General features: G+C 43.1%; 1 protein-coding gene across 1 annotated transcript; it reads left to right on the top strand.

Annotated features, from left to right (window-relative positions):
* The first annotated feature begins 15361 nt into the window (after positions 1-15361).
* On the top strand, positions 15362-50913 carry LOC135571184 (PHD finger protein 21B-like). Its single transcript, XM_065016970.1, has 9 exons — positions 15362-15454; positions 19514-19565; positions 20555-20631; positions 24847-24901; positions 27832-27854; positions 31240-31398; positions 46293-46359; positions 47755-47858; positions 50272-50913. The coding sequence occupies exons 1-9, from the start codon at positions 15362-15364 to the stop codon at positions 50560-50562; spliced, it is 921 nt and encodes a 306-aa protein (XP_064873042.1). The 3' UTR covers positions 50563-50913.
* The last annotated feature ends 21176 nt before the right edge of the window (positions 50914-72089 follow it).

Here is a 72089-nt window from a genome sequence, read left to right as displayed (position 1 = left end):
CAGGGTCTCTGCTGCTGACTATAAGGGTCTCTGGTAGGGGTGATACTGCTGACTATAAGGATCTCTGGTATGGTGCTACTGCTGACTATCAGGGTCTCTGGTAGGGTGATACTCAGGTCTGACTATATCAGGGTCTCTGGTATGGTGATACTGCTGACTATAAGGATCTCTGGTATGGTGATACTGCTGACTATAAGGGTCTCTGGTATGGTGATACTGCTGACTATCAGGATCTCTGGTATGGTGATACTGCTGACTATAAGGTGCTATCTCTGGTATGGTGATACTGCTGACTATCAGGGTCTCTGGTAGGGTGATACTGCTGACTATAAGGGTCTCTGGTATGGTGATACTGCTGACTATAAGGATCTCTGGTACTGGACTGATACTACTGCTGACTATAAGGATCTCTGGTATGGTGATACTATAAGGATCTGACTACTGCTGACTATAAGGGTCTCTGGTATGGTGATACTGCTGACTATAAGGATCTCTGGTATGGTGATACTGCTGACTATAAGGGTCTCTGGTAAGGTGATACTGCTGACTATATGAGATCTCTGGTATGGTGCTACTGCTGACTATCAGGGTCTCTGGTATGGTGCTACTGCTGACTATAAGGATCTCTGGTATGGTGATACTGCTGACTATCAGGGTCTCTGGTATGGTGATACTGCTGACTATAAGGATCTCTGGTATGGTGATACTGCTGACTATCAGGGTCTCTGGTATGGTGCTACTGCTGACTATAAGGATCTCTGGTATGGTGATACTGCTGACTATAAGGATCTCTGGTATGGTGATACTGCTGACTATAAGGATCTCTGTTGTGGTGCTACTGCTGACTATAAGGATCTCTGGTATGGTGCTACTGCTGACTATAAGGATCTCTGGTATGGTGATACTGCTGACTATAAGGATCTCTGGTATGGTGATACTGCTGACTATAAGGGTCTCTGGTATGGTGCTACTGCTGACTATAAGGATCTCTGGTATGGTGCTACTGCTGACTATAAGGATCTCTGGTAGGGTGATACTGCTGACTATAAGGATCTCTGGTATGGTGCTACTGCTGACTATAAGGATCTCTGGTAGGGTGATACTGCTGACTATATGGATCTCTGGTATGGTGATACTGCTGACTATAAGGGTCTCTGGTAGGGTGATACTGCTGACTATAAGGATCTCTGCTACTGACTATAAGGATCTCTGGTATGGTGCTACTGCTGACTATAAGGATCTCTGGTATGGTGATACTGCTGACTATAAGGATCTCTGGTATGGTGCTACTGCTGACTATAAGGGTCTCTGGTATGGTGATACTGCTGACTATCAGGGTCTCTGGTATGGTGATACTGCTGACTATAAGGGTCTCTGGTATGGTGATACTGCTGACTATAAGGGTCTCTGGTATGGTGATACTGCTGACTATAAGGGTCTCTGGTATGGTGATACTGCTGACTATAAGGATCTCTGGTATGGTGCTACTGCTGACTATAAGGATCTCTGGTATGGTGCTACTGCTGACTATAAGGATCTCTGGTATGGTGCTACTGCTGACTATAAGGGTCTCTGGTATGGTGCTACTGCTGACTATAAGTATGGTGCTACTGCTGACTATAAGGTCTCTGGTAGGTGATACTGCTGACTATAAGGATCTCTGGTATGGTGCTACTGCTGACTATAAGGATCTCTGGTAGGGTGATACTGCTGACTATAAGGATCTCTGGTATGGTGCTACTGCTGACTATAAGGATCTCTGGTATGGTGCTACTGCTGAATATAAGGATCTCTGGTATGGTGCTACTGCTGACTATAAGGATCTCTGGTATGGTGATACTGCCGACTATAAGGGTCTCTGGTATGGTGCTACTGCTGACTATAAGGATCTCTGGTATGGTGCTACTGCTGACTATAAGGATCTCTGGTAGGGTGATACTGCTGACTATAAGGATCTCTGGTATGGTGCTACTGCTGACTATAAGGATCTTTGGTAGGGTGATACTGCTGACTATAAGGATCTCTGGTATGGTGCTACTGCTGACTATAAGGATCTCTGGTATGGTGCTACTGCTGACTATAAGGATCTCTGGTATGGTGCTACTGCTGACTATAAGGATCTCTGGTATGGTGCTACTGCTGACTATCAGGGTCTCTGGTAGGGTGATACTGCTGACTATAAGGATCTCTGGTATGGTGCTACTGCTGACTATCAGGGTCTCTGGTATGGTGATACTGCTGACTATAAGGGTCTCTGGTATGGTGATACTGCTGACTATAAGGGTCTCTGGTATGGTGATACTGCTGACTATAAGGATCTCTGGTATGGTGCTACTGCTGACTATAAGGATCTCTGGTATGGTGCTACTGCTGACTATAAGGATCTCTGGTATGGTGCTACTGCTGACTATAAGGATCTCTGGTATGGTGCTACTGCTGACTATCAGGGTCTCTGGTAGGGTGATACTGCTGACTATAAGGGTCTCTGGTATGGTGATACTGCTGACTATAAGGATCTCTGGTATGGTGATACTGCTGACTATAAGGGTCTCTGGTATGGTGATACTGCTGACTATAAGGGTCTCTGGTATGGTGATACTGCTGACTATAAGGGTCTCTGGTATGGTGATACTGCTGACTATCAGGGTCTCTGGTATGGTGATACTGCTGACTATAAGGGTCTCTGGTATGGTGATACTGCTGACTATAAGGATCTCTGGTATGGTGCTACTGCTGACTATCAGGTCTCTGGTATGGTGCTACTGCTGACTATAAGGGTCTCTGGTATGGTGCTACTGCTGACTATCAGGGTCTCTGGTATGGTGATACTGCTGACTATAAGGGTCTCTGGTATGGTGATACTGCTGACTATCAGGATCTCTGGTATGGTGATACTGCTGACTATAAGGATCTCTGGTATGGTGATACTGCTGACTATAAGGATCTCTGGTATGGTGATACTGCTGACTATAAGGGTCTCTGGTAGGGTGATACTGCTGACTATAAGGATCTCTGGTATGGTGATACTGCTGACTATAAGGATCTCTGGTATGGTGATACTGCTGACTATGAGGTTCTCTGGTATGGTGATACTGCTGACTATAAGGATCTCTGGTATGGTGATACTGCTGACTATAAGGATCTCTGGTATGGTGATACTGCTGACTATAAGGATCTCTGGTATGGTGATACTGCTGACTATAAGGATCTCTGGTATGGTGATACTGCTGACTATAAGGATCTCTGGTATGGTGATACTGCTGACTATAAGGGTCTCTGGTAGGGTGATACTGCTGACTATCAGGGTCTCTGGTATGGTGATACTGCTGACTATAAGGATCTCTGGTATGGTGCTACTGCTGACTATAAGGGTCTCTGGTATGGTGATACTGCTGACTATAAGGGTCTCTGGTATGGTGATACTGCTGACTATCAGGGTCTCTGGTATGGTGCTACTGCTGACTATAAGGGTCTCTGGTATGGTGATACTGCTGACTATCAGGGTCTCTGGTATGGTGATACTGCTGACTATAAGGGTCTCTGGTAGGGTGATACTGCTGACTATAAGGATCTCTGGTATGGTGATACTGCTGACTATAAGGGTCTCTGGTATGGTGATACTGCTGACTATAAGGGTCTCTGGTAGGGTGATATTGCTGACTATCAGGGTCTCTGGTATGGTGCTACTGCTGACTATAAGGGTCTCTGGTAGGGTGATACTGCTGACTATCAGGGTCTCTGGTATGGTGATACTGCTGACTATAAGGGTCTCTGGTATGGTGATACTGCTGACTATAAGGGTCTCTGGTAGGGTGATACTGCTGACTATCAGGGTCTCTGGTATGGTGATACTGCTGACTATCAGGGTCTCTGGTAGGGTGCTACTGCTGACTATAAGGGTCTCTGGTATGGTGCTACTGCTGACTATAAGGGTCTCTGGTATGGTGATACTGCTGACTATAAGGGTCTCTGGTATGGTGATACTGCTGACTATAAGGATCTCTGGTATGGTGCTACTGCTGACTATAAGGATCTCTGGTTTGGTGCTACTGCTGACTATCAGGGTCTCTGGTATGGTGCTACTGCTGACTATAAGGGTCTCTGGTATGGTGATACTGCTGACTATCAGGTTCTCTGGTATGGTGCTACTGCTGACTATCAGGGTCTCTGGTATGGTGCTACTGCTGACTATAAGGATCTCTGGTAGGGTGCTACTGCTGACTATCAGGGTCTCTGGTATGGTGATACTGCTGACTATAAGGGTCTCTGGTAGGGTGCTACTGCTGACTATAAGGGTCTCTGGTATGGTGATACTGCTGACTATAAGGGTCTCTGGTAGGGTGCTACTGCTGACTATAAGGGTCTCTGGTATGGTGCTACTGCTGACTATAAGGGTCTCTGGTATGGTGCTACTGCTGACTATAAGGGTCTCTGGTATGGTGATACTGCTGACTATAAGGATCTCTGGTATGGTGCTACTGCTGACTATAAGGATCTCTGGTATGGTGCTACTGCTGACTATAAGGATCTCTGGTATGGTGCTACTGCTGACTATAAGGATCTCTGGTATGGTGCTACTGCTGACTATAAGGATCTCTGGTATGGTGATACTGCTGACTATAAGGGTCTCTGGTATGGTGATACTGCTGACTATCAGGGTCTCTGATATGGTGCTACTGCTGACTATAAGGGTCTCTGGTATGGTGATACTGCTGACTATAAGGATCTCTGGTATGGTGCTACTGCTGACTATAAGGATCTCTGGTATGGTGCTACTGCTGACTATAAGGGTCTCTGGTATGGTGATACTGCTGACTATAAGGATCTCTGGTTTGGTGATATTGCTGACTATCAGGGTCTCTGATATGGTGATACTGCTGACTATAAGGGTCTCTGGTATGGTGATACTGCTGACTATAAGGATCTCTGATATGGTGCTACTGCTGACTATAAGGGTCTCTGGTATGGTGCTACTGCTGACTATAAGGGTCTCTGGTAGGGTGATACTGCTGACTATCAGGGTCTCTGGTATGGTGATACTGCTGATTATCAGGTTCTCCGGTATGGTGCTACTGCTGGGTTCTCTGGTATGGTGCTACTGCTGACTATAGGTCTCTGGTATGGTGATACTGCTGACTATCAGGGTCTCTGGTTTGGTGCTACTGCTGACTATAAGGATCTCTGGTAGGGTGATACTGCTGACTATCAGGTTCTCTGGTATGGTGCTACTGCTGACTATCAGGGTCTCTGGTATGGTGCTACTGCTGACTATAAGGATCTCTGGTAGGGTGCTACTGCTGACTATCAGGGTCTCTGGTATGGTGATACTGCTGACTATAAGGGTCTCTGGTAGGGTGCTACTGCTGACTATAAGGGTCTCTGGTATGGTGATACTGCTGACTATAAGGGTCTCTGGTATGGTGCTACTGCTGACTATAAGGGTCTCTGGTATGGTGCTACTGCTGACTATAAGGGTCTCTGGTATGGTGCTACTGCTGATTATCAGGTTCTCCGGTATGGTGCTACTGCTGGGTTCTCTGGTATGGTGCTACTGCTGACTATAAGGGTCTCTGGTATGGTGATACTGCTGACTATCAGGGTCTCTGGTTTGGTGCTACTGCTGACTATAAGGATCTCTGGTAGGGTGATACTGCTGACTATCAGGTTCTCTGGTATGGTGCTACTGCTGACTATCAGGGTCTCTGGTATGGTGCTACTGCTGACTATAAGGATCTCTGGTAGGGTGCTACTGCTGACTATCAGGGTCTCTGGTATGGTGATACTGCTGACTATAAGGGTCTCTGGTAGGGTGCTACTGCTGACTATAAGGGTCTCTGGTATGGTGATACTGCTGACTATAAGGGTCTCTGGTATGGTGCTACTGCTGACTATAAGGGTCTCTGGTATGGTGCTACTGCTGACTATAAGGGTCTCTGGTATGGTGATACTGCTGACTATAAGGATCTCTGGTATGGTGCTACTGCTGACTATAAGGATCTCTGGTATGGTGCTACTGCTGACTATAAGGATCTCTGGTATGGTGCTACTGCTGACTATAAGGATCTCTGGTATGGTGCTCCTGCTGACTATAAGGATCTCTGGTATGGTGATACTGCTGACTATAAGGGTCTCTGGTATGGTGATACTGCTGACTATCAGGGTCTCTGATATGGTGCTACTGCTGACTATAAGGGTCTCTGGTATGGTGATACTGCTGACTATAAGGATCTCTGGTATGGTGCTACTGCTGACTATAAGGATCTCTGGTATGGTGATACTGCTGACTATAAGGATCTCTGGTATGGTGCTACTGCTGACTATAAGGATCTCTGGTATGGTGCTACTGCTGACTATAAGGGTCTCTGGTATGGTGATACTGCTGACTATAAGGATCTCTGGTTTGGTGATACTGCTGACTATCAGGGTCTCTGATATGGTGATACTGCTGACTATAAGGGTCTCTGGTATGGTGATACTGCTGACTATAAGGATCTCTGATATGGTGCTACTGCTGACTATAAGGGTCTCTGGTATGGTGATACTGCTGACTATAAGGGTCTCTGGTATGGTGATACTGCTGACTATAAGGGTCTCTGGTATGGTGCTACTGCTGATTATCAGGTTCTCCGGTATGGTGCTACTGCTGGGTTCTCTGGTATGGTGCTACTGCTGACTATAAGGGTCTCTGGTATGGTGATACTGCTGACTATCAGGGTCTCTGGTATGGTGATACTGCTGACTATAAGGGTCTCTGGTATGGTGCTACTGCTGACTATCAGGGTCTCTGGTATGGTGATACTGCTGACTATAAGGATCTCTGGTAGGGTGCTACTGCTGACTATCAGGGTCTCTGGTATGGTGATACTGCTGACTATAAGGATCTCTGATATGGTGCTACTGCTGACTATAAGGGTCTCTGGTATGGTGATACTGCTGACTATAAGGATCTCTGGTATGGTGCTACTGCTGACTATAAGGATCTCTGGTATGGTGCTACTGCTGACTATAAGGATCTCTGGTATGGTGCTACTGCTGACTATAAGGATCTCTGGTATGGTGCTACTGCTGACTATCAGGGTCTCTGGTAGGGTGATACTGCTGACTATAAGGGTCTCTGGTATGGTGATACTGCTGACTATAAGGATCTCTGGTATGGTGATACTGCTGACTATAAGGGTCTCTGGTATGGTGATACTGCTGACTATAAGGGTCTCTGGTATGGTGATACTGCTGACTATAAGGGTCTCTGGTATGGTGATACTGCTGACTATAAGGATCTCTGGTATGGTGATACTGCTGACTATAAGGGTCTCTGGTAGGGTGATACTGCTAACTATAAGGATCTCTGGTATGGTGCTACTGCTGACTATCAGGGTCTCTGGTATGGTGCTACTGCTGACTATAAGGGTCTCTGGTATGGTGATACTGCTGACTATCAGGGTCTCTGGTATGGTGATACTGCTGACTATAAGGATCTCTGGTATGGTGATACTGCTGACTATCAGGGTCTCTGGTATGGTGATACTGCTGACTATAAGGATCTCTGGTATGGTGATACTGCTGACTATAAGGATCTCTGGTATGGTGATACTGCTGACTATAAGGATCTCTGGTAGGGTGATACTGCTGACTATAAGGATCTCTGGTATGGTGATACTGCTGACTATAAGGATCTCTGGTATGGTGATACTGCTGACTATGAGGTTCTCTGGTATGGTGATACTGCTGACTATAAGGATCTCTGGTATGGTGATACTGCTGACTATGAGGTTCTCTGGTATGGTGATACTGCTGACTATAAGGATCTCTGGTATGGTGATACTGCTGACTATAAGGATCTCTGATATGGTGATACTGCTGACTATAAGGATCTCTGGTATGGTGATACTGCTGACTATAAGGATCTCTGGTATGGTGATACTGCTGACTATAAGGGTCTCTGGTAGGGTGATACTGCTGACTATCAGGGTCTCTGGTATGGTGCTACTGCTGACTATAAGGGTCTCTGGTTTGGTGCTACTGCTGACTATAAGGGTCTCTGGTATGGTGATACTGCTGACTATAAGGGTCTCTGGTATGGTGATACTGCTGACTATCAGGGTCTCTGGTATGGTGCTACTGCTGACTATAAGGGTCTCTGGTAGGGTGATACTGCTGACTATCAGGGTCTCTGGTATGGTGCTACTGCTGACTATAAGGGTCTCTGGTAGGGTGATACTGCTGACTATCAGGGTCTCTGGTATGGTGATACTGCTGACTATAAGGGTCTCTGGTATGGTGATACTGCTGACTATAAGGGTCTCTGGTAGGGTGATATTGCTGACTATCAGGGTCTCTGGTATGGTGCTACTGCTGACTATAAGGGTCTCTGGTAGGGTGATACTGCTGACTATCAGGGTCTCTGGTATGGTGATACTGCTGACTATAAGGGTCTCTGGTATGGTGATACTGCTGACTATAAGGGTCTCTGGTAGGGTGATACTGCTGACTATCAGGGTCTCTGGTATGGTGATACTGCTGACTATCAGGGTCTCTGGTAGGGTGCTACTGCTGACTATAAGGGTCTCTGGTATGGTGCTACTGCTGACTATAAGGGTCTCTGGTAGGGTGCTACTGCTGACTATAAGGGTCTCTGGTATGGTGATACTGCTGACTATAAGGATCTCTGGTATGGTGATACTGCTGACTATAAGGATCTCTGGTATGGTGATACTGCTGACTATAAGGATCTCTGGTATGGTGATACTGCTGACTATAAGGGTCTCTGGTAGGGTGCTACTGCTGACTATAAGGGTCTCTGGTATGGTGATACTGCTGACTATAAGGGTCTCTGGTATGGTGCTACTGCTGACTATAAGGATCTCTGGTAGGGTGCTACTGCTGACTATAAGGGTCTCTGGTATGGTGCTACTGCTGACTATAAGGGTCTCTGGTATGGTGCTACTGCTGACTATAAGGGTCTCTGGTATGGTGATACTGCTGACTATAAGGATCTCTGGTATGGTGCTACTGCTGACTATAAGGATCTCTGGTATGGTGCTACTGCTGACTATAAGGATCTCTGGTATGGTGCTACTGCTGACTATAAGGATCTCTGGTATGGTGCTACTGCTGACTATAAGGATCTCTGGTATGGTGATACTGCTGACTATAAGGGTCTCTGGTATGGTGATACTGCTGACTATCAGGGTCTCTGATATGGTGCTACTGCTGACTATAAGGGTCTCTGGTATGGTGATACTGCTGACTATAAGGATCTCTGGTATGGTGCTACTGCTGACTATAAGGATCTCTGGTATGGTGCTACTGCTGACTATAAGGGTCTCTGGTATGGTGATACTGCTGACTATAAGGATCTCTGGTTTGGTGATATTGCTGACTATCAGGGTCTCTGATATGGTGATACTGCTGACTATAAGGGTCTCTGGTATGGTGATACTGCTGACTATAAGGATCTCTGATATGGTGCTACTGCTGACTATAAGGGTCTCTGGTATGGTGCTACTGCTGACTATAAGGGTCTCTGGTAGGGTGATACTGCTGACTATCAGGGTCTCTGGTATGGTGATACTGCTGATTATCAGGTTCTCCGGTATGGTGCTACTGCTGGGTTCTCTGGTATGGTGCTACTGCTGACTATAAGGGTCTCTGGTATGGTGATACTGCTGACTATCAGGGTCTCTGGTTTGGTGCTACTGCTGACTATAAGGATCTCTGGTAGGGTGATACTGCTGACTATCAGGTTCTCTGGTATGGTGCTACTGCTGACTATCAGGGTCTCTGGTATGGTGCTACTGCTGACTATAAGGATCTCTGGTAGGGTGCTACTGCTGACTATCAGGGTCTCTGGTATGGTGATACTGCTGACTATAAGGGTCTCTGGTAGGGTGCTACTGCTGACTATAAGGGTCTCTGGTATGGTGATACTGCTGACTATAAGGGTCTCTGGTATGGTGCTACTGCTGACTATAAGGGTCTCTGGTATGGTGCTACTGCTGACTATAAGGGTCTCTGGTATGGTGCTACTGCTGATTATCAGGTTCTCCGGTATGGTGCTACTGCTGGGTTCTCTGGTATGGTGCTACTGCTGACTATAAGGGTCTCTGGTATGGTGATACTGCTGACTATCAGGGTCTCTGGTTTGGTGCTACTGCTGACTATAAGGATCTCTGGTAGGGTGATACTGCTGACTATCAGTTTCTCTGGTATGGTGCTACTGCTGACTATCAGGGTCTCTGGTATGGTGCTACTGCTGACTATAAGGATCTCTGGTAGGGTGCTACTGCTGACTATCAGGGTCTCTGGTATGGTGATACTGCTGACTATAAGGGTCTCTGGTAGGGTGCTACTGCTGACTATAAGGGTCTCTGGTATGGTGATACTGCTGACTATAAGGGTCTCTGGTATGGTGCTACTGCTGACTATAAGGGTCTCTGGTATGGTGCTACTGCTGACTATAAGGGTCTCTGGTATGGTGATACTGCTGACTATAAGGATCTCTGGTATGGTGCTACTGCTGACTATAAGGATCTCTGGTATGGTGCTACTGCTGACTATAAGGATCTCTGGTATGGTGCTACTGCTGACTATAAGGATCTCTGGTATGGTGCTCCTGCTGACTATAAGGATCTCTGGTATGGTGATACTGCTGACTATAAGGGTCTCTGGTATGGTGATACTGCTGACTATCAGGTCTCTGATATGGTGCTACTGCTGACTATAAGGGTCTCTGGTATGGTGATACTGCTGACTATAAGGATCTCTGGTATGGTGCTACTGCTGACTATAAGGATCTCTGGTATGGTGCTACTGCTGACTATAAGGGTCTCTGGTATGGTGATACTGCTGACTATAAGGATCTCTGGTTTGGTGATACTGCTGACTATCAGGGTCTCTGATATGGTGATACTGCTGACTATAAGGGTCTCTGGTATGGTGATACTGCTGACTATAAGGATCTCTGATATGGTGCTACTGCTGACTATAAGGGTCTCTGGTATGGTGATACTGCTGACTATAAGGGTCTCTGGTATGGTGATACTGCTGACTATAAGGGTCTCTGGTATGGTGCTACTGCTGATTATCAGGTTCTCCGGTATGGTGCTACTGCTGGGTTCTCTGGTATGGTGCTACTGCTGACTATAAGGGTCTCTGGTATGGTGATACTGCTGACTATCAGGGTCTCTGGTATGGTGATACTGCTGACTATAAGGGTCTCTGGTATGGTGATACTGCTGACTATAAGGATCTCTGATATGGTGCTACTGCTGACTATAAGGATCTCTGGTTTGGTGCTACTGCTGACTATAAGGATCTCTGGTATGGTGCTACTGCTGACTATAAGGATCTCTGGTTTGGTGCTACTGCTGACTATAAGGGTCTCTGGTATGGTGCTACTGCTGACTATAAGGGTCTCTGGTTTGGTGCTACTGCTGACTATAAGGGTCTCTGGTATGGTGCTACTGCTGACTATAAGGGTCTCTGGTTTGGTGCTACTGCTGACTAAAAGGATCTCTGATATGGTGCTACTGCTGACTATCAGGTTCTCTGGTATGGTGCTACTGCTGACTATCAGGTTCTCTGGTATGGTGCTACTGCTGACTATAAGGGTCTCTGATATGGTGCTACTGCTGACTATAAGGGTCTCTGATATGGTGCTACTGCTGACTATAAGGGACTCTGGTATGGTGATACTGCTGACTATAAGGATCTCTGGTTTGGTGCTACTGCTGACTATAAGGGTCTCTGGTATGGTGCTACTGCTGACTATAAGGGTCTCTGGTATGGTGCTACTGCTGACTATAAGGGTCTCTGGTATGGTGCTACTGCTGACTATAAGGATCTCTGGTATGGTGCTACTGCTGACTATAAGGGTCTCTGGTATGGTGCTACTGCTGACTATAAGGATCTCTGGTATGGTGCTACTGCTGACTATGAGGTTCTCTGGTATGGTGATACTGCTGACTATGAGGTTCTCTGGTATGGTGCTACTGCTGACTATAAGGATCTCTGGTATGGTGCTACTGCTGACTATCAGGGTCTCTGGTTTGGTGCTACTGCTGACTATCAGGGTCTCTGGTATGGTGCTACTGCTGACTATCAGGTTCTCTGATATGGTGCTACTGCTGACTATCAGGTTCTCTGATGGTGCTACTGCTGACTATCAGGTTCTCCGGTATGGTGCTACTGCTGACTATCAGGTTCTCCGGTATGGTGCTACTGCTGACTATCAGGTTCTCTGGTATGGTGCTACTGCTGACTATGAGGTTCTCTGGTATGGTGATACTGCTGACTATGAGGTTCTCTGGTATGGTGCTACTGCTGACTATAAGGATCTCTGGTATGGTGCTACTGCTGACTATCAGGGTCTCTGGTTTGGTGCTACTGCTGACTATCAGGGTCTCTGGTATGGTGCTACTGCTGACTATCAGGTTCTCTGATATGGTGCTACTGCTGACTATCAGGTTCTCTGATGGTGCTACTGCTGACTATCAGGTTCTCCGGTATGGTGCTACTGCTGACTATCAGGTTCTCCGGTATGGTGCTACTGCTGACTATCAGGTTCTCTGATATGGTGCTACTGCTGACTATCAGGGTCTCTGATATGGTGCTACTGCTGACTATCAGGGTCTCTGGTATGGTGCTACTGCTGACTATCAGGGTCTCTGGTTTGGTGCTACTGCTGACTATCAGGGTCTCTGGTTTGGTGCTACTGCTGACTATCAGGGTCTCTGGTTTGGTGCTACTGCTGACTATCAGGGTCTCTGGTTTGGTACTACTGCTGACTATCAGGGTCTCTGGTTTGGTGCTACTGCTGACTATCAGGGTCTCTGGTTTGGTGCTACTGCTGACTATCAGGGTCTCTGGTTTGGTGCTACTGCTGACTATCAGGGTCTCTGGTTTGGTGCTACTGCTGACTATCAGGTTCTCTGATATGGTGATACTGCTGACTATCAGGTTCTCTGATATGGTTCTACTGCAGGGTTCTCTGATATGGCTCTACTGCAGGGTTCTCTTATATGGTGCTACTGCTGACTATCAGGGTCTCCGGTATGGTGCTACTGCTGACTATCAGGTTCTCCGGTATGGTGCTACTGCTGACTATCAGGTTCTCCGGTATGGTGCTACTGCTGACTATCAGGTTCTCTGGATTGGTGCTACTGCTGACTATCAGGTTCTCTGATATGGTGTTACTGCTGACTATCAGGTTCTCTGATATGGTGCTACTGCTGACTATCAGGTTCTCTGATGGTGCTACTGCTGACTATCAGGTTCTCTTATATGGTTCTACTGCTGACTATCAGGTTCTCTGATATGGTGCTACTGCTGGGTTCTCTGATATGGTGCTACTGCTGACTATCAGGTTCTCTTATATGGTTCTACTGCTGACTATCAGGTTCTCTGATATGGTGCTACTGCTGGGTTCTCTGATATGGTGCTACTGCTGACTATCAGGTTCTCTTATATGGTTCTACTGCTGACTATCAGGTTCTCTGATATGGTGCTACTGCTGACTATCAGGTTCTCCGGTATGGTGCTACTGCTGACTATCAGGTTCTCTGATATGGTGCTACTGCTGACTATCAGGTTCTCCGGTATGGTGCTACTGCTGACTATCAGGTTCTCTGATATGGTGCTACTGCTGACTATCAGGTTCTCCGGTATGGTGCTACTGCTGACTATCAGGTTCTCCGGTATGGTGCTACTGCTGGGTTCTCTGATATGGTGCTACTGCTGACTATCAGGTTCTCTGATATGGTGCTACTGCTGACTATCAGGTTCTCCGGTATGGTGCTACTGCTGACTATCAGGTTCTCTGATATGGTGCTACTGCTGACTATCAGGTTCTCTGATGGTGCTACTGCTGACTATCAGGTTCTCTGATGGTGCTACTGCTGACTATCAGGTTCTCTGATATGGTGCTACTGCTGACTATCAGGTTCTCCGGTATGGTGCTACTGCTGACTATCAGGTTCTCCGGTATGGTGCTACTGCTGACTATCAGGTTCTCCGGTATGGTGCTACTGCTGACTATCAGGTTCTCCGGTATGGTGCTACTGCTGACTCAGAGCTGGAGCAGATGTCTATCTATCTGATCACTCTAACTCTGATTGGTTAATCCATCTAATTATTCACTACGGACTGACTAGATAATCCCAGATAATCCTGACTCAGCCTTCCTTTCCCTGACTAATGAAACCCTCTAACAACCAGTGACTAATGAGAATCCCCTGACTATCCCTCGTCCCCCTCTCTGATCCCTCGTCCCCCTCTGTCCCTGGTTCAACAAGCAACTAATGAGAGTGATTCACTTTCTGACTGATTCAACAAGCAGTGACTAATGAGAGTGATTCACTACGGACTGACTGATTCAACAAGCAGTGACTAATGAGAGTGATTCACTACGGACTGACTGATTCAACAAGCAGTGACTAATGAGAGTGATTCACTACGGACTGACTGATTCAACAAGCAGTGACTAATGAGAGTGATTCACTACGGACTGACTGATTCAACAAGCAGTGACTAATGAGAGTGATTCACTTTCTGACTGATTCAACAAGCAGTGACTAATGAGAGTGATTCACTACGGACTGATTGACTCAACAAGCAGTGACTAATGAGAGTGATTCACTACGGACTGACTGATTCAACAAGCAGTGACTAATGAGAATGATTCACTACGGACTGACTGATTCAACAAGCAGTGACTAATGAGAGTGATTCACTACGGACTGACTGATTCAACAAGCAGTGACTAATGAGACTGATTCACTACGGACTGACTGATTCAACAAGCAGTGACTAATGAGAGTGATTCACTTTCTGACTGATTCAACAAGCAGTGACTAATGAGAGTGATTCACTACGGACTGACTGATTCAACAAGCAGTGACTAATGAGAGTGATTCACTACGGACTGACTGATTCACTACGGACTGACTGATTCAACAAGCAGTTACTAATGAGAGTGATTCACTTTCTGACTGATTCAACAAGCAGTAACTATGAGAGTGATTCACTACGGACTGACTGATTCAACAAGCAGTTACTAATGAGAGTGATTCACTTTCTGACTGATTCAACAAGCAGTTACTAATGAGAGTGATTCACTACGGACTGACTGATTCAACAAGCAGTTACTAATGAGAGTGATTCACTATGGACTGACTGATTCACTACGGACTGACTGATTCAACAAGCAGTTACTAATGAGAGTGATTCACTACGGACTGACTGATTCAACAAGCAGTGACTAATGAGAGTGATTCACTACGGACAGACTGATTCACTACGGACTGATTGATTCAACAAGCAGTTACTAATGAGAGTGATTCACTACGGACTGACTGATTCAGAGATGGATCACGTGACATGGAACACAGGGGTCACTGGGGGAGACATCACAACGGTTCCCTTACTACTAAGTGTTGCTGTTGCTAGGAAACCACACGTACTAGCCCTGCTCCCACCCTGCCCACCTCTACCTGGAGTACTTGAGGGAGAAAACAAGCCTATGACACCCGAGTAGTAGAACATTCCAGACATTGTAGAGGAGAGTGAGAGTGGCAGGGTGAAAGAGAGTGTTTGGATAATGAGAGAGAGAGACTAATGAGAGAGAGAGACAGGGAGGGAGGGGAGGGGGAGGGGAGGGAGGGAGATAGACCCAGACAGGGAGGGAGGGAGGGACCCAGACAGGGAGGGAGGGAGGGAGGGAGGGTAATAGACCTAGACAGGGAGGGAGGGAGGGACCCAGACAGGGAGGGAGGGACCCAGATAGGGAGGGAGGGTAATAGACCCAGACAGGGAGGGAGGGTAATAGACCCAGACAGGGAGGGAGGGTAATAGACCCAGACAGGGAGGGAGGGACCCAGACAGGGAGGGAGGGAGGGACCCAGATAGGGAGGGAGGGTAATAGACCCAGACAGGGAGGGAGGGAGGGACCCAGACAGGGAGGGAGGGACCCAGATAGGGAGGGAGGGTAATAGACCCAGACAGGGAGGGAGGGAGGGACCCAGACAGGGAGGGAGGGAGGGACCCAGATAGGGAGGGAGGGTAATAGACCCAGACAGGGAGGGAGGGAGGGACCCAGACAGGGGGGGAGGGACCCAGATAGGGAGGGAGGGTAATAGACCCAGACAGGGAGGGAGGGAGGGACCCAGACAGGGAGGGAGGGACCCAGACAGGGAGGGAGGGAGGGTAATAGACCCAGACAGGGAGGGAGGGACCCAGACAGGGTATTCATATGGGTGTCACACTAACATGTCCCCTCTCCACCTGTATGGTATTCATATGGGTGTCACACTGTAACGTGTCCCCTCTCCACCTGTATGGTATTCATATTGGTGTCACACTGTAACATGTCCCCTCTCCACCTGTATGGTATTCATATGGGTGTCACACTGTAACGTGTCCCCTCTCCACCTGTATGGTATTCATATGGTGTCACACTGTAACGTGTCCCCTCTCCACCTGTATGTTATTCATATGGGTGTCACACTCTAACGTGTCCCTTCTCCACCTGTATGGTATTCATATGGGGGTCACACTGTAACATGTCCCCTCTCCACCTGTATGGTATTCATATGGGTGTCACACTGTAACGTGTCCCCTCTCCACCTGTATGTTATTCATATGGGTGTCACACTGTAACGTGTCCCCTCTCCACCTGTATGGTATTCATATGGGTGTCACACTGTAACGTGTCCCCTCTCCACCTGTATGTTATTCATATGGGTGTCACACTGTAACGTGTCCCCTCTCCACCTGTATGGTATTCATATGGTGTCACACTGTAACGTGTCCCCTCTCCACCTGTATGGTATTCATATGGGTGTCACACTGTAACGTGTCCCCTCTCCACCTGTATGGTATTCATATGGGTGTCACACTGTAACGTGTCCCCTCTCCACCTGTATGGTATTCATATGGGTGTCACACTGTAACATGTCCCCTCTCCACCTGTATGCTATTCATATGGGTGTCACACTGTAACGTGTCCCCTCTCCACTTGCATGGTATTCATATGGGTGTCACACTGTAACGTGTCCCCTCTCCACCTGTATGGTATTCATATGGGTGTCACACTAACATGTCCCCTCTCCACCTGTATGGTATTAATATGGTGTCACACTGTAACGTGTCCCCTCTCCACCTGTATGTTATTCATATGGGTGTCACACTCTAACGTGTCCCTTCTCCACCTGTATGGTATTCATATGGGGGTCACACTGTAACATGTCCCCTCTCCACCTGTATGGTATTCATATGGGTGTCACACTGTAACGTGTCCCCTCTCCACCTGTATGTTATTCATATGGGTGTCACACTGTAACGTGTCCCCTCTCCACCTGTATGGTATTCATATGGGTGTCACACTAACATGTCCCCTCTCCACCTGTATGGTATTCATATGGTGTCACACTGTAACATGTCCCCTCTCCACCTGTATGGTATTCATATGGTGTCACACTGTAACGTGTCCCCTCTCCACCTGTATGGTATTCATATGGGTGTCACACTGTAACGTGTCACACTGTAACGTGTCCCCTCTCCACCTGTATGGTATTCATATGGGTGTCACACTGTAACGTGTCCCCTCTCCACCTGTATGGTATTCATATGGGTGTCACACTGTAACGTGTCCCCTCTCCACCTGTATGGTATTCATATGGTGTCACACTGTAACATGTCCCCTCTCCACCTGTATGGTATTCATATGGGTGTCACACTGTAACGTGTCCCCTCTCCACCTGTATGGTATTCATATGGGTGTCACACTGTAACATGTCCCCTCTCCACCTGTATGGTATTCATATGGGTGTCACACTGTAACGTGTCCCCTCTCCACCTGTATGGTATTCATATGGGGGTCACAATGTAACATGTCCCCTCTCCACCTGTATGGTATTCATATGGGTGTCACACTGTAACATGTCCCCTCTCCACCTGTATGGTATTCATATGGGTGTCACACTGTAACGTGTCCCCTCTCCACCTGTATGTTATTCATATGGGTGTCACACTGTAACGTGTCCCCTCTCCACCTGTATGGTATTCATATGGTGTCACACTGTAACATGTCCCCTCTCCACCTGTATGTTATTCATATGGGTGTCACTGTAACGTGTCCCCTCTCCACCTGTATGGTATTCATATGGGTGTCACACTCTAACATGTCCCCTCTCCACCTGTATGGTATTCATATGGGTGTCACACTCTAACATGTCCCCTCTCCACCTGTATGGTATTCATATGGGTGTCACACTCTAACATGTCCCCTCTCCACCTGTATGGTATTCATATGGGTGTCACACTGTAACATGTCCCCTCTCCACCTGTATGCTATTCATATGGGTGTCACACTGTAACGTGTCCCCTCTCCACCTGTATGTTATTCATATGGGTGTCACACTGTAACGTGTCCCCTCTCCACCTGTATGGTATTCATATGGTGTCACACTGTAACGTGTCCCCTCTCCACCTGTATGTTATTCATATGGGTGTCACACTGTAACGTGTCCCCTCTCCAACTGCATGGTATTCATATGGGTGTCACACTGTAACATGTCCCCTCTCCACCTGTATGGTATTCATATGGGTGTCACACTGTAACGTGTCCCCTCTCCACCTGTATGTTATTCATATGGGTGTCACACTGTAACGTGTCCCCTCTCCACCTGTATGGTATTCATATGGGTGTCACACTGTAACATGTCCCCTCTCCACCTGTATGCTATTCATATGGGTGTCACACTGTAACGTGTCCCCTCTCCACCTGTATGGTATTCATATGGGTGTCACACTGTAACGTGTCCCCTCTCCACCTGTATGGTATTCATATGGGGGTCACAATGTAACATGTCCCCTCTCCACCTGTATGGTATTCATATGGGTGTCACACTGTAACATGTCCCCTCTCCACCTGTATGGTATTCATATGGGTGTCACACTGTAACGTGTCCCCTCTCCACCTGTATGGTATTCATATGGGGGTCACAATGTAACATGTCCCCTCTCCACCTGTATGGTATTCATATGGGTGTCACACTGTAACATGTCCCCTCTCCACCTGTATGGTATTCATATGGGTGTCACACTGTAACGTGTCCCCTCTCCACCTGTATGTTATTCATATGGGTGTCACACTGTAACGTGTCCCCTCTCCACCTGTATGGTATTCATATGGTGTCACACTGTAACATGTCCCCTCTCCACCTGTATGTTATTCATATGGGTGTCACTGTAACGTGTCCCCTCTCCACCTGTATGGTATTCATATGGGTGTCACACTCTAACATGTCCCCTCTCCACCTGTATGGTATTCATATGGGTGTCACACTCTAACATGTCCCCTCTCCACCTGTATGGTATTCATATGGGTGTCACACTCTAACATGTCCCCTCTCCACCTGTATGGTATTCATATGGGTGTCACACTGTAACATGTCCCCTCTCCACCTGTATGGTATTCATATGGGTGTCACACTAACGTGTCCCCTCTCCCCTACAGAAAATGTCCTTCATGGTGGCTCTTGGCCTGGTCACTACAGAGACACTGGAAGGTGAGTTCTTCCTCTGACACTAATTGAATTAAACTCATCAGAATTCATTGGCACATCTTTGCTGTCTTATGGCAGGTGGTAACAATGAGAGAACTTGAATGAACAGAGAAACCCACACACTGCTCTGGCTAGTATCACTGTTTTTACCCACACAGAGAATGAACAGAGAAACCCACACACTGCTCTGGCTAGTATCACTGTGTTAAAACCTGTTCATCCACACATCAGTGGCAGATATATATTTTACCTGTACCGGCTGTGTCTACCTGTCTGTCTGTCTGTCCCATCTAGCTGTACCGGCTGTGTCTACCTGTCTGTCTGTCCCATCTAGCTGTACTGGCTGTGTCTACCTGTCTGTCTGTCCCATCTAGCTGTACCGGCTGTGTCTACCTGTCCCATCTAGCTGTACCGGCTGTGTCTACCTGTCTGTCCCATCTAGCTGTACCGGCTGTGTCTACCTGTCCCATCTAGCTGTACCGGCTGTGTCTACCTGTCTGTCCCATCTAGCTGTACCGGCTGTGTCTACCTGTCTGTCCCATCTAGCTGTACCGGCTGTGTCTACCTGTCCCATCTAGCTGTACCGGCTGTGTCTACCTGTCTGTCTGACCCATCTAGCTGTACTGGCTGTGTCTACCTGTCTGTCTGTCCCATATAGCTGTACTGGCTGTGTCTACCTGTCTGTCTGTCCCATATAGCTGTACTGGCTGTGTCTACCTGTCTGTCTGACCCATCTAGCTGTACCGGCTGTGTCTACCTGTCTGTCTGACACATCTAGCTGTACCGGCTGTGTCTACCTGTCTGTCTGTCCCATCTAGCTGTACCGGCTGTGTCTACCTGTCTGTCTGTCCCATCTAGCTGTACCGGCTGTGTCTACCTGTCCCATCTAGCTGTACCGGCTGTGTCTACCTGTCTGTCTGACCCATCTAGCTGTACCGGCTGTGTGTATCTAAACCTCTGTAACATAAGCCTGTGTTCCTCTACCATGGCAGAGATCCAGACCAAGAGACAGGAGAGGAAGAGGCGGAGCACAGCCAACCCAGCCTACAGCGGCCTGGTCCAACCAGAGGTACCCTTTTTGTCTGGTTCAAAGAGCTGCAATAGTTGAATAAATGTTATCTGAAAGTCGGTCAGAGCTGTTCAGGAGAGATATGTGTGTTTGAAATGTGTAAGAGATGTTAGACATACAGTACATAACATTTATGTTAATTAGCATGTACCATTTATGTTAATTAGTATGTAACATTTATGTTAATTAGTATGTAACATTTATGCTAATTAGTATGTAACATTTATGTTAATTAGTATGTCACATTTATGTTAATTAGGATGTTGAGAGATATGTGTGTTTGAAATGTGTAAGAGATATTAGACATACAGTACGTAACATTTATGGGAATTAGTATGTCACATTTATGTTAATTATGACGTTGAGAGATATGTGTGTTTGAAATGTGTAAGAGATATATCTATATCTAGCTTAAACTGACAGATTTCTGGGGGGGATTTTTTATTTTTTATTCTGCTAATTAAGATTTCAGCACTGGCGCGGACAATCGACCCTTATTTAAACTAGTACTACTCAACGTCCTAATTAACATACATGTTACATACTAATTAGCATAAATGTCACATACTAATTAGCATAAATGTTACATACTAATTCGCATAAATGTTACATACTGTATGTCTAACATCTCTTACACATTTCAAACACACATATCTCTCAACGTCCTAATTAACATAAATGTTACATACTAATTAACATAAATGTGACAGTCTCTGATGGCCTTAGTCTCTGATGGGTTCAGTTTAGACAGGCCTTAGTCTCTGATGGCCTTAGTCTCTGATGGCCTTAGTCTCTGATGGCCTTAGTCTCTGATGACCTTAGTCTCTGATGGCCTTAGTCTCTGATGGCCTTAGTCTCTGATGGGTTCAGTTTAGACAGGCCTTAGTCTCTGATGGCCTTAGTCTCTGATGGCCTTAGTCTCTGATGACCTTAGTCTCTGATGGCCTTAGTCTCTGATGACCTTAGTCTCTGATGGCCTTAGTCTCTGATGACCTTAGTCTCTGATGGCCTTAGTCTCTGATGGCCTTAGTCTCTGATGGGTTCAGTTTAGACAGGCCTTAGTCTCTGATGGCCTTAGTCTCTGATGGCCTTAGTCTCTGATGGGTTCAGTTTAGACAGGCCTTAGTCTCTGATGGCCTTAGTCTCTGATGGGTTCAGTTTAGACAGGCCTTAGTCTCTGATGGGTTCAGTTTAGACAGGCCTTAGTCTCTGATGGCCTTAGTCTCTGATGGCCTTAGTCTCTGATGGCCTTAGTCTCTGATGGGTTCAGTTTAGACAGGCCTTAGTCTCTGATGGCCTTAGTCTCTGATGGGTTCAGTTTAGACAGGCCTTAGTCTCTGATGGGTTCAGTTTAGACAGGCCTTAGTCTCTGATGGCCTTAGTCTCTGATGGCCTTAGTCTCTGATGGCCTTAGTCTCTGATGGGTTCAGTTTAGACAGGCCTTAGTCTCTGATGGCCTTAGTCTCTGATGGGTTCAGTTTAGACAGGCCTTAGTCTCTGATGGGTTCAGTTTAGACAGGCCTTGGCCTTAGTCTCTGATGGCCTTAGTCTCTGATGGCCTTAGTCTCTGATGGCCTTAGTCTCTGATGGGTTCAGTTTAGACAGGCCTTAGTCTCTGATGGCCTTAGTCTCTGATGGGTTCAGTTTAGACAGGCCTTAGTCTCTGATGGGTTCAGTTTTTAGACAGGCCTTAGTCTCTGATGGCCTTAGTCTCTGATGGCCTTAGTCTCTGATGGCCTTAGTCTCTGATGGCCTTAGTCTCAGGGTTTAGACAGGCCTTAGTCTCTGATGGCCTTAGTCTCTGATGGGTTCAGTTTAGACAGGCCTTAGTCTCTGATGGGTTCAGTTTAGACAGGCCTTAGTCTCTGATGGCCTTAGTCTCTGATGGCCTTAGTCTCTGATGGCCTTAGTCTCTGATGGGTTCAGTTTAGACAGGCCTTAGTCTCTGATGGCCTTAGTCTCTGATGGGTTCAGTTTAGACAGGCCTTAGTCTCTGATGGGTTCAGTTTAGACAGGCCTTAGTCTCTGATGGCCTTAGTCTCTGATGGGTTCAGTTTAGACAGGCCTTAGTCTCTGATGGCCTTAGTCTCTGATGGCCTTAGTCTCTGATGGCCTTAGTCTCTGATGGGTTCAGTTTAGACAGGCCTTAGTCTCTGATGGCCTTAGTCTCTGATGGGTTCAGTTTAGACAGGCCTTCGTCTCTGATGGCCTTAGTCTCTGATGGGTTCAGTTTAGACAGGCCTTAGTCTCTGATGGCCTTAGTCTCTGATGGGTTCAGTTTAGACAGGCCTTAGTCTCTGATGGCCTTAGTCTCTGATGGGTTCAGTTTAGACAGGCCTTAGTCTCTGATGGCCTTAGTCTCTGATGGCCTTAGTCTCTGATGACCTTAGTCTCTGATGGCCTTAGTCTCTGATGGCCTTAGTCTCTAATGGGTTCAGTTTAGACAGGCCTTAGTCTCTGATGGCCTTAGTCTCTGATGGCCTTAGTCTCTGATGGGTTCAGTTTAGACAGGCCTTAGTCTCTGATGGGTTCAGTTTAGACAGGCCTTAGTCTCTGATGGCCTTAGTCTCTAATGGCCTTAGTCTCTGATGGCCTTAGTCTCTGAATGCCTTAGTCTCTGATGGCCTTAGTCTCTGATGGCCTTAGTCTCTGATGGCCTTAGTCTCTGATGGGTTCAGTTTAGACAGGCCTTAGTCTCTGATGGCCTTAGACTCTGATGGCCTTAGTCTCTGATGGGTTCAGTTTAGACAGGCCTTAGTCTCTGATGGGTTCAGTTTAGACAGGCCTTAGTCTCTGATGGCCTTAGTCTCTGATGGCCTTAGTCTCTGATGGCCTTAGTCTCTGAATGCCTTAGTCTCTGATGGCCTTAGTCTCCGATGGCCTTAGTCTCTGATAGCCTTAGTCTCTGATGGCCTTAGACTCTGATGGTCTTAGTCTCTGATGGGTTCAGTTTAGACAGGCCTTAGTCTCTGATGGCCTTAGTCTCTGATGGGTTCAGTTTAGACAGGCCTTAGTCTCTGATGGCCTTAGTCTCTGATGGCCTTAGTCTCTGATGGCCTTAGTCTCTGATGGGTTCAGTTTAGATAGGCCTTAGTCTCTGATGGCCTTAGTCTCTGATGGGTTCAGTTTAGACAGGCCTTAGTCTCTGATGGCCTTAGTCTCTGATGGCCTTAGTCTCTGATGGCCTTAGTCTCTGAATGCCTTAGTCTCTGATGGCCTTAGTCTCCGATGGCCTTAGTCTCTGATAGCCTTAGTCTCTGATGGCCTTAGTCTCTGATGGGTTCAGTTTAGACAGGCCTTAGTCTCTGATGGCCTTAGACTCTGATGGCCTTAGTCTCTGATGGCCTTAGTCTCTGATGGGTTCAGTTTAGACAGGCCTTAGTCTCTGATGGCCTTAGTCTCTGATGGGTTCAGTTTAGACAGGCCTTAGTCTCTGATGGCCTTAGTCTCTGATGGGTTCAGTTTAGACAGGCCTTAGTCTCTGATGGGTTCAGTTTAGACAGGCCTTAGTCTCTGATGGCCTTAGTCTCTGAATGCCTTAGTCTCTGATGGCCTTAGTCTCCGATGGCCTTAGTCTCTGATAGCCTTAGTCTCTGATGGCCTTAGTCTCTGATGGCCTTAGTCTCTGATGGGTTCAGTTTAGACAGGCCTTAGTCTCTGATGGCCTTAGACTCTGATGGTCTTAGTCTCTGATGGGTTCAGTTTAGACAGGCCTTAGTCTCTGATGGCCTTAGTCTCTGATGGGTTCAGTTTAGACAGGCCTTAGTCTCTGATGGCCTTAGTCTCTGATGGGTTCAGTTTAGACAGGCCTTAGTCTCTGATGGGTTCAGTTTAGACAGGCCTTAGTCTCTGATGGCCTTAGTCTCTGATGGCCTTAGTCTCTGATGGCCTTAGTCTCTGATGGCCTTAGTCTCTTATGGCCTTAGTCTCTTATGGCCTTAGTCTCTGATGGGTTCAGGTATGTTCAGCTGCACTTTGGTTCATGTCTGTTGGAGCTGGTGCCTTGTGCTTTCCCCAGAACGTCATACATGATGTTCAGTTACCCTGTCCCAAAACGTGTGCTGCAGTCTTTCTACTAAAGTGCTTTCCGTGTAAACTTGGGAGAATTCAGTGAATGCTGTTGAGAGTCGATAAGCAGAGCTAGAATTCCTGTTGTGTCTGAGGTGAAGGAAGTAAACATTTTCTCTGTTTCTCTCCTCACTTTCCACTTTCCAGCGGAAACGCCTTGCATCAAATTACCTGAACGACCCACTCTTCCTGTCAGTGAGAGGTAAAACACATGTATACTGACCCCATCAACACAACGAGACATTACTGGTAAAACACATGTATACTGACCCCATCAACACAACTAGACAGGACTGGTAAAACACATGTATACTGACCCCATCAACACAACTAGACAGGACTGGTAAAACACATGTATACTGACCCCATCAACACAACTAGACAGGATGGGTAAAACACATTTATACTGACCCCATCAACACAACTAGACAGGATGGGTAAAACACATTTATACTGACCCCATCAACACAACTAGACAGGATGGGTAAAACACATTTATACTGACCCCATCAACACAACTAGACAGGATGGGTAAAACACATGTATACCGACCCATCAACACAACTAGACAGGACTGGTAAAACACATTTATACTGACCCATCAACACAACTAGACAGGACTGGTAAAACACATTTATACTGACCCATCAACACAACTAGACAGGACTGGTAAAACACATTTATACTGACCCATCAACACAACTAGACAGGACTGGTAAAACACATTTATACTGACCCCATCAACACAACTAGACAGGATGGGTAAAACACATGTATACCAGCCCATCAATACAACTAGACAGGACTGGTAAAACACATGTATACCATCAACACAACTAGACAGGACTGGTAAAACACATGTATACCATCAACACAACTAGACAGGACTGGTAAAACCCATGTATACCACCCCATCAACACAACTAGACAGGACTGGTAAAACACATGTATACCAGCCCATCAACACAACTAGACAGGACTGGTAAAACACATTTATACTGACCCATCAACACAACTAGACAGGACTGGTAAAACACATGTATACCATCAAACACATGTATACCGGCCCATCAACACAACTAGACAGGACTGGTAAAACACATTTATACTGACCCATCAACACAACTAGACAGGACTGGTAAAACACATTTATACTGACCCATCAACACAACTAGACAGGACTGGTAAAACACATTTATACTGACCCCATCAACACAACTAGACAGGACTGGTAAAACACATGTATACCAGCCCATCAACACAACTAGACAGGATGGGTAACTGTTTCCTACTAGACCAGAGCATGGACTGTAATTACACTGTTTCCTACTAGACTAGAGCATGGACTGTAATCACACTGTATCCTACTAGACTAGAGCATGGACTGTAATTACACTGTACCCTACTAGACTAGAGCGTGGGCTGTAATTACACTGTACCCTACTAGAGCATGGACTGTAATTACACTGTACCCTACTAGACTAGAGCATGGACTGTAATCACACTGTACCCTACTAGACTAGAGCATGGACTGTAATTACACTGTACCCTACTAGAGCATGGACTGTAATTACACTGTATCCTACTAGACTAGAGCATGGACTGTAATTACACTGTATCCTACTAGACTAGAGCATGGACTGTAATCACACTGTATCCTACTAGACTAGAGCATGGACTGTAATTACACTGTACCCTACTAGACTAGAGCATGGGCTGTAATTACACTGTACCCTACTAGAGCATGGACTGTAATTACACTGTACCCTACTAGACTAGAGCATGGACTGTAATCACACTGTACCCTACTAGACTAGAGCATGGACTGTAATTACACTGTACCCTACTAGAGCATGGACTGTAATTACACTGTATCCTACTAGACTAGAGCATGGACTGTAATTACACTGTACCCTACTAGAGCATGGACTGTAATTACACTGTACCCTACTAGACTAGAGCATGGACTGTAATCACACTGTACCCTACTAGACTAGAGCATGGACTGTAATTACACTGTACCCTACTAGAGCATGGACTGTAATTACACTGTACCCTACTAGACTAGAGCATGGACTGTAATTACACTGTACCCTACTAGAGCATGGACTGTAATTACACTCTATCCTACTAGACTAGAGCATGGACTGTAATTACACTGTACCCTACTAGACTAGAGCATGGACTGTAATTACACTGTATCCTACTAGACTAGAGCATGGACTGTAATCACACTCTATCCTACTAGACTAGAGCATGGACTGTAATCACACTCTATCCTACTAGACTAGAGCATGGACTGTAATTACACTCTATCCTACTAGACTAGAGCATGGACTGTAATTACACTGTATCCTACTAGACTAGAGCATGGACTGTAATTACACTGTACCCTACTAGACTAGAGCATGGACTGTAATTACACTGTATCCTACTAGACTAGAGCATGGACTGTAATCACACTCTATCCTACTAGACTAGAGCATGGACTGTAATCACACTCTATCCTACTAGACTAGAGCATGGACTGTAATTACACTCTATCCTACTAGACTAGAGCATGGACTGTAATTACACTGTATCCTACTAGACTAGAGCATGGACTGTAATTACACTGTACCCTACTAGACTAGAGCATGGACTGTAATCACACTCTATCCTACTAGACTAGAGCATGGACTGTAATTACACTGTATCCTACTAGACTAGAGCATGGACTGTAATTACACTGTATCCTACTAGACTAGAGCATGGACTGTAATCACACTGTACCCTACTAGACTAGAGCATGGACTGTAATTACACTCTATCCTACTAGACTAGAGCATGGACTGTAATTACACTCTATCCTACTAGACTAGAGCATGGACTGTAATTACACTCTATCCTACTAGACTAGAGCATGGACTGTAATTACACTCTATCCTACTAGACTAGAGCATGTCTGTGTTGATATGAGCTGCGTTCCCCAGAACAGAGATGTTTGCAGGTCTGTTGCTTAATGTTTCCCGGTCTAAAACCCTGTTCCTGCACCCCTTCCCCTCTCCGGCCCAAACTGCTGCTCAACCCCCATTGTCTTCACCTGTTGTCAGCTACTAACCTGTTATCTGCTTCCTGTGTTACGCACGCTAGCCACTGGGGACTACAGATGGAAGGTACGTACCGTAGCATGACGTGATTACAGCTACGATGTGTCTGACATAGTAGTTATAGTGTTGTATACTGTAGATAGTGGTGTTGTAGTGTTGTATACTGTAGATAGTGGTGTTGTAGTGTTGTATACTGTAGATAGTGGTGTTGTGGTGTTGTATACTGTAGATAGTGGTGTTGTAGTGTTGTATACTGTAGATAGTGTTGTTGTAGTGTGGTATACTGTAGATAGTGGTGTTGTATACTGTAGATAGTGGTGTTGTAGTGTTGTATACTGTAGATAGTGGTGTTGTAGTGTTGTATACTGTAGATATACTGTGATAGTGTTGTAGTGTTGTATACTGTAGATAGTGGTGTTGTAGTGTGGTATACTGTAGATAGTGGTGTTGTATACTGTAGATAGTGGTGTTGTAGTGTTGTATACTGTAGATAGTGGTGTTGTAGTGTTGTATACTGTAGATAGTGGTGTTGTAGTGTTGTATACTGTAGATAGTGGTGTTGTAGTGTTGTATACTGTAGATAGTGGTGTTGTAGTGTTGTATACTGTAGATAGTGGTGTTGTAGTGTGGTATACTGTAGATAGTGGTGTTGTAGTGTTGTATACTGTAGATAGTGGTGTTGTAGTGTTGTATACTGTAGATAGTGGTGTTGTAGTGTTGTATACTGTAGATAGTGGTGTTGTATACTGTAGATAGTGGTGTTGTAGTGTTGTATACTGTAGATAGTGGTGTTGTAGTGTTGTATACTGTAGATAGTGGTGTTGTAGTGTTGTATACTGTAGATAGTGGTGTTGTATATACTGTAGATGTTGCAGATACTGTAGATAGTGGTGTTGTAGTGTTGTATACTGTAGATAGTGGTGTTGTAGTGTTGTATACTGTAGATAGTGGTGTTGTATACTGTAGATAGTGGTGTTGTAGTGTTGTATACTGTAGATAGTGGTGTTGTAGTGTTGTATACTGTAGATAGTGGTGTTGTAGTGTTGTATACTGTAGATAGTGGTGTTGTAGTGTTGTATACTGTAGATAGTGGTGTTGTAGTGTTGTATACTGTAGATAGTGGTGTTGTAGTGTTGTATACTGTAGATGGTGGTGTTGTAGTGTTGTATACTGTAGATAGTGGTGTTGTAGTGTTGTATACTGTAGATGGTGGTGTTGTAGTGTTGTATACTGTAGATAGTGGTGTTGTAGTGTTGTATACTGTAGATAGTGGTGTTGTATACTGTAGATAGTGGTGTTGTATACTGTAGATAGTGGTGTTGTATACTGTAGATAGTGGTGTTGTAGTGTTGTATACTGTAGATAGTGGTGTTGTAGTGTTGTATACTGTAGATAGTGGTGTTGTAGTGTTGTATACTGTAGATAGTGGTGTTGTAGTGTTGTATACTGTAGATAGTGGTGTTGTAGTGTTGTATACTGTAGATAGTGGTGTTGTAGTGTTGTATACTGTAGATAGTGGTGTTGTAGTGTTGTATACTGTAGATAGTGGTGTTGTATACTGTAGATAGTGGTGTTGTAAACTGTAGATAGTGGTGTTGTAGTGTTGTATACTGTAGATAGTGGTGTTGTAGTGTTGTATACTGTAGATAGTGGTGTTGTGGTGTTGTATACTGTAGATAGTGGTGTTGTAGTGTTGTATACTGTAGATTGTGGTGTTGTAGTGTTGTATACTGTAGATAGTGGTGTTGTAGTGTGGTATACTGTAGATAGTGGTGTTGTAGTGTTGTATACTGTAGATAGTGGTGTTGTAGTGTTGTATACTGTAGATAGTGGTGTTGTAGTGTGGTATACTGTAGATAGTGGTGTTGTAGTGTTGTATACTGTAGATAGTGGTGTTGTAGTGTTGTATACTGTAGATAGTGGTGTTGTAGTGTGGTATACTGTAGATAGTGGTGTTGTAGTGTTGTATACTGTAGATAGTGGTGTTGTATACTGTAGATAGTAGTGTTGTAGTGTTGTATACTGTAGATAGTGGTGTTGTAGTGTTGTATACTGTAGATAGTGGTGTTGTAGTGTTGTATACTGTAGATAGTGGTGTTGTAGTGTTGTATACTGTAGATAGTGGTGTTGTATACTGTAGATAGTGGTGTTGTAGTGTTGTATACTGTAGATAGTGGTGTTGTATACTGTAGATAGTGGTGTTGTAGTGTTGTATACTGTAGATAGTGGTGTTGTATACTGTAGATAGTGGTGTTGTAGTGTTGTATACTGTAGATAGTGGTGTTGTAGTGTTGTATACTGTAGATAGTGGTGTTGTAGTGTTGTATACTGTAGATAGTGGTGTTGTATACTGTAGATAGTGGTGTTGTAGTGTTGTATACTGTAGATAGTGGTGTTGTAGTGTTGTATACTGTAGATAGTGGTGTTGTAGTGTTGTATACTGTAGATAGTGGTGTTGTAGTGTTGTATACTGTAGATAGTGGTGTTGTAGTGTGGTATACTGTAGATAGTGGTGTTGTAGTGTTGTATACTGTATATAGTGGTGTTGTATACTGTAGATAGTGGTGTTGTAGTGTTGTATACTGTATATAGTGGTGTTGTATACTGTAGATAGTGGTGTTGTAGTGTTGTATACTGTATATAGTGGTGTTGTAGTGTTGTATACTGTAGATAGTGGTGTTGTAGTGTTGTATACTGTAGATAGTGGTGTTGTAGTGTTGTATACTGTAGATAGTGGTGTTGTAGTGTGGTATACTGTAGATAGTGGTGTTGTAGTGTTGTATACTGTAGATAGTGGTGTTGTAGTGTTGTATACTGTAGATAGTGGTGTTGTAGTGTTGTATACTGTAGATAGTGGTGTTGTAGTGTTGTATACTGTAGATAGTGGTGTTGTATACTGTAGATAGTGGTGTTGTAGTGTGGTATACTGTAGATAGTGGTGTTGTAGTGTTGTATACTGTAGATAGTGGTGTTGTAGTGTTGTATACTGTAGATAGTGGTGTTGTAGTGTTGTATACTGTAGATAGTGGTGTTGTAGTGTGGTATACTGTAGATAGTGGTATTGTAGTGTTGTATACTGTAGATAGTGGTGTTGTAGTGTGGTATACTGTAGATAGTGGTGTTGTAGTGTTGTATACTGTAGATAGTGGTGTTGTAGTGTTGTATACTGTAGATTGTAGTTATTCCAACAGTCAGTCATTTGACAGATAATCTGAGAGGTGGGGGACGATGTGACGAACTGTTAGGGGGTGATGATATTCAGTGTTTCACTGGATCAATCAACCAATCATTCAGTACTTTACAGTGGATCTCCCCCCCCCCCACCCCACCCCATAAAAGTGGGTGTTGTTTAGATGTGTCATTACTGTGATATTTGAAGGGCAGGTGGAAGAGAAGCCCTGACAGCCGTACGTCCTGAACCATCCTGTCTGTCCTCCTTCCTGTCCGACAGGAAGAGCTGGAGCACGACGACCACTGCTCTGTGTGTAAGGGGGACGGAGAGCTGCAGCTGTGCCACAACTGCCCCAGAGCCTACCACCCTGACTGCCTGCACCCTCCTCTCAAAACACCGCCCCGGGGGGTCTGGGTTTGCACCAAGTGTCAGAAGAAGGTGGGAAGATAGAGATCTGGTTGGGGAAGAATGGATACTTTGTAATGCTACAGTGACATCTTAATACTAGAACAACACTACTGAATGACATCTGACTATAACAACACTACTGAATGACATCTGACTATAACAACACTACTGAATGACATCTACTGACTATAACAACACTACTGAATGACATCTACTGACTATAACAACACTACTGAATGACATCTGACTATAACAACACTACTGAATGACATCTGACTATAACAACACTACTGAATGACATCTGACTATAACAACACTACTGAATGACATCTACTGACTATAACAACACTACTGAATGACATCTGACTAGAACAACACTACTGAATGACATCTGACTATAACAACACTACTGAATGACATCTGACTAGAACAACACTACTGAATGACATCTGACTAGAACAACACTACTGAATGACATCTACTGACTATAACAACACTACTGAATGACATCTGACTATAACAACACTACTGAATGACATCTGACTAGAACAACACTACTGAATGACATCTGACTAGAACAACACTACTGAATGACATCTGACTATAACAACACTACTGAATGACATCTGACTATAACAACACTACTGAATGACATCTACTGACTATAACAACACTACTGAATGACATCTACTGACTATAACAACACTACTGAATGACATCTGACTAGAACAACACTACTGAATGACATCTGACTATAACAACACTACTGAATGACATCTGACTAGAACAACACTACTGAATGACATCTACTGACTATAACAACACTACTGAATGACATCTGACTAGAACAACACTACTGAATGACATCTACTGACTATAACAACACTACTGAATGACATCTACTGACTATAACAACACTACTGAATGACATCTACTGACTATAACAACACTACTGAATGACATCTGACTATAACAACACTACTGAATGACATCTACTGACTATAACAACACTACTGAATGACATCTGACTAGAACAACACTACTGAATGACATCTACTGACTATAACAACACTACTGAATGACATCTGACTATAACAACACTACTGAATGACATCTACTGACTATAACAACACTACTGAATGACATCTGACTATAACAACACTACTGAATGACATCTACTGACTATAACAACACTACTGAATGACATCTGACTAGAACAACACTACTGAATGACATCTACTGACTATAACAACACTACTGAATGACATCTGACTAGAACAACACTACTGAATGACATCTACTGACTATAACAACACTACTGAATGACATCTGACTATAACAACACTACTGAATGACATCTGACTAGAACAACACTACTGAATGACATCTACTGACTATAACAACACTACTGAATGACATCTACTGACTATAACAACACTACTGAATGACATCTACTGACTATAACAACACTACTGAATGACATCTGACTATAACAACACTACTGAATGACATCTACTGACTATAACAACACTACTGAATGACATCTACTGACTATAACAACACTACTGAATGACATCTGACTATAACAACACTACTGAATGACATCTACTGACTATAACAACACTACTGAATGACATCTACTGACTATAACAACACTACTGAATGACATCTGACTATAACAACACTACTGAATGACATCTACTGACTATAACAACACTACTGAATGACATCTACTGACTATAACAACACTACTGAATGACATCTACTGACTATAACAACACTACTGAATGACATCTGACTATAACAACACTACTGAATGACATCTGACTATAACAACACTACTGAATGACATCTGACTATAACAACACTACTGAATGACATCTGACTATAACAACACTACTGAATGACATCTACTGACTATAACAACACTACTGAATGACATCTGACTATAACAACACTACTGAATGACATCTACTGACTATAACAACACTACTGAATGACATCTGACTATAACAACACTACTGAATGACATCTGACTATAACAACACTACTGAATGACATCTGACTATAACAACACTACTGAATGACATCTGACTATAACAACACTACTGAATGACATCTGACTATAACAACACTACTGAATGACATCTACTGACTATAACAACACTACTGAATGACATCTGACTAGAACAACACTACTGAATGACATCTGACTATAACAACACTACTGAATGACATCTGACTATAACAACACTACTGAATGACATCTGACTATAACAACACTACTGAATGACATCTGACTAGAACAACACTACTGAATGACATCTGACTAGAACAACACTACTGAATGACATCTGACTAGAACAACACTACTGAATGACATCTGACTAGAACAACACTACTGAATGACATCTGACTAGAACAACACTACTGAATGACATCTGACTAGAACAACACTACTGAATGACATCTGACTAGAACAACACTACTGAACTGAATACTGAATGACATCTGACTAGAACAACACTACTGAATGACATCTGACTAGAACAACACTACTGAATGACATCTGACTAGAACAACACTACTGAATGACATCTGACTAGAACAACACTACTGAATGACATCTGACTATAACAACACTACTGAATGACATCTGACTAGAACAACACTACTGAATGACATCTGACTAGAACAACACTACTGAATCTACTGACATAACAACACTACTGAATGACATCTGACTAAACAACACTACTGAATGACATCTGACTACTAACAACACTACTGAATGACATCTACTGACTATAACAACACTACTGAATGACATCTACTGACTATAACAACACTACTGAATGACATCTGACTATAACAACACTACTGAATGACATCTACTGACTATAACAACACTACTGAATGACATCTACTGACTATAACAACACTACTGAATGACATCTGACTATAACAACACTACTGAATGACATCTGACTATAACAACACTACTGAATGACATCTACTGACTATAACAACACTACTGAATGACATCTACTGACTATAACAACACTACTGAATGACATCTGACTATAACAACACTACTGAATGACATCTGACTATAACAACACTACTGAATGACATCTGACTATAACAACACTACTGAATGACATCTGACTATAACAACACTACTGAATGACATCTGACTATAACAACACTACTGAATGACATCTGACTATAACAACACTACTGAATGACATCTGACTAGAACAACACTACTGAATGACATCTACTGACTATAACAACACTACTGAATGACATCTGACTAGAACAACACTACTGAATGACATCTGACTATAACAACACTACTGAATGACATCTGACTAGAACAACACTACTGAATGACATCTGACTAGAACAACACTACTGAATGACATCTACTGACTATAACAACACTACTGAATGACATCTGACTATAACAACACTACTGAATGACATCTGACTAGAACAACACTACTGAATGACATCTGACTAGAACAACACTACTGAATGACATCTACTGACTATAACAACACTACTGAATGACATCTGACTAGAACAACACTACTGAATGACATCTACTGACTATAACAACACTACTGAATGACATCTGACTATAACAACACTACTGAATGACATCTGACTATAACAACACTACTGAATGACATCTGACTATAACAACACTACTGAATGACATCTACTGACTATAACAACACTACTGAATGACATCTGACTAGAACAACACTACTGAATGACATCTACTGACTATAACAACACTACTGAATGACATCTACTGACTATAACAACACTACTGAATGACATCTGACTATAACAACACTACTGAATGACATCTACTGACTATAACAACACTACTGAATGACATCTACTGACTAAAACAACACTACTGAATGACATCTGACTATAACAACACTACTGAATGACATCTGACTATAACAACACTACTGAATGACATCTACTGACTATAACAACACTACTGAATGACATCTACTGACTATAACAACACTACTGAATGACATCTGACTATAACAACACTACTGAATGACATCTGACTATAACAACACTACTGAATGACATCTGACTATAACAACACTACTGAATGACATCTGACTATAACAACACTACTGAATGACATCTGACTATAACAACACTACTGAATGACATCTGACTATAACAACACTACTGAATGACATCTGACTATAATGACACTACTGAATGACATCTACTATAACAACACTACTGAATGACATCTGACTATAACAACACTACTGAATGACATCTGACTATAACAACACTACTGAATGACATCTGACTATAACAACACTACTGAATGACATCTGACTAGAACAACACTACTGAATGACATCTGACTAGAACAACACTACTGAATGACATCTGACTAGAACAACACTACTGAATGACATCTGACTAGACTAAACAACACTACTGAATGACATCTGACTAGAACAACACTACTGAATGACATCTGACTATAACAACACTACTGAATGACATCTGACTAGAACAACACTACTGAATGACATCTACAACACTACTGACATATAACAACACTACTGAATGACATCTGACTATCAACACTACTGAATGACATCTGACTATAACAACACTACTGAATGACATCTATAACAACACTACTGACTATAACAACACTACTGAATGACATCTGACTATAACAACACTACTGAATGACATCTGACTATAACAACACTACTGAATGACATCTGACTATAACAACACTACTGAATGACATCTACTGACTATAACAACACTACTGAATGACATCTGACTACTGAATAACAACACTACTGAATGACATCTACTGAATGACATCTGACTATAACAACACTACTGAATGACATCTGACTATAACAACACTACTGAATGACATCAACACTACTGATCTATAAACAACACTACTGAATGACATCTACTGACTATAACAACACTACTGAATGACATCTGACTATAACAACACTACTGAATGACATCTGACTATAACAACACTACTGAATGACATCTCTGACTATAACAACACTACTGAATGACATCTGACTATAACTATAACAACACTACTGAATGACATCTGAATGACTATAACAACACTACTGAATGACATCTACTGACTATAACAACACTACTGAATGACATCTGACTATAACAACACTACTGAATGACATCTACTGACTATAACAACACTACTGAATGACATCTACTATAACACTATAACAACACTACTGAATGACATCTGACTATAACAACACTACTGAATGACATCTGACTATAACAACACTACTGAATGACATCTGACTATAACAACACTACTGAATGACATCTATATAACAACACTACTGAATGACATCTGACTAGAACAACACTACTGAATGACATCTACTGACTACTGAATGACATCTACTGACTATAACAACACTACTGAATGACATCTGACTATAACAACACTACTGAATGACATCTGACTATAACAACACTACTGAATGACATCTACTGACTATAACAACACTACTGAATGACATCTGAATGACATCTGACTATAACAACACTACTGAATGACATCTGACTATAACAACACTACTGAATGACATCTGACTATAACAACACTACTGAATGACATCTGACTATAACAACACTACTGAATGACATCTGACTATAACAACACTACTGAATGACATCTGACTATAACAACACTACTGAATGACATCTGACTATAACAACACTACTGAATGACATCTGACTATAACAACACTACTGAATGACATCTATAAACAACACTACTGAATGACATCTGACTATAACAACACTACTGAATGACATCTGACTATAACAACACTACTGAATGACATCTGACTATAACAACACTACTGAATGACATCTGACTGACTATAACAACACTACTGAATGACATCTGACTAAACAACACTACTGAATGACATCTGACTAGAACAACACTACTGAATGACATCTGACTATAACAACACTACTGAATGACATCTGACTATAACAACACTACTGAATGACATCTGACTATAACAACACTACTGAATGACATCTGACTACAACACTACTGAATGACATCTGACTATAACAACACTACTGAATGACATCTGACTATAACAACACTACTGAATGACATCTGACTATAACAACACTACTGAATGACATCTGACTATAACAACACTACTGAATGACATCTGACTATAACAACACTACTGAATGACATCTGACTATAACAACACTACTGAATGACATCTGACTATAACAACACTACTGAATGACATCTACAACACTGACTATAACAACACTACTGAATGACATCTGACTATAACAACACTACTGAATGACATCTGACTATAACAACACTACTGAATGACATCTGACTATAACAACACTACTGAATGACATCTACTGACTATAACAACACTGAATGACATCTGACATAACAACACTACTGAATGACATCTGACTATAACAACACTACTGAATGACATCTGACTAGAACTAAATGACATCTACTGAACAACACTGACATCTGACTATAACAACACTACTGAATGACATCTGACTATAACAACACTACTGAATGACATCTGACTATAACAACACTACTGAATGACATCTGACTATAACAACACTACTGAATGACATCTGACTATAACAACACTACTGAATGACATCTACTGACTATAACAACACTACTGAATGACATCTGACTATAACAACACTACTGAATGACATCTGACTATAACAACACTACTGAATGACATCTGACTATAACAACACTACTGAATGACATCTGACTATAACTATAATGAACACTACTGAATGACATCTGACTATAACAACACTACTGAATGACATCTACTGACTATAACAACACTACTGAATGACATCTGACTATAACAACACTACTGAATGACATCTGACTATAACAACACTACTGAATGACATCTGACTATAACAACACTACTGAATGACATCTGACTATAACAACACTACTGAATGACATCTGACTAGAACAACACTACTGAATGACATCTACTGACTATAACAACACTACTGAATGACATCTACTGACTATAACAACACTACTGAATGACATCTGACTATAACAACACTACTGAATGACATCTGACTGACTATAACAACACTACTGAATGACATCTACTGACTAAACAACACTACTGAATGACATCTGACTATAACAACACTACTGAATGACATCTGACTATAACAACACTACTGAATGACATCTACTGACTATAACAACACTACTGAATGACATCTACTGACTATAACAACACTACTGAATGACATCTGACTATAACAACACTACTGAATGACATCTGACTATAAACAACACTACTGAATGACATCTGACTATAACAACACTACTGAATGACATCTGACTATAACAACACTACTGAATGACATCTGACTATAACAACACTACTGAATGACATCTGACTATAACAACACTACTGAATGACATCTGACTATAACAACACTACTGAATGACATCTGACTATAATGACACTCTGAATGACATCTGACTATAACAACACTACTGAATGACATCTGACTATAACAACACTACTGAATGACATCTGACTATAACAACACTACTGAATGACATCTGACTAGAACAACACTACTGAATGACATCTGACTATAACAACACTACTGAATGACATCTGACTATAACAACACTACTGAATGACATCTGACTAGAACACTACTGAATGACATCTGACTATAACAACACTACTGAATGACATCTGACTAAACAACACTACTGAATGACATCTGACTATAACAACACTACTGAATGACATCTGACTATAACAACACTACTGAATGACATCTGACTATAACAACACTACTGAATGACATCTACTGACTATAACAACACTACTGAATGACATCTACTGAATGACATATAACAACACTACTGAATGACATCTGACTATAACAACACTACTGAATGACATCTGACTATAACAACACTACTGAATGACATCTGACTATAACAACACTACTGAATGACATCTGACTATAACAACACTACTGAATGACATCTGACTATAACAACACTACTGAATGACATCTGACTATAACAACACTACTGAATGACATCTGAATGACATCTACTGACTATAACAACACTACTGAATGACATCTACTGACTATAACAACACTACTGAATGACATCTGACTATAACAACACTACTGAATGACATCTGACTATAACAACACTACTGAATGACATCTACTGACTATAACAACACTACTGAATGACATCTGACTATAACAACACTACTGAATGACATCTACTGACTATAACAACACTACTGAATGACATCTGACTATAACAACACTACTGAATGACATCTGACTATAACAACACTACTGAATGACATCTACTGAATATAACAACACTACTGAATGACATCTACTACTGAATGACATAAAACAACACTACTGAATGACATCTGACTATAACAACACTACTGAATGACATCTGACTATAACAACACTACTGAATGACATCTACTGACTATAACAACACTACTGAATGACATCTGACTATAACAACACTACTGAATGACATCTGACTATAACAACACTACTGAATGACATCTGACTATAACAACACTACTGAATGACATCTACTGACTATAACAACACTACTGAATGACATCTGACTATAACAACACTACTGAATGACATCTGACTATAACAACACTACTGAATGACATCTGACTATAACAACACTACTGAATGACATCTGACTATAACAACACTACTGAATGACATCTGACTATAACAACACTACTGAATGACATCTGACTATAACAACACTACTGAATGACATCTGACTAGAACAACACTACTGAATGACATCTGACTATAACAACACTACTGAATGACATCTGACTATAACAACACTACTGAATGACATCTGACTAGAACAACACTACTGAATGACATCTGACTAGAACAACACTACTGAATGACATCTGACTACAACACTACTGAATGACATCTGACTAGAACAACACTACTGAATGACATCTGACTATAACAACACTACTGAATGACATCTGACTATAACAACACTACTGAATGACATCTGACTAGACTATAACACTACTGAATGACATCTGACTGACTATAAACAACACTACTGAATGACATCTGACTATAACAACACTACTGAATGACATCTGACTATAACAACACTACTGAATGACATCTACTGACTATAACAACACTACTGAATGACATCTGACTATAACAACACTACTGAATGACATCTGACTATAACAACACTACTGAATGACATCTGACTATAACAACACTACTGAATGACATCTACTGACTATAACAACACTACTGAATGACATCTGACTATAACAACACTACTGAATGACATCTGACTACTAACAACACTACTGAATGACATCTGACTATAACAACACTACTGAATGACATCTGACTATAACAACACTACTGAATGACATCTGACTAGACTACTGAATGACATCTGACTAAACAACTACTGAATGACATCTACTGACTATAACAACACTACTGAATGACATCTGACTATAACAACACTACTGAATGACATCTACTGACTATAACAACACTACTGAATGACATCTGACTATAACAACACTACTGAATGACATCTGACTAAACAACACTACTGAATGACATCTACTGACTATAACAACACTACTGAATGACATCTGACTATAACAACACTACTGAATGACATCTACTGACTATAACAACACTACTGAATGACATCTGACTATAACAACACTACTGAATGACATCTGACTATAACAACACTACTGAATGACATCTGACTATAACAACACTACTGAATGACATCTGACTATAACAACACTACTGAATGACATCTGACTATAACAACACTACTGAATGACATCTGACTATAACAACACTACTGAATGACATCTGACTATAACAACACTACTGAATGACATCTGACTATAACAACACTACTGAATGACATCTGACTATAACAACACTACTGAATGACATCTGACTATAACAACACTACTGAATGACATCTGACTATAACAACACTACTGAATGACATCTGACTATAACAACACTACTGAATGACATCTGACTATAACAACACTACTGAATGACATCTGAATGACTATAAACAACACTACTGAATGACATCTGACTAGAACAACACTACTGAATGACATCTGACTAGAACAACACTACTGAATGACATCTGACTAGAACAACACTACTGAATGACATCTGACTAGAACAACACTACTGAATGACATCTGACTAGAACAACACTACTGAATGACATCTGACTAGAACAACACTACTGAATGACATCTGACTAGAACAACACTACTGAATGACATCTACTGACTATAACAACACTACTGAATGACATCTACTGACTATAACAACACTACTGAATGACATCTACTGACTATAACAACACTACTGAATGACATCTGACTATAACAACACTACTGAATGACATCTGACTATAACAACACTACTGAATGACATCTACTGACTATAACAACACTACTGAATGACATCTGACTATAACAACACTACTGAATGACATCTGACTATAACAACACTACTGAATGACATCTGACTATAACAACACTACTGAATGACATCTACTGACTATAACAACACTACTGAATGACATCTGACTAGAACAACACTACTGAATGACATCTGACTATAACAACACTACTGAATGACATCTGACTAGAACAACACTACTGAATGACATCTACTGACTATAACAACACTACTGAATGACATCTGACTATAACAACACTACTGAATGACATCTGACTATAACAACACTACTGAATGACATCTACTGACTATAACAACACTACTGAATGACATCTGACTAGAACTACTGAACAACACTACTGAATGACATCTACTGACTATAACAACACTACTGAATGACATCTACTGACTATAACAACACTACTGAATGACATCTGACTAGAACAACACTACTGAATGACATCTACTGACTATAACAACACTACTGAATGACATCTGACTATAACAACACTACTGAATGACATCTGAATGACATCTACTGACTATAACAACACTACTGAATGACATCTACTGACTAAAACAACACTACTGAATGACATCTGACTATAACAACACTACTGAATGACATCTGACTATAACAACACTACTGAATGACATCTGACTATAACAACACTACTGAATGACATCTGACTATAACAACACTACTGAATGACATCTGACTATAACAACACTACTGAATGACATCTACTGACTAAAACAACACTACTGAATGACATCTGACTATAACAACACTACTGAATGACATCTACTGACTAAAACAACACTACTGAATGACATCTGACTATAACAACACTACTGAATGACATCTGACTATAACAACACTACTGAATGACATCTACTGACTAAAACAACACTACTGAATGACATCTGACTATAACAACACTACTGAATGACATCTGACTATAACAACACTACTGAATGACATCTGACTATAACAACACTACTGAATGACATCTGACTAGAACAACACTACTGAATGACATCTACTGACTATAACAACACTACTGAATGACATCTGACTATAACAACACTACTGAATGACATCTGACTAGAACAACACTACTGAATGACATCTGACTAGAACAACACTACTGAATGACATCTGACTAGAACAACACTACTGAATGACATCTACTGACTAAAACAACACTACTGAATGACATCTGACTATAACAACACTACTGAATGACATCTGACTATAACAACACTACTGAATGACATCTGACTATAACAACACTACTGAATGACATCTGACTAGAACAACACTACTGAATGACATCTACTGACTATAACAACACTACTGAATGACATCTGACTATAACAACACTACTGAATGACATCTGACTAGAACAACACTACTGAATGACATCTGACTAGAACAACACTACTGAATGACATCTGACTAGAACAACAGGGAAGATAACTGTTTCAATCGTCCTCCATTTTATAACCTTGTGTCGTCCTCCATAACCTTGTGTCGTTCTCCATTTTATAACCTTGTATCGTCCTCCATTTTATAACCTTGTATCGTCCTCCATAACCTTGTGTCGTTCTCCATTTTATAACCTTGTATCGTCCTCCATTTTATAACCTTGTATCGTCCTCCATAACCTTGTGTCGTCCTCCATTTTATAACCTTGTATCGTCCTCCATAACCTTGTGTCGTCCTCCATTTTATAACCTTGTATCGTCCTCCATAACCTTGTATCGTCCTCCATTTTATAACCTTGTGTCGTCCTCCATAACCTTGTGTCGTCCTCCATTTTATAACCTTGTATCGTCCTCCATTTTATAACCTTGTGTCGTCCTCCATAACCTTGTGTCGTCCTCCATTTTATAACCTTGTATCGTCCTCCATTTTATAACCTTGTATCGTCCTCCATTTTATAACCTTGTGTCGTCCTCCATAACCTTGTGTGACATCGCATCTCCATTTTATAACCTACTGAATGACATCCTCCATAACCTTGTACTGAATGACTCCATTTTATAACCACTACTGAATCGTCCTCCATTTTATAACCTTGTATCGTCCTCCATTTTATAACCTTGTATCGTCCTCCATTTTATAACCTTGTGTCGTCCTCCATAACCTTGTGTCGTCCTCCATAACCTTGTGTCGTCCTCCATAACCTTGTGTCGTCCTCCATAACCTTGTGTCGTCCTCCATAACCTTGTGTCGTCCTCCATAACCTTGTGTCGTTCTCCATTTTATAACCTTGTATCGTCCTCCATTTTATAACCTTGTATCGTCCTCCATAACCTTGTGTCGTTCTCCATTTTATAACCTTGTATCGTCCTCCATTTTATAACCTTGTATCGTCCTCCATAACCTTGTGTCGTTCTCCATTTTATAACCTTGTATCGTCCTCCATTTTATAACCTTGTATCGTCCTCCATAACCTTGTGTCGTCCTCCATAACCTTGTGTCGTCCTCCATAACCTTGTATCGTCCTCCATAACCTTGTGTCGTCCTCCATTTTATAACCTTGTATCGTCCTCCATAACCTTGTATCGTCCTCCATAACCTTGTGTCGTCCTCCATAACCTTGTATCGTCCTCCATTTTATAACCTTGTATCATCCTCCATAACCTTGTATCGTCCTCCATTTTATAACCTTGTATCGTCCTCCATTTTATAACCTTGTATCGTCCTCCATTTTATAACCTTGTATCGTCCTCCATTTTATAACCTTGTGTCGTCCTCCATAACCTTGTATCGTCCTCCATTTTATAACCTTGTATCGTCCTCCATAACCTTGTATCGTCCTCCATTTTATAACCTTGTATCGTCCTCCATAACCTTGTGTCGTCCTCCATAACCTTGTATCGTCCTCCATAACCTTGTATCGTCCTCCATTTTATAACCTTGTATCGTCCTCCATAACCTTGTATCGTCCTCCATTTTATAACCTTGTGTCGTCCTCCATAACCTTGTATCGTCCTCCATTTTATAACCTTGTATCGTCCTCCATAACCTTGTATCGTCCTCCATTTTATAACCTTGTGTCGTCCTCCATTTTATAACCTTGTGTCGTCCTCCATAACCTTGTATCGTCCTCCATAACCTTGTGTCGTCCTCCATTTTATAACCTTGTATCGTCCTCCATTTTATAACCTTGTATCGTCCTCCATTTTATAACCTTGTATCGTCCTCCATTTTATAACCTTGTATCGTCCTCCATTTTATAACCTTGTGTCGTTCTCCATTTTATAACCTTGTGTCGTCCTCCATAACCTTGTATCGTCCTCCATAACCTTGTATCGTCCTCCATAACCTTGTATCGTCCTCCATAACCTTGTATCGTCCTCCATAACCTTGTATCGTCCTCCATTTTATAACCTTGTATCGTCCTCCATAACCTTGTATCGTCCTCCATAACCTTGTATCGTCCTCCATAACCTTGTATCGTCCTCCATAACCTTGTATCGTCCTCCATAACCTTGTGTCGTCCTCCATTTTATAACCTTGTGTCGTCCTCCATTTTATAACCTTGTGTCGTCCTCCATTTTATAACCTTGTATCGTTCTCCATAACCTTGTATCGTCCTCCATAACCTTGTGTCGTCCTCCATAACCTTGTGTCGTCCTCCATTTTATAACCTTGTGTCGTCCTCCATAACCTTGTATCGTCCTCCATTTTATAACCTTGTATCGTCCTCCATTTTATAACCTTGTGTCGTCCTCCATAACCTTGTGTCGTCCTCCATAACCTTGTATCGTCCTCCATTTTATAACCTTGTGTCGTCCTCCATAACCTTGTATCGTCCTCCATTTTATAACCTTGTATCGTCCTCCATTTTATAACCTTGTATCGTCCTCCATAACCTTGTATCGTCCTCCATTTTATAACCTTGTATCGTCCTCCATTTTATAACCTTGTATCGTCCTCCATTTTATAACCTTGTATCGTCCTCCATTTTATAACCTTGTATCGTCCTCCATTTTATAACCTTGTATCGTCCTCCATAACCTTGTATCGTCCTCCATTTTATAACCTTGTGTCGTCCTCCATAACCTTGTATCGTCCTCCATAACCTTGTATCGTCCTCCATTTTATAACCTTGTGTCGTCCTCCATAACCTTGTGTCGTCCTCCATAACCTTGTATCGTCCTCCATAACCTTGTGTCGTCCTCCATTTTATAACCTTGTATTTCCCTTCCTCCTGAAGGTTCTGAACAAAGAGAACATGTCGTGGCCACAGAACTTTGTCCAGTCGTATGTGACACACAAGACGGGTGAGACATATGGCTGTTGGGCCTGCAATGTATGTTATGCTGTGTTAATGCTAGGTGTGTGTGTGTGTTAATGCTAGGTGTGTGTGTTATGCTGTGTTAATGCTAGGTGTGTGTGTTATGCTGTGTTAATGCTAGGTGTGTGTGTGTGTGTGTTATGCTGTGTTAATACTAGGGGTGTGTGTGTGTGTGTGTGTGTGTGTGTGTGTGTGTGTGTTATGCTGTGTTAATGCTAGGTGTGTGTGTTATGCTGTGTTAATGCTAGGTGTGTTGTGTGTTATGGTGTGTTAATGCTAGGTGTATGTGTGTTATGCTGTGTTAATGCTAGGTGTATTGTGTGTTATGGTGTGTTAATGCTAGGTGTGTGTGTGTGTTATGCTGTGTTAATGCTAGGTGTGTGTGTGTGTGTTATGCTGTGTTAATACTAGGGGTGTGTGTGTGTGTGTGTGTGTGTGTGTGTGTGTGTTATGCTGTGTTAATACTAGGTGTGTGTGTGTGTGTGTTATGCTGTGTTAATACTAGGTGTGTGTGTGTGTGTGTGTGTGTGTGTGTGTGTGTTATGCTGAGTTAATGCTAGGTGTGTGTTATGCTGTGTTAATGCTAGGTGTGTGTGTGTGTGTGTGTGTTATGCTGTGTTAATGCTAGGTGTGTGTGTGTGTGTTATGCTGTGTTAATGCTAGGTGTGTGTGTGTGTGTGTGTTATGCTGTGTTAATGCTAGGTGTGTGTGTGTGTTATGCTGTGTTAATGCTAGGTGTGTGTGTTATGGTGTGTTAATGCTAGGTGTGTGTGTGGTATTGTGTGTTAATACTAGGTGTATTGTGTGTTAATGCTAGGTGTATTGTGTGTTAATACTAGGTGTGTGTGTGTGTGTTATGCTGTGTTAATGCTAGGTGTGTGTGTTATGGTGTGTTAATACTAGGTGTGTGTGTGTGTGTTATGCTGTGTTAATGCTAGGTGTGTGTGTGTGTGTTATGCTGTGTTAATGCTAGGTGTGTGTGTTATGGTGTGTTAATACTAGGTGTGTGTGTGTGTGTTATGCTGTGTTAATGCTAGGTGTGTGTGTTATGGTGTGTTAATACTAGGTGTGTGTGTGTGTTATGCTGTGTTAATGCTAGGTGTGTGTGTTATGCTGTGTTAATGCTAGGTGTGTGTGTTATGCTGTGTTAATGCTAGGTGTGTGTGTTATGCTGTGTTAATGCTAGGTGTGTGTGTGTGTGTGTGTGTGTTATGGTGTGTTAATGCTAGGTGTATTGTGTGTTATGCTGTGTTAATGCTAGGTGTGTGTGTTATGCTGTGTTAATGCTAGGTGTGTGTGTGTGTGTGTGTGTGTGTTATGGTGTGTTAATGCTAGGTGTGTGTGTTATGGTGTGTTAATGCTAGGTGTATTGTGTGTTTAGTGAGAGAGGGGGAGAAGAGGAGTCTGCTCAGGAGGAATGTAGAGCTGAAGAAGGAGTGTGCTCACCTGGAGGAACAGGATCAGCAACTCAGCAAGTCCCTCACGGTATGACCTCTGACCCACTCACAACACAGTACAGCAGGACCAGCAACTCAGCAAGTCCCTCACGGTATGACCTCTGACCCCTGACCCACTCACAACACAGTACAGCAGGACCAGAAGCTCAGCAAGTCCCTCACAGTATGACCTCTGACCTCTGACCTACTCACAACACAGTACAGCAGGACCAGCAACTCAGCAAGTCCCTCACGGTATGACCTCTGACCCACTCACAACACAGTACAGCAGGACCAGCAACTCAGCAAGTCCCTCACGGTATGACCTCTGACCCCTGACCCACTCACAACACAGTACAGCAGGACCAGAAGCTCAGCAAGTCCCTCACAGTATGACCTCTGACCTACTCACAACACAGTACAGCAGGACCAGCAACTCAGCAAGTCCCTCACGGTATGACCTCTGACCCACTCACAACACAGTACAGCAGGACCAGCAACTCAGCAAGTCCCTCACAGTATGACCTCTGACCCACTCACAACACAGTACAGCAGGACCAGCAACTCAGCAAGTCCCTCACGGTATGACCTCTGACCTACTCACAACACAGTACAGCAGGACCAGCAACTCAGCAAGTCCCTCACGGTATGACCTCTGACCCACTCACAACACAGTACAGCAGGACCAACAAGTCCCTCACAATATGACCTCTGACCCCTGAAACACTCACAACACTGTATAGCAGGACCAACAAGTCCCTCACAGTATGACCTCTGACCCACACACAACACAGTACAGCAGGACCAACAAGTCCCTCACAGTATGACTTCTGACCCCTGACACACTCACAACACAGCAGGACCAACAAGTCCCTCACAGTATGACCTCTGACCCCTGACACACTCACAACACAGCAGGACCAGAAGCTCAGCAAGTCCCTCACGGTATGACCTCTGACCCCTGACACACTCACAACACAGCAGGACCAGCAACTCAGCATGTCCCTCACGGTATGATCTCTGACCCCTGACACACTCACAACACAGTACAGCAGGACCAGCAACTCAGCAAGTCCCTCACAGTATGACCTCTGACCCACTCACAACACAGTACAGCAGGATCAGCAACTCAGCAAGTCCCTCACGGTATGACCTCTGACCTACTCACAACACAGTACAGCAGGACCAGCAACTCAGCAAGTCCCTCACGGTATGACCTCTGACCTACTCACAACACAGTACAGCAGGACCAGCAACTCAGCAAGTCCCTCACGGTATGACCTCTGACCCACTCACAACACAGTACAGCAGGACCAACAAGTCCCTCACAATATGACCTCTGACCCCTGAAACACTCACAACACTGTATAGCAGGACCAACAAGTCCCTCACAGTATGACCTCTGACCCACACACAACACAGTACAGCAGGACCAACAAGTCCCTCTCAACAGTAAGCATGACCTAACTGACCAGAGGAGCTCAAAGTGAAGTCACCTCTGACTGACACACTCAACACAGCAGGACCAGCAACTCAGCATGTCCCTCACGGTATGATCTCTGACCCCTGACACACTCACAACACAGTACAGCAGGACCAGCAACTCAGCAAGTCCCTCGCAGTATGACCTCTGACCCCTGACACACTCTAACTAACTAGCCAGATGGAGCTCAACAGTGAAGCATATTGCTAACTAACTAGTCAGATGGAGCTCAATAGTGAAGCAGACTGCTAACTAACTAGTCAGATGGAGCTCAACAGTGAAGCAGACTGCTAACTAACTAGCCAGATGGAGCTCAACAGTGAAGCATATTGCTAACTAACTAGCCAGAAGGAGCTCAACAGTGAAGCAGACTGCTAACTAACTAGCCAGATGGAGCTCAACAGTGAAGCAGACTGCTACTAACTAGCCAGATGGCGCTCAACAGTGAAGCAGACTGCTAACTAACTAGCCAGATGGAGCTCAACAGTGAAGCATATTGCTAACTAACTAGCCAGATGGAGCTCAACAGTGAAGCATATTGCTAACTAACTAGTCAGATGGAGCTCAGTGAAGCATATTGCTACTAACTAGCCAGATGGAGCTCAACAGTGAAGCATATTGCTACTAACTAGCCAGAAGGAGCTCAACAGTGAAGCAGACTGCTAACTAACTAGTCAGATAGAGCTCAACAGTGAAGCATATTGCTAACTAACTAGTCAGATGGAGCTCAGTGAAGCATATTGCTACTAACTAGCCAGATGGAGTTCAACAGTGAAGCATACTACTAAGTAACTAGTCAGAAAGAGCTCAACAGTGAAGCAGACTGCTAACTAACTAGCCAGATGAAGCTCAACAGTGAAGCAGACTGCTAACTAACTAGCCAGATGGAGCTCAACAGTGAAGCAGACTGCTACTAACTAGCCAGATGTCTTCGTCAGTACTTACACATGTTTATGTTCCTGTGTCTCTGTCCCAGCAGAAGGTGATGGGCGTGCGGGAGCGTCTGATTGGTCAACAGAGGGACACCCAGTCCTCCCTGGAGCGTCTCAAGGCTCTGATTCGTCTGATCCAAAGAGACCAGATGATCCAGGTTACCATGACAGCCACCGCCACCACCACCGGAGTGTCCCTGCTCTCCCTGCCCTGGATCAAACCCTCCGGCGCCGCCACACACACAGTGCCCCCTGCTGGACCGTCTATGCTACTGCAGCAGAAGACTCTGGTCATGCCACAGTCTCAGACACAGAGCCAGGCTCAGGGCAATGTCTGAGCTCTAGTAGTACCACCCCAGCCCACCAGGGGGCCACAGTTCACAGTCCAAGGATGCGCCACAAATGGCACTCTATTCCCTATATAGTGTAGAACAGACCCATAGGGGAAGTTTCAAATACATGCCCATTTGACATCAGAGCCCTGGTCTAAAGTAGTACACTATATAGGGAATAGGGCCCTGGTCTAAAGTAGTGCACTATATAGGGAATAGGGCTCTGGTCTATAGTAGTGCACTATATAGGGAATAGGGCCCTGGTCTAAAGTAGTGCACTATATAGGGAATAGGGCTCTGGTCTAAAGTAGTACACTATATAGGGAATAGGGCTCTGGTCTATAGTAGTGCACTATATAAGGAATAGGGCTCTGGTCTATAGTAGTACCACTATATAGGGAATAGGGCTCTGGTCTAACGTAGTGCACTATATAGGGAATAGGGCCCTGGTCTAAAGTAGTGCACTATATAGGGAATAGGGCTCTGGTCTATAGTAGTACCACTATATAGGGAATAGGGCTCTGGTCTAACGTAGTGCACTATATAGGGAATAGGGCCCTGGTCTAAAGTAGTGCTCTATATAGGGAATAGGGCTCTGATCTAACGTAGTGCACTATATAGGGGGGAATTAGGGCTGTGGTCTAAAATAGTGCACTATATAGGGAATAGGGCTCTGGTCTAACGTAGTGCACTATATAGGGAATAGGGCTCTGGTCTACAGTAGTGCACGATATAGGGGGGAATTAGGGCTTTGGTCTAAAGTAGTGCACTACATAGGGAATAGGGTGCCATTTGGGACTCAGGCGAAGTATCCATGCCACGTGGCCACCTGTCACAGAGACATTGAAGACAGCGGGGGTTTTTTTTAAGAAGAAGAAGAAGTAGAAGAAGAAGAAGAAGTAGTAGAAGAAGTCAGAGACTCCATTGAAACCATTGAATATCAGTGAACCGTTGAAGAGCTGGAAGGGGGATGAACGAGAAACACACAAAAAAACACACATCTTCCTTTTCACTAGATTTCATGATAAGTATTTTTTAAACCCAACACCTACAGTGCTTACGAGATTTATTTTATTTATAGTTATTTTTATTTTTTTGGGGTATTTATTATTGTAATTATCAATGTTTCTTGGCCTTAATGTATTTACTCTTGACTGTATAGAAGCACAGATCACAGTGCTGCAAATTAAAATAGGTATTTTCTGTGTGGCCGAAAAATATTTTAGATTTTTTTTTATTTTATAAACTGGTATAATATTTGTTCTGCATAGAGAGAGAGAGAGAGACAACACTAGCGTAGTTAGTTACAAATGATCAATGGATATGAAGAAGTGGGAACAAAGGACTGCACTGCTTATAAATCAGAGTAGGTCTCTGTGAACAACATTTTGCCATAATTATCAGGTGATTAAGGGGGGAAAAAGGCCCAGGGAGAGACGTTTTCATTGTGTATGTACGGGGAAAAAAAACATACAAGCCTTCAAAAACAGAAAACAAGAGAATCACTTTTTTTTCTCTCTCTCAGTATTAGTATTAGTTTAAAGAGGGAAAAAAAAAGTATTTATAGACGACTACAGAATTTAGTCTTTCTAGGGGAGAGTTGAGTACTTTCATGCTGTTGATGACTTAGTTTGAGTATTGAGGAGTATTGATGGAAGGGATCTATCGTTGTATATAGGTTGTATAATTATCCCAGGTCCTTCTCCATGTTCCTGTTACCGGTTTCACAACAACAACAACAACAACAACTACTACTACTACAACAACATCTACTACAACAACAACAACAACAACATCTACTACAACAACTACAACAACAACAACAACATCTACTTCAACAACAACAACAACAACAACAACAACAACAACAACAACTACTACTACTACAACAACAACAACAACAACAACATCTACTACAACAACATCTACTACAACAACAACAACATCTACTACAACAACAACAACAACAACAACAACATCTACTACAACAACAACAACAACAACAACAACAACAACAACAACTACTACTACTACAACAACAACAACAACATCTACTACAACAACAACAACAACAACATCTACTACAACAACAACAACAACAACAACAACAACATCTACTACAACAACAACTACAACAACAACAACAACAACAACTACAACAACAACAACAACAACAACATCTACTACAACAACAACAACAACAACATCTACTACAACAACAACAACAACAACAACTCAGAAGCGGCCATTTTGAACCATCCTGTAGTTGTGAGATCCAAACCATTTTAATCCTTTTCTTTTCACCACTATAGAAAAAATATGCCAAAAAAACATTACATTTAGTACTGGGAAATCCTGCGTACGTATCTAATATGTCTGGCATGCTTTTTTATCCCTGCCTGGTTTTGTATATTTTAAAAATATATATTTTGTCGTTTTCACACTATTTGGTTTTTTTAAACTCTAGATGATGTTCGTTATGATGACTTGACATTTGAAGAGCCTGCTGATTTCAACTGTTTCTATTGTTCTGTTTTCTAGTCTGTTAGAAGGTACAAAATGAACACTGCCTCGAGAACAACTAGATCCAACCAGGGTTTCTTTATTCTATAATTGAATAAACAATCAAACCACCAGTGAATGGGGGGGAGGACTGTCATATCACTCTCAGCAACAGCTCAGTGTTGATCTCTAGTTAGACTTCCTGCTGTCACAGGGGGAGGACTGTCATATCACTCTGCAACAGCTCAGTGTTGATCTCTAGTTAGACTTCCTGCTGTCACAGGGGGGAGGACTGTCATATCACTCTGCAACAGCTCAGTGTTGATCTCTAGTTAGACTTCCTGCTGTCACGGGGGGAGGACTGTCATATCACTCTGCAACAGCTCAGTGTTGATCTCTAGTTAGACTTCCTGCTGTCACAGGGGGGGGACTGTCATACCACTCTGCAACAGCTCAGTGTTGATCTCTAGTTAGACTTCATCACGAAGGGGGGGTGGGGGGGGGTCCTAAAGGTGTAAAGGTGTTCCTGTGTTGTGGGATCCCTCTATTCTAAAAATGACACACTGAGGAACAAAAAACAAATGGGAATCGAGAGAAAATATGTCACTCTAAAGAGAGGACAACGTATTATAATCAGTATTTGTGTTGGAACCAAACTGATCAAATGAGAAGGTAAATGCAATAATTAGAAGAGACCACCAATACATATCTGATAAAATACTTGTTTTCCACACAGAGACCGGAATCTATGATGTAGTGTAGAACACTTTGGGCAGGAGTTTGTTGACAGCGCTAGGACTATAGAGAGGACGGATCCAACTGTCATCCATACCAAGCAGGACTATAGAGAGGACGGATCCAACTGTCATCCATACCAAGCAGGACTATAGAGAGGACGGATCCAACTGTCATCCATACCAAGCAGGACTATAGAGAGGACGGATCCAACTGTCATCCATACCAAGCAGGACTATAGAGAGGACTGATCCAACTGTCATCCATACCAAGCAGGACTATAGAGAGGACTGATCCAACTGTCATCCATACCAAGCAGGACTATAGACATCCATACCAAGCAGGACTATAGAGAGGACGGATCCAACTGTCATCCATACCAAGCAGGACTATAGAGAGGACGGATCCAACTGTCATCCATACCAAGCAGGACTATAGAGAGGACGGATCCAACTGTCATCCATACCAAGCAGGACTATAGAGAGGACTGATCCAACTGTCATCCATACCAAGCAGGACTATAGAGAGGACTGATCCAACTGTCATCCATACCAAGCAGGACTATAGAGAGGACTGATCCAACTGTCATCCATACCAAGCAGGACTATAGAGAGGACTGATCCAACTGTCATCCATACCAAGCAGGACTATAGAGAGGACTGATCCAACTGTCATCCATACCAAGCAGGACTATAGAGAGGACTGATCCAACTGTCATCCATACCAAGCAGGACTATAGAGAGGACTGATCCAACTGTCATCCATACCAAGCAGGACTATAGAGAAGACTGATCCAACTGTCATCCATACCAAGCAGGACTATAGAGAGGACTGATCCAACTGTCATCCATACCAAGCAGGACTATAGAGAGGACTGATCCAACTGTCATCCATACCAAGCAGGACTATAGAGAGGACTGATCCAACTGTCATCCATACCAAGCAGGACTATAGAGAGGACTGATCCAACTGTCATCCATACCAAGCAGGACTATAGAGAGGACTGATCCAACTGTCATCCATACCAAGCAGGACTATAGAGAGGACTGATCCAACTGTCATCCATACCAAGCAGGACTATAGAGAGGACTGATCCAACTGTCATTCATACCAAGCAGGACTATAGAGAGGACGGATCCAACTGTCATCCATACCAAGCAGGACTATAGAGAGGACTGATCCAACTGTCATCCATACCAAGCAGGACTATAGAGAGGACTGATCCAACTGTCATCCATACCAAGCAGGACTATAGAGAGGACTGATCCAACTGTCATCCATACCAAGCAGGACTATAGAGAGGACTGATCCAACTGTCATCCATACCAAGCAGGACTATAGAGAGGACTGATCCAACTGTCATCCATACCAAGCAGGACTATAGAGAGGACTGATCCAACTGTCATCCATACCAAGCAGGACTATAGAGAGGACTGATCCAACTGTCATCCATACCAAGCAGGACTATAGAGAGGACTGATCCAACTGTCATCCATACCAAGCAGGACTATAGAGAAGACTGATCCAACTGTCATCCATACCAAGCAGGACTATAGAGAGGACTGATCCAACTGTCATCCATACCAAGCAGGACTATAGAGAGGACTGATCCAACTGTCATCCATACCAAGCAGGACTATAGAGAGGACTGATCCAACTGTCATCCATACCAAGCAGGACTATAGAGAGGACTGATCCAACTGTCATTCATACCAAGCAGGACTATAGAGAGGACGGATCCAACTGTCATCCATACCAAGCAGGACTATAGAGAGGACTGATCCAACTGTCATCCATACCAAGCAGGACTATAGAGAGGACTGATCCAACTGTCATCCATACCAAGCAGGACTATAGAGAGGACTGATCCAACTGTCATCCATACCAAGCAGGACTATAGAGAGGACTGATCCAACTGTCATCCATACCAAGCAGGACTATAGAGAGGACTGATCCAACTGTCATCCATACCAAGCCTCAAAACACACTGAGGACATCCATACCAACTAACTAACATATCGACTGATCTGTCTGTCTATCTACTGATCTATCTATCTGTCTGTCTGTCTGTCTGTCTGTCTGTCTGATCTATCTATCTGTCTACTGATCTATCTATCTGTCTGTCTGTCTGTCTGTCTGTCTGTCTGTCTGTCTGTCTGTCTGTCTGTCTGTCTGTCTGTCTATCTATCTATCTATCTGTCTACTGATCTATCTATCTGTCTACTGATCTATCTATCTGTCTGTCTGTCTGTCTGTCTGTCTGTCTGTCTGTCTGTCTGTCTGTCTGTCTGTCTGTCTATCTATCTGTCTATCTATCTATCTATCTATCTGTCTACTGATCTATCTATCTGTCTACTGATCTATCTATCTGTCTGTCTGTCTGTCTGTCTGTCTGTCTGTCTGTCTGTCTATATATCTGTCTATCTATCTGTCTATCTACTGATCCGTCCGTCCGTCCATCTGTCTCTCTTTCTTTCTAATAGGTCTTTACCATTCCTTAGTCTGGTCTATCTATCTATCTATCTACTGATCCGTCCGTCCGTCCATCTGTCTCTCTTTCTTTCTAATAGGTCTTTACCATTCCTTAGTCTGGTCTATCTGTCTGTCTGTCTGTCTGTCTATCTATCTGTCTATCTATCTGTCTATCTACTGATCCGTCCGTCCGTCCATCTCTTTCTTTCTAATAGGTCTTTACCATTCCTTAGTCTGGTCTATCTATCTGTCTATCTACTGATCCGTCCGTCCGTCTCTCTCTTTCTTTCTAATAGGTCTTTACCATTCCTTAGTCTGGTCTATCTATCTGTCTATCTACTGATCCGTCTGTCCGTCCATCTCTTTCTTTCTAATAGGTCTTTACCATTCCTTAGTCTGGTCTGTCTGTCCGTCCGTCCGTCCATCTCTTTCTTTCTAATAGGTCTTTACCATTCCTTAGTCTGGTCTATCTATCTGTCTATCTACTGATCCGTCCGTCCATCTGTCTCTCTTTCTTTCTAATAGGTCTTTACCATTCCTTAGTCTGGTCTATCTATCTGTCTATCTACTGATCCGTCCGTCCGTCTCTCTCTTTCTTTCTAATAGGTCTTTACCATTCCTTAGTCTGGTCTATCTGTCTATCTACTGATCCGTCCGTCCATCTGTCTCTCTTTCTTTCTAATAGGTCTTTACCATTCCTTAGTCTGGTCCAACATTCAACACATATCATGAGCCTCTTCCAACATGGAATATCACGACAGACGGTCTCTGACGGGAATCAAATCCCCAAGAGATGAAAGACTGGTGTCACGTTGCATCAAGGTAGAAGTTCAACCCCACACAGATCTAGGATCAGGCTCAACCGAACTTTAACATTAGGAGAATACAGAATACATAACATAACATGACTCCAGATCAGAGGTTTTTAGTGAAGCAGCTTCTACCACCTCCACAGTGTGCCCGTCATCCATTATCCCCATCAAGAGGTATCCCAGACTACATCACCCAGAATCCTCCGGGAGAAACTGTGCAGTGTTTCGAATCTATTTTAATACACTCGGACACAAACTTTGAACAAATGATAAAAACATACATCTTTTTTTTTAAATTATTTTATATTCTTTTTATCAACGATGAACAAAAAAATAAATATTGGGACTGTTTTTTAAAATATATTGTTTGCCAATTATGCATAGTAATGAGCTTGCGATGTTCAATGTGTTGTTTTGCCACGAGGAGGACAGAGAGGGTAAAAACAGGAGAGATGACTACACTCTTTTTTTTTTTTTTACATGGAAATGTCCGTTTGGCTGTTAATAATAAAGTAGTGGTTTTTTTTCTCTCCCATTGGCATTGATGACAAGGGGGCTGTTCGGTGGATAGCGTTGTACAGGGAAGCGTTTGTCTATTGCCAATGTAGTTTGTATCTTGACGGTGATTTAAATGGTGATTGATGGACATTGGTAAATGGTTAATAAGAGTAGTCTCACTTTCTTTTCTACCAAGTTCTTATGAAAAATGGAATCATTAAATAAATAAAATTCAAGAACACAATACTGGGTGGAAACGTGATACTTTGACGTGTGTGTGTGTGTGTGTGTGTGTGTCTGTGTGTGTGTGTGTGTGTGTGTGTGTGTAGGTGTGATGGTAAAACACTGGGTGGAAACGTGATCCTTTGACGTGTGTGTGTGTGTGTCTGTGTGTGTGTGTGTGTGTGTGTGTGTGTGTGATGGTAAAACACTGGGTGGAAACGTGATCCTTTGACGTGTGTGTGTGTGTGTGTGTGTGTGTGTGTGTGTGTGTGTGTGTGTCTGTGTGTGTGTGTGTGTCTGTGTGTGTGTGTGTGTCTGTGTGTGTGTTTGTGTGTGTGTGTGTCTGTGTCTGTGTGTGTCTGTGTGTGTGTGTGTCTGTGTCTGTGTGTGTGTCTGTGTCTGTGTGTGTGTGTGTGTGTGTGTGTGTGTGTCTGTGTGTGTGTGTGTGTGTGTGTTTGTGTGTGTGTGTGTCTGTATCTGTGTGTCTGTGTGTGTGTTTGTGTGTGTGTGTGTGTGTGTGTGTGTGTGTGTGTGTGTGTGTGTGTCTGTGTGTGTGTGTGTGTCTGTGTGTGATGGTAGACCCTAGGACACATGGACACATGGAGATCTACAGTAGACCCTAGGACACATGGAGACCTACAGTAGACCCTAGGACACATGGAGACCTACAGTAGACCCTAGGACACATGGAGACCTACAGTAGACCCTAGGACACATGGAGACCTACAGTAGACCCTAGGACACTTAGAGACCTACAGTAGACCCCAGGACACATGGAGACCTACAGTAGACCCTAGGACACATGGAGAACTACATTAGACCCTAGGACACATGGAGACCTGCAGTAGACTCTAGGACACATGGAGACCTACAGTAGACCCTAGTACACATGGAGACCTACAGTAGACCCTAGGACACATGGAGACCTACAGTAGACCCTAGGAGACATGGAGACCTACAGTAGACCCTAGGACACATGGAGACCTACAGTAGACCCTAGGACACATGGAGACCTACAGTAGACCCTAGGACACATGGAGACCTACAGTAGACCCTAGAACACATGGAGACCTACAGTAGACCCTAGGACACATGGAGACCTACAGTAGACCCTAGGACACATGGAGACCTACAGTAGACCCTAGGACATATGGAGACCTACAGTAGACCCTAGGACACATGGACACATGGAGTCATACAATACAACCTGATACAAATGGAGTTCTACAGTAGACCCTAGGACACACGGAGACCTACAGTAGACCCTAGGACACATGGAGACCTACAGTAGACCCTAGGACACATGGAGACCTACAGTAGACCCTAGGACACATGGAGACCTACAGTAGACCCTAGGACACATGGAGACCTACAGTAGACCCTAGGACACATGGAGTCCTACAGTAGACCCTAGGACACATGGAGACCTACAGTAGACTCTAGGACACATGGAGACCTACAGTAGACCCTGGGACACATGGAGACCTACAGTAGACCCTAGGACACATGGAGACCTACAGTAGACCCTAGGACACATGGAGACCTACAGTAGACCCTAGGACACATGGAGATCTACAGTAGACCCTAGGACACATGGACACATGGAGACCTACAGTAGACCCTATGACACATGGACACATGGAGACCTACAGTAGACCCTAGGACACATGGAGACCTACAGTAGACCCTAGGACACAGTGAGACCTACAGTAGACCCTAGGACACATGGAGACCTACAGTAGACCCTAGGACACATGGAGACCTACAGTAGACCCTAGGACACATGGAGACCTACAGTAGACCCTAGGACACATGGAGACCTATAGTAGACTCTAGGACACATGGAGATCTGCAGTAGACCCTAGGACACATGGAGACCTACAGTAGACCCTAGGACACATGGAGACCTACAGTAGACCCTAGGACACATGGATACCTACAGTAGACCCTAGTACACATGGAGACCTACAGTAGACCCTAGGACACATGGACACATGGAGATCTACAGTAGACCCTAGGACACATGGAGACCTACAGTAGACACATGGAGACCTACAGTAGACCCTAGGACACATGGAGACCTACAGTAGACCCTAGGACACATGGAGACCTACAGTAGACCCTAGGACACTTAGAGACCTACAGTAGACCCCAGGACACATGGAGACCTACAGTAGACCCTAGGACACATGGAGAACTACATTAGACCCTAGGACACATGGAGACCTACAGTAGACCCTAGGACACTTAGAGACCTACAGTAGACCCCAGGACACATGGAGACCTACAGTAGACCCTAGGACACATGGAGAACTACATTAGACCCTAGGACACATGGAGACCTACAGTAGACCCTAGGACACATGGAGACCTACAGTAGACCCTAGAACACATGGAGACCTACAGTAGACCCTAGGACACATGGAGACCTGCAGTAGACCCTAGGACACATGGACACATACAGTAGACCCTAGGACATATGGACACATGGATACCTACAGTAGACCCTAGGACACATGGAGACCTGCAGTAGACCCTAGGACACATGGAGACCTACAGTAGACACATGGACACATGGAGACCTACAGTAGACCCTAGGACACATGGAGACCTACAGTAGACCCTAGTACACATGGAGACCTACAGTAGACCCTAGGACACATGGAGACCTACAGTAGACCCTAGGACACATGGAGACCTACAGTAGACCCTAGGACACATGGAGACCTACAGTAGACCCTAGGACACATGGAGACCTACAGTAGACCCTAGGACACATGGGGACCTACAGTAGACACATGGACACATGGAGACCTACAGTAGACCCTAGGACACATGGAGACCTACAGTAGACCCTAGGACACATGGAGACCTACAGTAGACCCTAGGACACATGGACACATGGACACATGGAGCCTTACCTCCCTAATCATCCTAACAGGACAGCCTTACCTCCCTAATCATCCTAACAGGACAGCCTCACCTCCCTAATCATCCCAACAGGACAGCCTTACCTCCCTAATCATCCCAACAGGACAGCCTTACCTCCCTAATCATCCTAACAGGACAGCCTTACCTCCCTAATCATCCCAACAGGACAGCCTTACCACCCTAATCATCCTAACAGGACAGCCTTACATCCCTAATCATCCTAACAGGACAGCCTTACCTCCCTAATCATCCTAACAGGACAGCCTTACCTCCCTAATCATCCCAACAGGACAGCCTTACCTCCCTAATCATCCTAACAGGACAGCCTTACCTCCCTAATCATCCTAACAGGACAGCCTTACCTCCCTAATCATCCTAACAGGACCGCCTTACCTCCCTAATCATCCTAACAGGACAGCCTTACCTCCCTAATCATCCTAACAGGACAGCCTTACCTCCCTAATCATCCCAACAGGACAGCCTTACCTCCCTAATCATCCCAACAGGACAGCCTTACCTCCCTAATCATCCTAACAGGACCGCCTTACCTCCCTAATCATCCTAACAGGACCGCCTTACCTCCCTAATCATCCTAACAGGACCGCCTTACCTCCCTAATCATCCTAACAGGACAGCCTTACCTCCCTAATCATCCCAACAGGACAGCCTCACCTCCCTAATCTTACCTCATTTGCACACACTGTATATAGACTTGTTCTCCTGTATTATTGACTGTATGTTTGTTTTACTCCATGTGTAACTCTGTGTCGTTGTTTGTGCTGCACTGCTTTGCTTTATCTTGTTCTCAACTGGCCTACCTGGTTAAATAAAGGGTTATATGTATAAATACCTAATTAAATAAAGGTGAAATAAAACATAAATAAATGTTACGTTGCTATGGCAACACCACGAAGAAATGTTATTTTGAAAGTGACAACCTGTGTTACTACTCCATTAGAGGACCAGAGGTGGTTTGTTTTGCCTCATAGTTTTCCGCTCTTGGTACGTGTTTTCAATAAGTAGTAATAAGACAATGGTCTGTTTGAAATTAGTTTTTATTTTATTTACAAGATTTCAATCAGAATGCTTCTAGGAGCTTCTTCTTGAAGGCGGTTGGACCTTCATCAAACGCATGGTGCCAGTAGATGAGCAGCACGTTACCATTACGGTTTGGTCGAGGAGGTTTTGGGACAGTCGTGTCGTGGATAATCGGACACACTGTAGGTGGAATACGCTGAAAAAGCTGTACAGTGTTATGCAAGTTAAAAGAGACATCGATTTTTATTTTATTCATTATTTTATTTTACATTTTTATAAACTATACAAAACATACACATTACAAACGACAACATAAACATCCCACCTTCACGTTGAAAAGATCCATACAAGACGGCCAAAATCCTTTTTTGGCATCGACAGCCATTATTGAAAAATCTAACCCTAACTATAAAATATAAAACTCAACATGTAAAGTGTCTCCCTGTTTCATGAGGTGAAATAAAAGCTCCCAGAAATGTTCCATATTCGCACAAAAACTTATTTCTCTCAAATGTTCTGCACAAATGTGTTTACATCCCTGTCAGTGAGCAGGTATCATTACACAGGTGCACCTTGTGCTGGGGACATAAACAGCCCTCAGTGGGGTTATGGTATGGGCAGGTATTATTACACAGGTGCACCTTGTGCTGGGGACATAAACAGCCCTCAGTGGGGTTATGGTATGGGCAGGTATTATTACACAGGTGCACCTTGTGCTGGGGACATAAACAGCCCTCAGTGGGGTTATGGTATGGGCAGGTATTATTACACAGGTGCACCTTGTGCTGGGGACATAAACAGCCCTCAGTGGGGTTATGGTATGGGCAGGTATTATTACACAGGTGCACCTTGTGCTGGGGACATAAACAGCCCTCAGTGGGGTTATGGTATGGGCAGGTATATCAATAAGCTGATTAAACAGCATGATCATTACACAGGTGCACCTTGTGCTGGGGACATAAACAGCCCTCAGTGGGGTTATGGTATGGGCAGGTATATCAATAAGCTGATTAAACAGCATGATCATTACACAGGTGCACCTTGTGCTGGGGACATAAACAGCCCTCAGTGGGGTTATGGTATGGGCAGGTATATCAAGAAGCTGATTAAACAGCATGATCATTACACAGGTGCACCTTGTGCTGGGGACATAAACAGCCCTCGGTGGCGTTGGGCAGTTATGAGCTACGGACAACAAACACAATTGCATTTTAATGATGGTCATTTGAATGCACAGAGATCCTGAGTCCCATTGTCGTGCCATTCATCCACCATCACCTCATGTTTCAGCATGATAACGCACGGCCCCAAGTCGCAAGGATCTGCACACAATTACTGGAAGATGAAAATGGCCTTCATACTCACCAGACATGTCACCCCATTGAGCATGTTTGGGATGCTCTGGATCAACGTGTACGACAGCGTGTTCCTGTTTCCGCTAATATCCAGCAACTTCGCACAGCCAATGAAGAGGAGTGGGACATTCCACAGGCCACAATCAACAGCCTGATCAACTATGTGAAGGAGATGTGTCGCGCTGCATGAGGCAAATGGTGGTCACACCAGATACTGACTGGTTTTCTGATCCAAGCCCCTTCTTTTAAGTTGTGACCAACATATATAAAATATAAAACGCAACAATTAACGATTTTACTGAGTTACAGTTCATATGAAGGAAATCAGTCCGTTGAAATGAATTGATTAGGTCTTAATCTGTCGATTTCACATGACTGGGCAGGGGCACAAGCCATGGGTGGGCCTCGGAGGGCAAAGGACCACCCACTTGGCAGCCAGGGCCACCCACTGAAGAGCCCAGCCAATCAGAATGAGTTTTTCCCCCACAAACATTACAGACAGAAATAATCAGTTTCATCAGCTGTCCGGTGGCTCATTAATTGCATTGTTGTTTCAAAATAATTCATCTTAAAAACTATAAATGTACTATATAAAAATACTATATAAAAATACTATATAAAAATACTACATAAAAATACTACATAAAAATACTATATAAAAATACTATATAAAAATACTATATAAAAATACTACATAAAAATACTATATAAAAATACTATATAAAAATACTACATAAAAATACTACATAAAAATACTATATAAAAATACTATATAAAAATACTATATAAAAATACTACATAAAAATACTACATAAAAATACTATATAAAAATACTATATAAAAATACTACATAAAAATACTATATAAAAATACTACATAAAAATACTTCATAACTGGAGTGTATTCATTTTGTGGGCTGTAAGGTGTCTACCGAGTTTATTTGCCATGAAGTACTATGCTTTATTTCAAAAGTAAAAAAATGATATTCCTGTTGAAGTTCAGATGTTATTTTATTAAATGTTATAAACATACAATCTACCTGCAGTGAAGCCGTTCAACATTTACATCACATTCAGTCATCTAGCAAAAACCCTCTCCCTCCACTCCCCACCCCCTAACCACCACCCCCCCCCCAACAAAATTAACAAATAGGGAAAAACAACAAATCTAAACAGTAAGGCATCTAGGACAACAAATCTAAACAGCAAGGCTTCTAGGACAACAAATCTAAACAGCAAGGCATCTAGGACAACAAATCTAAACAGCAAGGCTTCTAGGACAACAAATCTAAACAGCAAGGCACAACAAATCTAAACAGCACAACAACAAAATCTAAACAGCAAGGCTTCTAGGACAACAAATCTAAACAGCAAGGCTTCTAGGACAACAAATCTAAACAGCAAGGCATCTAGGACAACAAATCTAAACAGCAAGGCTTCTAGGTAAGGCAACAAAAATCTAAACAGCAAGGCTTCTAGGACAACAAATCTAAACAGCAAGGCTTCTAGGACAACAAATCTAAACAGCAAGGCTTCTAGGACAACAAATCTAAACAGCAAGGCTTCTAGGACAACAAATCTAAACAGTAAGGCATCTAGGACAACAAATCTAAACAGCAAGACGAGATGTTTTTTCTCCTTTACCTTGTAAAGCTTTATGGGCTTTTTCTAAGATAGAAATGAAAGAGAAATAAATCACTAGCTCAGATATAACGAGTATGAAATTGTAATTCCCCTAATGTACGCCTTAAAAGCATCCCATATTACTGTATATCGGGGCTTATCTTTTACCTCTATGTCTACAAAATGGTAAAGTTGTTTTAGTATTTAATACATGTAAGAATCTTAAAGATGCCTTCTGTTATTCTCCAAGCGTATTTTCTATTGGTGTAATTAAACATGATACTGGAGAATGCTCTGATATGACCAGGAAATATTTTTTTTTTTTATCCCAGTAAATTGTCGAGTGCTTTTAAAATAAAAAATAAATGGTCAATTGTTGAATAGATTTTATTTGAGAGAAATTGTAGTATTTTTTGTAGTTGGGAATAGTCCATTTCTAGGTCTCCTGTAGATTATTTGTAGAAATGAAAATATTTCACCTTTTTGGAGTCGCCTTGAATTTGCATTTTTTTATTGCTACGTCTGTCAATCTAATCTAGGATGTGGCTCACCTGCTAAAATACTACTTCCTGTCTGGATTTCATCTAATGTATGATGTAGCTCACCTGCTAAAATACTACTTCCTGTCTGGATTTCATCTAATGTATGATGTGGCTCACCTGCTGAAATACTACTTCCTGTCTGGATTTCATCTAATGTATGATGTGGCTCACCTGCTAAAATACTACTTCCTGTCTGGATTTCATCTAATCTATGATGTAGCTCACCTGCTAAAATACTACTTCCTGTCTGGATTTCATCTAATGTATGATGTAGCTCACCTGCTAAAATACTACTTCCTGTCTGGATTTCATCTAATGTATGATGTAGCTCACCTGCTAAAATACTACTTCCTGTCTGGATTTCATCTAATCTATGATGTGGCTCACCTGCTAAAATACTACTTCCTGTCTGGATTTCATCTAATCTAGGATGATGTCTGGATTTCTCACCTGCTAAAATACTACTTCCTGTCTGGATTTCATCTAATGTATGATGTAGCTCACCTGCTAAAATACTACTTCCTGTCTGGATTTCATCTAATGTATGATGTAGCTCACCTGCTGAAATACTACTTCCTGTCTGGATTTCATCTAATGTATGATGTAGCTCACCTGCTGAAATACTACTTCCTGTCTGGATTTCATCTAATGTATGATGTAGCTCACCTGCTGAAATACTACTTCCTGTCTGGATTTCATCTAATGCTTGATGTCTAGCTCAAACCCCCTGAAATGCTGCTTGATTTGCCTGTCTGTTTAATCTATAGATCTGCTGTTCCTACAGTAGCTATACCTCTGCTGTTCCTACAATAGGGGAGTTGACCTCTGCTGTTCCTACAGTAGGGGGCAGTATAGACCTCTGCTGTTCCTACAGTAGGGGGCAGTATAGACCTCTGCTGTTCCTACAGTAGGGGGCAGTATAGACCTCTGCTGTTCCTACAGTAGGGGGCAGTATAGACCTCTGCTGTTCCTACAGTAGGGGGCAGTATAGACCTCTGCTGTTCCTACAGTAGGGGGCAGTATAGACCTCTGCTGTTCCTACAGTAGGGGCAGTATAGACCTCTGCTGTTCCTACAGTAGGGGGCAGTATAGACCTCTGCTGTTCCTACAGTAGGGGGCAGTATAGACCTCTGCTGTTCCTACAGTAGGGGGCAGTATAGACCTCTGCTGTTCCTACAGTAGGGGGCAGTATAGACCTCTGCTGTTCCTACAGTAGGGGGCAGTATAGACCTCTGCTGTTCCTACAGTAGGGGGCAGTATAGACAGACCTCTGCTGTTCCTACAGTAGGGGGCAGTATAGACAGACCTCTGCTGTTCCTACAGTAGGGGGCAGTATAGACCTCTGCTGTTCCTACAGTAGGGGGCAGTATAGACCTCTGCTGTTCCTACAGTAGGGGGCAGTATAGACCTCTGCTGTTCCTACAGTAGGGGGCAGTATAGACCTCTGCTGTTCCTACAGTAGGGGGCAGTATAGACCTCTGCTGTTCCTACAGTAGGGGCAGTATAGACCTCTGCTGTTCCTACAGTAGGGGGCAGTATAGACCTCTGCTGTTCCTACAGTAGGGGGCAGTATAGACCTCTGCTGTTCCTACAGTAGGGGGCAGTATAGACCTCTGTTACCTACAGTAGGGGGCAGTATAGACCTCTGTTACTACAGTAGGGGGCAGTATAGACCTCTGCTGTTCCTACAGTAGGGGGCAGTATAGACCTCTGCTGTTCTACAGTAGGGGGCAGTATAGACCTCTGCTGTTCCTACAGTTATAGATCTCTGTTCCTCAGTAGGGGCTTATAGACCTCTGAAATGTAACTACAGTAGGGGGCAGTATCCAGACAATCTGTTTACAGTGTTCAAGAACCATATGCCTCCCCACCACCACACCACCACCCCCCCATCACCCCCTCCACCACCATCACCACAAAGCCTGTGCACATTCCCATGTATTAAGATGGATTTTCCAGAACCAAAATTAGCTTCTGTTTCATCCATCATTGAACAAATCAGATCAAACATTATAGCACAGATAGGATGAATATATAGTTAATATATACATTACATACTGTATATAGAGCACAGTGGGCATTCCATGGATAGTGACTGATAGTTAATGTTCCTATCGACTCAGTAAGGCCAGCAGGCTAATGTTCCTATACACTCAGTAAGACAAGCAGGCTAATGTTCCTATAGACTCAGTAAGACCATGTTCCTATAGACTCAGTAAGGCCAGAAGGCTAATGTTCCTATACACTCAGTAAGACCAGCAGGCTAATGTTCCTATAGACTCAGTAAGGCCAGAAGGCTAATGTTCCTATCGATTCAGTAAGGCCAGTAGGCTAATGTTCCTATAGACTCAGTAAGACCAGCAGGCTAATGTTCCTATTGACTCAGTAAGACCAGCAGGCTAATGTTCCTATAGACTCAGTAAGACCAGCAGGCTAATGTTCCTATAGACTCAGTAAGGCCAGCAGGCTAATGTTCCTATCGACTCACTAAGGCCAGCAGGCTAATGTTCCTATCGACTCAGTAAGACCAGCAGGCTAATGTTCCTATAGACTCAGTAAGACCAGCAGGCTAATGTTCCTATAGACTCAGTAAGACCAGCAGGCTAATGTTCCTATAGACTCAGTAAGACCAGCAGGCTAATGTTCCTATAGACTCAGTAAGACCAGCAGGCTAATGTTCCTATAGACTCAGTAAGACCAGCATGCTAATGTTCCTATAGACTCAGTAAGACCAGCAGGCTAATGTTCCTATAGACTCAGTAAGACCAGCAGGCTAATGTTCCTATAGACTCAGTAAGACCAGCAGGCTAATGTTCCTATAGACTCAGTAAGACCAGCAGGCTAATGTTCCTATAGACTCAGTAAGACCATGTTCCTATAGACTCAGTAAGACCAGCAGGCTAATGTTCCTATAGACTCAGTAAGACCAGCAGGCTAATGTTCCTATAGACTCAGTAAGACCAGCAGGCTAATGTTCCTATAGACTCAGTAAGGCCAGCAGGCTAATGTTCCTATAGACTCAGTAAGACCAGCAGGCTAATGTTCCTATAGACTCAGTAAGACCAGCAGGCTAATGTTCCTATAGACTCAGTAAGACCAGCAGGCTAATGTTCCTATAGACTCAGTAAGACCAGCAGTTCCTAATGTTCCTATAGACTCAGTAAGACCAGCAGGCTAATGTTCCTATAGACTCAGTAAGACCAGCAGGCTAATGTTCCTATAGACTCAGTAAGACCAGCAGGCTAATGTTCCTATAGACTCAGTAAGACCAGCAGGCTAATGTTCCTATAGACTCAGTAAGACCAGCAGGCTAATGTTCCTATAGACTCAGTAAGACCAGCAGGCTAATGTTCCTATAGACTCAGTAAGACCAGCAGGCTAATGTTCCTATAGACTCAGTAAGACCAGCAGGCTAATGTTCCTATAGACTCAGTAAGACCAGCAGGCTAATGTTCCTATAGACTCAGTAAGACCAGCAGGCTAATGTTCCTATAGACTCAGTAAGACCAGCAGGCTAATGTTCCTATAGACTCAGTAAGACCAGCAGGCTAATGTTCCTATAGACTCAGTAAGACCAGCAGGCTAATGTTCCTATAGACTCAGTAAGACCAGCAGGCTAATGTTCCTATAGACTCAGTAAGACCAGCAGGCTAATGTTCCTATAGACTCAGTAAGACCAGCAGGCTAATGTTCCTATAGACTCAGTAAGACCAGCAGGCTAATGTTCCTATAGACTCAGTAAGACCAGCAGGCTAATGTTCCTATAGACTCAGTAAGACCAGCAGGCTAATGTTCCTATAGACTCAGTAAGACCAGCAGGCTAATGTTCCTATAGACTCAGTAAGACCAGCAGGCTAATGTTCCTATAGACTCAGTAAGACCAGCAGGCTAATGTTCCTATAGACTCAGTAAGACCAGCAGGCTAATGTTCCTATAGACTCAGTAAGACCAGCAGGCTAATGTTCCTATAGACTCAGTAAGACCAGCAGGCTAATGTTCCTATAGACTCAGTAAGACCAGCAGGCTAATGTTCCTATAGACTCAGTAAGACCAGCAGGCTAATGTTCCTATAGACTCAGTAAGACCAGCAGGCTAATGTTCCTATAGACTCAGTAAGACCAGCAGGCTAATGTTCCTATAGACTCAGTAAGACCAGCAGGCTAATGTTCCTATAGACTCAGTAAGACCAGCAGGCTAATGTTCCTATAGACTCAGTAAGACCAGCAGGCTAATGTTCCTATAGACTCAGTAAGACCAGCAGGCTAATGTTCCTATAGACTCAGTAAGACCAGCATGTTCCTATGTTCCTATAGACTAAAGACCAGCAGGCTAATGTTCCTATAGACTCAGTAAGACCAGCAGGCTGTTCCTATAGACTCAGTAAGACCAGCAGGCTAATGTTCCTATAGACTCAGTAAGACCAGCAGGCTAATGTTCCTATAGACTCAGTAAGACCATGTTCCTATAGACTCAGTAAGACCAGCAGGCTAATGTTCCTATAGACTCAGTAAGACCAGCAGGCTAATGTTCCTATAGACTCAGTAAGACCAGCAGGCTAAAGACCAGCAGGCTGTTCCTATAGACTCAGTAAGACCAGCAGGCTAATGTTCCTATAGACTCAGTAAGACCAGCAGGCTAATGTTCCTATAGACTCAGTAAGACCAGCAGGCTAATGTTCCTATAGACTCAGTAAGACCAGTTCCTATAGACTCAGTAAGACCAGCAGGCTAATGTTCCTATAGACTCAGTAAGACCAGCAGGCTAATGTTCCTATAGACTCAGTAAGACCAGCAGGCTAATGTTCCTATAGACTCAGTAAGACCAGCAGGCTAATGTTCCTATAGACTCAGTAAGACCAGCAGGCTAATGTTCCTATAGACTCAGTAAGACCAGCAGGCTAATGTTCCTATAGACTCAGTAAGACCAGCAGGCTAATGTTCCTATAGACTCAGTAAGACCATGTTCCTATAGACTCAGTAAGACCAGCAGGCTAATGTTCCTATAGACTCAGTAAGACCAGCAGGCTAATGTTCCTATAGACTCAGTAAGACCAGCAGGCTAATGTTCCTATAGACTCAGTAAGACCAGCAGGCTAATGTTCCTATAGACTCAGTAAGACCATGTTCCTATAGACTCAGTAAGACCAGCAGGCTAATGTTCCTATAGACTCAGTAAGACCAGCAGGCTAATGTTCCTATAGACTCAGTAAGACCAGCAGGCTAATGTTCCTATAGACTCAGTAAGACCAGCAGGCTAATGTTCCTATAGACTCAGTAAGACCAGCAGGCTAATGTTCCTATAGACTCAGTAAGACCAGCAGGCTAATGTTCCTATAGACTCAGTAAGACCAGCAGGCTAATGTTCCTATAGACTCAGTAAGACCAGCAGGCTAATGTTCCTATAGACTCAGTAAGACCAGCAGGCTAATGTTCCTATAGACTCAGTAAGGCCAGCAGGCTAATGTTCCTATAGACTCAGTAAGACCAGCAGGCTAATGTTCCTATAGACTCAGTAAGACCAGCAGGCTAATGTTCCTATAGACTCAGTAAGACCAGCAGGCTAATGTTCCTATAGACTCAGTAAGACCAGCAGGCTAATGTTCCTATAGACTCAGTAAGACCATGTTCCTATAGACTCAGTAAGACCAGCAGGCTAATGTTCCTATAGACTCAGTAAGACCAGCAGGCTAATGTTCCTATAGACTCAGTAAGACCAGCAGGCTAATGTTCCTATAGACTCAGTAAGACCAGCAGGCTAATGTTCCTATAGACTCAGTAAGACCAGCAGGCTAATGTTCCTATAGACTCAGTAAGACCAGCAGGCTAATGTTCCTATAGACTCAGTAAGACCAGCAGGCTAATGTTCCTATAGACTCAGTAAGACCAGCAGGCTAATGTTCCTATAGACTCAGTAAGACCAGCAGGCTAATGTTCCTATAGACTCAGTAAGACCAGCAGGCTAATGTTCCTATAGACTCAGTAAGACCAGCAGGCTAATGTTCCTATAGACTCAGTAAGACCAGCAGGCTAATGTTCCTATAGACTCAGTAAGACCAGCAGGCTAATGTTCCTATAGACTCAGTAAGACCAGCAGGCTAATGTTCCTATAGACTCAGTAAGACCAGCAGGCTAATGTTCCTATAGACTCAGTAAGACCAGCAGGCTAATGTTCCTATAGACTCAGTAAGACCAGCAGGCTAATGTTCCTATAGACTCAGTAAGACCAGCAGGCTAATGTTCCTATAGACTCAGTAAGACCAGCAGGCTAATGTTCCTATAGACTCAGTAAGACCAGCAGGCTAATGTTCCTATAGACTCAGTAAGACCAGCAGGCTAATGTTCCTATAGACTCAGTAAGACCAGCAGGCTAATGTTCCTATAGACTCAGTAAGACCAGCAGGCTAATGTTCCTATAGACTCAGTAAGACCAGCAGGCTAATGTTCCTATAGACTCAGTAAGACCAGCAGGCTAATGTTCCTATAGACTCAGTAAGACCAGCAGGCTAATGTTCCTATAGACTCAGTAAGACCAGCAGGCTAATGTTCCTATAGACTCAGTAAGACCAGCAGGCTAATGTTCCTATAGACTCAGTAAGACCAGCAGGCTAATGTTCCTATAGACTCAGTAAGACCAGCAGGCTAATGTTCCTATAGACTCAGTAAGACCAGCAGGCTAATGTTCCTATAGACTCAGTAAGACCAGCAGGCTAATGTTCCTATAGACTCAGTAAGACCAGCAGGCTAATGTTCCTATAGACTCAGTAAGACCAGCAGGCTAATGTTCCTATAGACTCAGTAAGACCAG

Source organism: Oncorhynchus nerka, unplaced genomic scaffold, assembly GCF_034236695.1.
Source record: "Oncorhynchus nerka isolate Pitt River unplaced genomic scaffold, Oner_Uvic_2.0 unplaced_scaffold_705, whole genome shotgun sequence".
NCBI classification, from domain to species: Eukaryota; Metazoa; Chordata; class Actinopteri; order Salmoniformes; family Salmonidae; genus Oncorhynchus; species Oncorhynchus nerka.
Note: the sequence above shows the minus strand (reverse complement) of the source record. Positions and strands in the feature narration are given on the sequence as shown.

Coding starts and splice junctions, on each gene's coding strand:
- LOC135571184 (XM_065016970.1), top strand. CDS start 15,362: ATGGATCACGTGACATGGAACACAGGGGTCACTGGGGGAGACATCACA. Junction 20,632..24,846: donor GCGGCCTGGTCCAACCAGAG/GTACCCTTTTTG, acceptor TCCACTTTCCAG/CGGAAACGCCTTGCATCAAA. Junction 47,859..50,271: donor AACTCAGCAAGTCCCTCACG/GTATGACCTCTG, acceptor CTGTCCCAGCAG/AAGGTGATGGGCGTGCGGGA.